The 61016-nt window shown below is 37.9% G+C and overlaps 2 protein-coding genes across 2 annotated transcripts; one reads left to right on the forward strand and one right to left on the reverse strand.

Annotated features, from left to right (window-relative positions):
* Positions 1-6967: 6967 nt before the first annotated feature.
* On the forward strand, positions 6968-50044 carry uvssa (UV-stimulated scaffold protein A). The gene is made up of 14 exons (XM_088932672.1): positions 6968-7212; positions 8939-9063; positions 9769-10102; positions 10654-10774; positions 11433-11834; positions 13713-13822; positions 14746-14874; positions 28629-28731; positions 37185-37359; positions 38329-38484; positions 39902-40085; positions 40647-40758; positions 46175-46367; positions 49350-50044. The coding sequence occupies exons 2-14, from the start codon at positions 8954-8956 to the stop codon at positions 49441-49443; spliced, it is 2223 nt and encodes a 740-aa protein (XP_088788798.1). The 5' UTR covers positions 6968-7212; positions 8939-8953; the 3' UTR covers positions 49444-50044.
* A 4733-nt stretch (positions 50045-54777) lies between these two features.
* On the reverse strand, positions 54778-58419 carry nkx1-2b (NK1 homeobox 2b). Its single transcript, XM_088922482.1, has 2 exons — positions 57945-58419; positions 54778-55511 (listed from the first exon to the last, which is right to left on the reverse strand). The coding sequence occupies exons 1-2, from the start codon at positions 58417-58419 to the stop codon at positions 54778-54780; spliced, it is 1209 nt and encodes a 402-aa protein (XP_088778608.1).
* Between the last annotated feature and the right edge of the window lie 2597 nt (positions 58420-61016).

Below are 61016 nucleotides of genomic sequence, written 5' to 3' on the forward strand. Positions count from 1 at the left end.
TGACATGCGAGGCCAATACAAAAAACTGTTCAGCCCCGTCTAGCGTTTTAGAAACTGCATAGTGACCAAAACTAGAATGGCCATGGACGTAATGTAGTAGTACCTGTGGAATCAGTGCAGTGGGAACTACGACTTGGAAGATTTTTCTCTTTGACGGAGTGTGGTAGATCTGGCGACATAAAAACCAATTGTGTAACTTCAGTTTGTGAAACTGAGTACACATTTTCCGTAGACTGTTTAAGTCTCCACAGTGGTGGCCTCCTAACAGCTTCAAGCCAATTAAGTTAAGAGGCCAGGTCAACGTCTTGGTGCTGTTTTCCAACTGTGTCCCAATCAGATTACACCTGCACAAGATTGATGGTACCACGGTGCAGATCAAAGTGTGCTGAATGGTGATGTGGATTACATGACGTAGTTTGTGAAGCTACCGACACAAATGTGACCTGTGATGGGGAGGCCTGAGATGGACTGGCATCGAATAGACGACAGGACATGGCATCAGCATTAAGGTGTTTAGACCCATCCCGATGAACAATATGCCATCATAGCCATCTAATTCAACTGCCCATTGGGCCTGTCTGCCTGTAGGGTCGTGATCCAAAGGCATTTTCTTCAGGCCAACCAGTGGTTTATGGTTAGTAATGATCGTGAATGGGTGGTGTGCCAAATAGTGTCGGAAATGATGAACTGACCACATAATGGCAAAAAGTTTGTGATCAAATGTAGACCATTTCCTTTCTGCTGCAAAGAGTGTATGGCTCGCATACAAGATCACATGTTCTCTGCCATGCAGGCATTGTGCCAGCACTGCAGGGATGCATTGGTGTACAATAAGGGGATGACCAATCAGGAAAGGCCATAGTCGGTGGAGCTGTGAGGGTGTGCTTTAGCACCTGAAAAGCACCATTAGCTTCTGTAGACCACTGGAAGGGTACGTCTTTGTGAGTGAGGCGATGTTAAGGCTCAGCTATGTAGGAGAACTGCTTGATAAACCACCGGTAATATGAGCAGAGGCCTAAAAATGCTCAAACCTGAGTAGGAGACTAGGGTAATGGCCAATCAGCAATGTTGTCGATTGTAGAAGGGTCAGGCTGCGGATGCGAGTCTTTAATTGTGACAGCATTGCAACGTTGATAGTTTACACAAAAGCGATATGTGCCATCTTTCTTATGTACTAACACAACCGGGACCGACCAGGGACTGTGGGACTCTTCAATGATGTTGTTTTCCAGGAGTTTTGTTATCTCCTGTTGTAGTAAAGCTAGTGTTGCAGGTGATGCACGATAAGGTCGCAGTTTGATTGGCACAGCATTGCCTGTTCTGATGCGATGTGTGACAAAGTCAGTTTTGCCACAATCATATGGGTGAGAACTGAAAATGTCATGAAATTCATGTAATAGACATTCAAGTTGGGTTTTCTCTAACGTCTAATTGCACATCAGGGAGTGTTGCATCTGCAGCAGATGGGGTGATGACAGCTGACACAAGGGCATATTCCTCATGAGGGCGGCTCGTGATAGAAAACAAAAGGCCCAAATAGCAGCCTACCTCAAGAGACACAAGCTGCTCTGAGGGGTTAATGATACGAGCCACCGCTCTGCTGTTGGAGACGCAAGTCAGTGTTCTAGCTACTGCGAGTCCCTTAGAAGAGGCCAGACGTGGTTCTAGAAGACCGAGGTATGGGCTGTAATGGTAGGCACTCACTCCATTACCTTAGAGGGCAACAGCAATTGTCATTTCAGACATTGGTGGGACCGTTACAGCGGAGGCTACCACTGCCGCACACTGCACCGGAGTGAACTCATGTGCTGGTAGTAGGGGTAGGATGTTGTCATAAAACACTATATGACAGTCAGATAAATCAATCGTCACATGGTGCTTAGTGAGGTAGTCCCATCCTAAAATAACAGGGTGGCTTGCAGTGCGTGTGATGTGGAAGACTTGAGACAGGGAGTAATGTGCAATGTGTAAGGGAGCCGTGACCGTGCCTAACATATATAGAAAATGCCCAATCACAGATGAAGCAAGAGTAAAAGATTTAACAAGCGGCTGAGACTTTAATAAAGGAACTGACCTACGACATTCATCTGCAATTATAGAAACACTAGACCCAGTATCAACAAGAACCTTCATTTCCATTCCCCACAAAACAATTTGAATAAAGGGTGTGGGAATTACTGATGGACCCATAATGCTGTCAGTTTGGACCAAGTTGTTGGTACACGCTGGTATCTGGTCCTCAATACCAGCAGCTAGTAGTTTCCCTGAAGGTCTCTGGGAGACGAGGTGTTGTCGCCAGCTGCCGAAGCAAAGTGTACACGTCGTGCTGGCGAGGACTGGCGATTGCGTGGGTGCTGTTCACTGGACCGTGATGGAGAAGGGCTAGGAGAGCGTCCAGTACGTTGACGGTGGTGGAGAGCGGGACAAGTAGCGTACCTCATAATCAGGGTGGTGATGACGGACGCTCTCGGGTGCAGGAGGATTGCAGTGGTGATGGTCTAGGCGTGGCTGGCGGTCCTGGGATGAAGAGCGATGAGCAGAATGAAAGAGATAGTGTGGAGGTGGAGAGTAGTCTCTCTCATGGTGAAAAGCAGGAGAACTGGAGCAGTAATGTGGTGAAGAGTGTACCTCATAGGGCAGGCACTGTTTGGGGTAGTGGTCGGGTGGTTCAGGTGTAGGGTTAGGGCGGCAGGGCCAACGAGAGTAGTCATCCCGAGCAGTCAGCCTCTCATCAAGATAGTGGTGACAGGTAGGTGGAAGATGGTCCATGAGATGAGATCCCTCAATCACAGCACATGCATGGTGTGGCTGGTATGCAAGTCCTGAGACAGTGCTCAGGAGGTGTGCCACCTGTTCCGTGAGCCGGTCCAGCCTGTGCTAATGAAGTTGGCGTATTTCACTCAGGTCTGAGCTTAGTTCTGAAATGGCAGCAGTTAATTCACGAATACCAAAGGAAGAGTTTGGCTTAGGCTATGGTGGTGAAGCAATTGAAACTGGCATAACAGAATCTGGAGCAGAAATATGAACAGCTAACTGGGCTCGTTCGCACTGTGTGGCTATTTGCAGTGCATTCTGCAGATTTACTGCCCCGTTTTCATGTATTGTGAGTTGCAATGAGGAGTCAAGTCCAGCCACAAATCTGTAAAAAATTTCACATTGTTTTGCTTCGGAACCATATGTTGTAAAAGCTTCATTCACCAAGTTGGTTAAAGTTGCTACATATACTTGTAGTCGTTCATAAGCTTGATGTGGACAGACATTCAAATAAGTTTGAAAAGTGGCTAAATATTGAAATTGTCCAAAAACTGCACTCAAACTCTTTTTAACTAAGGCACAGTCAGCTATCAAATCTGGCACCAAACTCTGCCAGTATGAAAAAGCAGGACCGCTTAATCGGCCCGTAAAACCTTCGCCTTGTCCATTCCTTCTGCTGAAACGTCCATGGGCACTTCAAATCGCGATATGCAGGTGTGAAACATCTCCGTACCGTCACCAGAGAAGGGGGGAGGCAGATCCAAATGAAAGCGTAAATGGGGTCGTTCCGAATCATCCCCTACTGCGCGCTGTGCTTCGTCATCCGCCATTCTCCACCGCCGTGTAGCTTAACTTGCTGTGAAAGGACTGAAACGTTTATCGTGCTCAGCAAGAAGAAAAATAAAAAAATGTGCTGCAACAAAGCTTAAGCTACTGTCCTGTATATATATTTAAAAATACCTTCAACCACGCTGCCACCAGTGTAAGCGGCTAATTTTCTAGGTATATATATTGTATAGCCGTGTGGACGTTGTTTTTTCTTCCGGGTAGGCAGGTGCGTTATAGCCACTCACCAGGACGTTTCGGTAACTGTCCACCGCCGGTTCCTCCTCATGATCAGGTGATCAGGTGTTACAATGAAGAAACATAAAAGATGGAGGCAGTATACTCTTTTCCCTCGGCGAGTTGTTCATTGTCGGCTTTGTCGTTACACAGCACAATACCAGCTATCCACAAATCGATGATCTTAACTCTTCTCCTTGCTTAACACACTTCCGCCCGCCTAACTCTTCCCCTTCCTGTGTCGTCACCACGACCTTTCACCCTCTCACATCTGAAACTTACAATTATTTTTAAAACTCAAAATTCTGTACATTTACCAATTTGAGTCTTCATGCTTATAAAATGCAAATAACCAGGTAACAAATCCCTGTGACAAAGCAGTTACAGTAGGTTTTAGTAACCGATTAATGGTGGAAGATATGTATCTGTGGCTTTTAATATTAATAATAATAAACTTTATTTTATATAGCGCCTTTAAAGGTGGCTTCTCAAAGCGCTTTACAGGATGACAATAACAATAAATAAGAAGAATACACAAGATAAGACAGAATTACAATATATAGAGGAGACCATGGATGGTGGTACTAAGAAGAGCAGAGGGGTGAAGAATGGAACCAGTTAAGTAAAGGCTTTTCTGAAGAAGATGGTTTTGAGCCTGGATTTGAAGGAGTTTAGAGAAGGTGACTCTCTGATATCCTTGGGCAAAGAGTTCCAGAGCTTGGGGGCATAACAGGAGAAGGCCCTGTCACCCATACAATGCAGACGGGCTTGGGGGACAGTAAGGAGGCAGAATTTGAAGAGCGGAGGTTGTGAGGTGGGGAGTAGGGTGATAATAGTTCAGACAGGTATTGAGGTGCCAAGCCATGCAGAGCCTTATAGGTGAGCATGAGGATTTTAAAGTCTACACTGAATTTGACCGGAAGCCAGTGCAAGGACTCCAGGACAGGAGTAATGTGAACACTTGCACTAGACCTGGTCAGGATTCTGGCTGCTGAATTTTGGACATACTGCAGCTTGTTCAGAGTAGATTTAGATACCCCAGCGAGTAGAGTAGTCAATTCGAGAGAATACAAATGTGTTGATCAGCTTTTCAGCCACAGTTAATGATAGCATAGGGCGTAGTCTTGCGATATTTTTAAGGTGAAAAAAAGATGTTTTGACAGTATGCTGCACATGTGGGTCGAATGTTAAGCCAGAATCGAATATAACCCCAAGGTTTTTCAATTTTGATTGAAGCTCAAGTACAGAGCCAACTACAGATAGGGTTACAGGACTGGCTTTACGAAGTTGATGGGGGGTACCAATAAGCATGATTTCAGTCTTGTCGCAGTTAAGATGAAGGAAGTTTTGAGTCATCCAAATTTTTATGTCAGAGATGTAATTAGAATAGAGACAGCCACATCAGTGTCAGGTTTGGTATGGATATATATTTGAGTATCGTCAGCGTAAAAATGAAAGCTGAGGCCATGTGATCTTAAAAGCTGACCAAGAGGGAACATGTAAATGCTGAAGAGCAAGGGGCCCAGTATTGAGCCCTGAGGGACACCAGACTTAACAAGACCAATTTCAGACCTGTACCCATTAAGAGAGACAAAGTGACAGTGATCAGTGAGGTAAGATTTGAACCATTTGAGGGCAGTGTCAGAAATTCCAAACACAGTCTCAAGACGAGAAAGTAAGATGTTATGGTCAACAGCGTCAAAAGCAGCACTGAGATCAAGAAGGATGAGTATAGAAAGAGAACCAGAATCAGAAGCCATTAGAAGATCGTTGGTGACTTTGACCAGGGCAGTTTCTGTGCTGTGAAGTTGACGGAAGCCAGATTGGAGGGGTTCAAAAAGGTTGTTTGTCATGAGGTGGTTATGTAACTGAAGTGTGACAGCACATTCTAGAATTTTAGAAAGAATGGGTAAGTTGGAGATGGGGCGAAAATTGTTAAGATTGTCAAGAGCCATGTTAGGCTTTTTTGGCATGGGGTAATGGCAGCAGTTTTGAGGACCGTTGGTACAACGCCAGTGCTCATGGATTCATTTATAATATTGAGGACAATGGGACAGAGAGAAGAGAAACAGGACTGGAATAAAGTGGTGGGAATGGGATCTAAAATAGATGTGGTGGGTTTCATGCGCGTAACTAGTTTGTTTAGGGATGCTGAGTCAAGAAGAGAGAAGCTGGAGAGAAGGGAACCAGAGAAGTTGGATGAGGAGGGAGGAGGTATGGAAATGATATGCGTAGTGGAGAGAATGTGATGTCGGATGTTGTCAATCTTAGAACTAAAGAAATCTAAGAATGTGTTGCAAAGTTGTGATGAGGCAGGTAATGTGGTAGGGCGGTTTGGCTTGAGCAGTCTGTTGATGGTGGAGAAAAGATGTCTGGGGTTGTTTTGGTGATTTTCAGTGATGTGAGAGAAGTAGGTGGATCTAGCAGACTCTATAGTAACCTTATAATCAGATAAGTAATCTCTCCAAGCCTGATAATGTACATTTAGGCCAGAAAGACGCCACCTATGCTAAAGTTTGCGAGAGGCTGCCTTCATGGATCGCAGATGGTCATTGTACCAGGGGGCAGGGCGAGAGAAAGAGATGGTTCAAGTTTTTAAAGGTGCAAAGGTGTCAAGGGTAGATAAAAGAGCACTGTCAAGTAACTGTATTTTGTCCTCTAGAGGGTCAGAGGAAGAGAAACAGGATAAGGAGGACAGAACAGAATTTGCAAACCTTGGGTGATCAATTGATCGCCAGTTGCGGAAATTTACAGAGTGTGGTGGGGAGGTGTTAGAAACAGGTAATTCCAGATTGAAGAGAATGGCTAAGTGGTCAGAGAGGCCTAGATCAAGGGGAGAGCAGTGGGAGACAAAGGAGTCATTTGCAATAATAAGATCTTAGGTGTGTCCTTTGTTATGTGTAGGGGTACAAACAAACTGAGTAAGGTCAAAGCATCCCAAAAGAGAAAGGAAGTCTTTAGCCTCTATTTAAAAATATTATTTTAAATAATTAGATAATAAAGTTATTGGCATTAGGGGTTTCTCCATTACTAAAATAAATTATTTTAGTGTTAAATAGATTATTCTCTTTACTTATACGATAGTAAGGTTTCCCGTTTGTTGTTGTGAATACTATACATATACCCACTATGGTCTATAGAGGGCGACCTACGGTACAGTCTGGTAGTTAAGCTACCGTAAGGCTCAGGTTTTCAAAGTCTCCGCTTCTGGCGTCAAAATAGTTGTTTTTTTCATACTGGTGCTGAAAAGGAAAATGTAATTTATTTCCCTGATTAGAAATACCAGGCAATAAAGGCTGCCACGTCACCACAATTCAATGAAACGGACATTAAACTCGTTTTTTTTAATTGTGAGCTGCAACAAAGAACACTCATTGGACCCACTGACTGTGCTGGGTAATTTTACTCTTTTCTTATTTTGCTCTGCATTAACTTTTGGGGTTTAGAAAAAGTAGTCGACAAACGGATTAAAGTAAAAATTATTTCCATAACAGTATATCTTTAAATTAATTAATTTATATGATAAAATGTCATAGCTTCCTGATACCACTTCTGTATTGTCTTATACAACGCTGTGAACTTGATCTGCACGGAAGTCCTCTTTCTAGTTTCTGATTGGCTGTCAGCATTCTTTGGCTTTTGTGATTGGTTCCTTAGGCCTTCAATCAAACCGATCACTTTCGGTTGCAGAGACGCAGCTGGATAAGTTGGAGCATGTTTGTAATACGCGTTACCTGACGGTTCGAGGTTCAGGAGTGCTCTGTGTATATTATTGCAATGTTGCTTTCAGCAATGATTCGGGCATTTAGATATTTATTTTGTAAATAAAATTTTTGTGTATGTATTCTGGTCTTGTATAATGTCGCGGATGTCATATTTGGGTACAGTAGGCAGGGACAAGTACAAATTTAGAAACACCTAAAGGATGCTCGATTAATTCACCAAATAACTAAAACTAATACAAATCGCTCTAAGTTTTTAATTAGATACAAATTATTCCTTACAGAGAATGTAAGGCATTTTGCGGTGCGCTTTAGAGTATCAAGGAGCTTTCAACTCTTAACACAGGGCAGGAGTACTACACAGTTAACGACTGTTGGTCGTAACAAGATACAGCATTAAGGTATGCTAAAAAGCCTCCTGAGAGCAAGTATAAGAACGAACATTACTGATGAAATGTGTGCTTTTGATTTACAAAATAGTATCTTAAAACTATATGGCAGAAAGTACTTAGTGTCATAAGCCTTATATGACTTAAAGATCTAAAAAGTAAGGCCTGATCAACCCAGGCTGTTTGTTTTTTTGCAGTTAATTGAAGTTGTACAATTACAGTAAAACAATAAGGGTTCTAATTTTACTTTGGTTGTCTAAAATGCAGTAAAACACTACAGTAACTTACAACTATTAAAAACTTACAATCATATTACAACAACACTTTCTTTATACAATAGGCATAAATTTGGCATAACTGACACGTTTTCATCATCTTCTGTAGTCTCACTCTGTCTCAGTAAGTTTGTACATATCAGCTGTATGCATTGTGCTGGATTTTACTTAAGGTATCTTTCTAACAGCAGTCCAAAAGCCTGCTTTGGGGAATAAGTTGATTTAACTGACAGATATGGTGTTACCAGAGGTTGTTCAAGGAAAGGTATGAAAAAGTAACTTGATCTACCCTGTCAAGGCTTTTCTAGAATGGGGGAAAATGTAGTTTAAAGGGTGACCATTACTGGTCCTACAGAGCCCCTAAAGAGCCACAGTCCAGCAGGTGTAATGGAATATCTTTAAGTTAACAATTTCTAAACACGTGGAACAAGTTTACATTTATGTGTTTTGATCACTAAAACAGGCCAATTTTTTTAATATGCTGTATAGCAATCACATGAAATTAAAAGCCCCCCACTCTGTAGCTCTCTAGAATCACAGATGTCCATTCTTCACTTAATGTAACCCATTAACTTAGTAAACTGATGAAATTCCACGTGTTTACAAATTGATTTAAGGGTGATAATGAGATTTGTATTGTGGCTCTCCAGGACCAGGGATAGCCGCCCCTGGTCTATGCCCTCTCTTCGAGGCTCCAAGATTGTCAGACAAGTTGTGTTTTCTCTCTCCCTGGAAGCTGCAGTCTGCAGAGATGGATCGTGAGCAGCGTGAGCAGCTCTCTGACCTGGTGGAAGAGCTGACCACCTCTGGGGAGCCTCAGCTGAACCCAGCTAAGATGAAGGAGGTGAAGAAAATATGCAAGTATGAACTTTTTTCCTTTTTTGTGTTGTGGGTATTATTGACCTGTTTTTGTGGCTCAGACGGGGTTCTAATTATTGGCTTAAAAAGGGGAAAAAGCTCAAGGAACAGGAGATCTCTGAAAAAACTTGTGTAAGGAAGAGCACCATCAATGAAAAATGCTTGTTTTCATCTATTTTTTTTCCATTGGATTGGTTGAGAGTTTTCAGCAGAATTTGTGGTTTGTTAATCTAAGTGCCTTTCTTTTGAAGATGTATTGGACTTGCTCCAGTATTGAGCTTCTTTATACTGTGTGTAGCACAGGGACAGATGCTGTAATGTACTTTAGTAAGTGGGGCATTGTGATTGTGAAAGGTAGCACACCTCAATGCAAGTTTGAGATGAAAGCAAGAATTAGACGGCAAAAAAGAAGCAACATTAAGTGGAAGTCATGTAAATTAAAGTGGTAACATTTGTAAAAGAAATAGAATATATAAGGAAACTTAATACAGTGGTATATATAAAAACATAATTATGTTCAAGGCCTTTGAGTAAAAGCTGGGGAAGTATCAGGAGAGCACATATACAATAAATAAGAAGGAATGACTCGTCTAACTGCTGAGATAATCAAGGGTGTCTTTAAAACACTTTCAAAAACTTTGGATTGTAACTGGAAACAAAGTGAGAGGCCATTCAGGAAAATTGTTACCTTTTTGTTTTTATTTGTAGGTCTTCCGATGAATACATCGATCATGTTTACCACCTGATCATGACACAGCTCAGCCAGCAACACGCGGAGATCCGTCTCTCGGCTTTCCAGATTGCCAGTGAGCTCTTCACCCGTTCACACCACTTCAGGACACTACTGGTTAACAACTTCCAGCAGTTTCTGGAGCTGACTGTAGAAACAGACCCCTCAGACCAGCCCCTGCCTCCTCCTAAGGAAGTAGCCCAGAAGCTCAAGACTATGGCCATCAAGTCAGTGCAGGAATGGCAGAGCAGTTATGGAGAAGCCTACAAAAAACTTGCTCTGGGATACCACTTCCTTAAGCAGGTCAAAAAGGTAAGAATTTGCACCTTAATAAATGATAGCTCATTTTCGAATCTCATCTGTGCAGTGGAAATACATACCTCTATCAGCTGTTCCTTAGTTTCCTATCAATTTAGAAAGTTGTAATGCTGTTACCATTTTTACCAGTAGAGAGAGAAATACCACAAAGATGGTAATAAGAACATTAGAGATTCCCTAAGCTTCAAATGTATTAAAATGTGATTATTGTCATTAGGTAAAGTTTTACTGTATATAATTTGGTCTAAAATATTTAGTGAATTTTGTATGGGGAATTTTATCTTCTGGAACTGTCCAAACTACACTTTCCTCAACAAATATGTTTATTAATAATTTGAAACTGTCCACAACAACATTCTCCGTCATGAAAATAATTATATTTTGTCTTTCTTTTTCCGGGGAGGGATTTTTTCTGTATTTAATGACTATAGAACCTAACTCCAAAGTACTACTAAAAATATTAAAAGTTTCAGCCAAGGTAGCAGTGCAAGCATGTGAAACTCCACTTTCTGTGAAGAATTGTGAAACTTCGTTTTTTCTCCAAGGTGGATTTTCAGGATGTGCAAGCCAGAACACTTGCAGAGAGGAAAAGGGAAGAAGAAAGACAGAGGAGACTAGAACGGATTTATAATGAAAAAGTCAAAAGGGCTGAAAAGGAAATGCAAGGCAAGACATTTTAAGTTGTTTTAGTCCTTTATCCTGACTTCTCTGAAGCATTGCAAGTACTTCTTGACTTTGTTGTTACTCTAGTGTATTTGTCTGTGGTTACTGGCAGCAATTCATAACAGCTGTTTTTTTCCTGTTTTTTTAAAGACTAATACTTTTCCTAGCTGTCATCGGTGTTTTCTAAATGAGGAGCACAATTGTCAGCCTGTTACTGATGTACATTAGGTATTAGTGTCCTCAGTATTTGGCAAAACATTGACTTCGATGACTCACTGGGCACCTGCATGATGCCACTGAAGTCAGCAGGTGATGCGCGACTCCTGTAGTCAGTGCTATCTCTCCTGTAAGGCATTTAGGAGCTTGCAATGCATCTATAGACAAATGACTGAACACAGGTGGGTGTGTAAGTAAAGCGTGCCAGCAGGTTCTTTTGTGTCTCCATGCAGGAGGAGCTGTAGCTGTGAGCCACATCCTAATTATCATTTCTATGGTAAAACTCACTTGTAATTTCATTATTAAGAAAAATCCATAAACAGATGGATTTGGGCAATAAGCATTTTTCACGGCGAAGGCTCAGTAGCCCTGTAGGTAGATGTCCAAAAATTTCTTTCTACTATAAAAGGTTCTTGTGTTGACACTAGGTTTATTTTTTAAACAGAGGCCTTCTCAGAAATCCAGGACTGTTTGACCGAGATGGAGAATTGTCTTAAGCTCCTGATACCAGAGCCTTTTGACTTCAGCATTGGTGACCCACAAGGTCCCAACCCAGAACCAGGAGCCAGTGACACAGCAGGACCGTCTTTGGTCTTTTGTCAAGCAGTGCACTCTGGGAAGGAATCCCCTACCATTGATGACGAGCAGCCATGCTGCAGCAAAGGCCTGCAGTCTTTGTCTGAAGGGAGTGTGGGCCAGGAGAATGGGACAAGAGCAAGTATGCAGGAGAAGGAAGATGACAGCGAAGAAGACTCAGATATGGAGTCTGTCTCAGACCAAGAAATGTTCATTCGAAACACGGGCATCATTTCACATAAGTACAGCTTATCCCTTGATATTTCCACAGGTGTGTTGGGTCTGCTTCTTTTTTAACTTTTTCAATACGTTTTTTTAGTTGTCTGGACATAATTGCATCTTTCTCATCTTATTTATAATAATACTTCTCCTTTGTCAGTGCTGTTTTTTACCGCTTTTGGTACAGCATAATAAAGCATAAATAAATTCTATCCATAATAAATGGAAATACTTTTGTTAGAAGAAACTTACTATCCATGCATGTTTTTAAAACAATGAAGTATAAAGATTTTGAATATTGATTAATTATTTTCAGTGTCATTTTGATTGCCTCATTAGTGAGAGAGATGATTGGGCACAGGTGATGAGCCGATTTAACCTGATTTAATCGGGAAAGACGGATACAGAAAAGAACCCTTTTAGTCCCCTTTAGTGTTCAAAGTTTTGTGAAGAACACCTTAATGGACATTACTGAGTACAGGGCAGACATGCAAAACAGTTTTGTACGGCAGGCTAATTGATGACGAGGTTTAATGGTAACAATCTGGTGGAAGTCACTAGTCACAACAGAAGTCCACTTGTAGTGATTACTGGCAGCCTGGCATCAGTATGGCATCTTCTAGTAAGACCTGGTTCCTCAATTGTTACCAAACCACAGGCTGTGTCATGTGTCATGCTTCATTCCAGCAAGACCACACTCCTACTGTTGCTGTTAGTGTAACAACAGCCTTTTCGGGGACATGACAGTTATAAAGTGGAGGCATTATTTATCAGGTTGAGCATTTGTGTGGTAAGTAGAGAGGAAGTGTGGCTCAGAGACCAGGGATTAGGCGCATGGTTGTTCTCTACAAGAATAGGAGAGCATCCCACAAGACCAGAACTGCAACACTGCCACACACACACACACGATGCATACATTTACAAATGTATATTAATATGACTAATTTATCTGCATCATAGCTGTTCACCAACCCATAAGTCCACCTGCTACAAAACGTTTGTTTTATCATTTTCATAACTGCTTTGTTAATTTCTTCTGTTACAAGTTTCTTTTGACGTTCAGTGTACATTACAGGAAATAAGGTGAATGAAGAGGCAAATCTCTGAAATTGGTCTCTAAGCCATTTTAGTTTCTAAATTGCAGAATACACGATATGAAATGTATAAATATCATTGTACACATTGGTCTATATATTGTGATAAAATTCTTTTGAGCCTAGTTCTGGAGAGTCATAATACATTATGTTTAATGGGTCACCCTTAAATCAGAGGTTTCTTAACAATTGGAACAATTGTACAATTAAGCTTAGATGTGCTCATGTGAAATTAAGATCCACTGCCTTATAGTTCTCAAGAATTACGTATGCTCATTGCTGGAAAAAGGAAACTAATTTCCAAGTCTTTACAATTAGTGAATTAAGGCTGAGCTGTAAATCCTTCTGGACTGTGACTACAGATTTGGTTTTCCCTTCTCTAAAATGTCAGCCTCGACGTGGTTATTTAGAAATTGAACACCAGGGGGCATCAGATTACAGTATCCTGAAACTTGGTGGCAGTAAGCCATTAAACTTTTCTATTACTGTGGCATCTCAGAAATTCTGGAATTACAGGATAAGTATTTCATTGAAGAGATTTTAGGTCTTTCATGTTTTCAGAGATTACGGTTTTTACATGACATTGTCCATCTTAAATCTCTAAGATTCTTATAAGCTTGTTTAAAACTTGAATGTACTGTAACTGTATAAAGCTCTATTATTAGACCAGTGTTGTTTTGAGCACAACATCATTTTATTAGTATAGGCCTAATCCTAATAAATGATCTTTATTGAGAAAATACTAACTTCGTTGAGAATATTCTGCTGACTGGGGAAGCTTGTGTGCAGAGTGGTGTTTTTTTTATAGTTTTGTCATTTTCATTAAACATTTCCAGATCTGAAAGTGCGGGAGACTGAGGACAATGACGCTGTAATCAACACCATAAGGGATTTACACCGACTCATCACTACAAAACACCTGCCTGCAGTCTTGTCCTGGGTCCAGGTACTGTTAAAACTGTCTATTGAACCCTGCGTCACTACACAGTGCTGTGTGTAGCATAAACAGAAAATCCATACAATTTAAGAAAAGAAAAACATGGGTTTGCTAGAAAGCTTTCTTTCTAATTATTTATTTTCTCTTATACTGGATTCATTTAACTTGTTCATGCCCCCCTTCCTAACTACCAGAGTAGATGATTCTTAGAACATAATAGGAATAAGAAGAATGAATATCACATTAGAATGAATATGGATGATTCCTGGAGTACCCCTACTTTATATAGTTAAAGAGTTTTCATAAAGTATACTTATACTTCTGTAAGACCAGGGATGTGCAATCCTGGTCCTGAGAAGGAGGTGTTTTAGTTGTTTTTCTTCTGCTCTGAACAACGTAAATCAACTCATTACTGATTCAACTAGGACATGTATAACAGTTTCTCCCAGTTTTTTTTTTGTGCTGGTGCTTTGAAGAGACTGAATAAACCTACAGATACACTGGCCCTCCTGGCCCAACTCTGTTAGATGCCCTTTGGAAATGCCAACTGAAACAAAGTTGAAGTAGTTTAAGTAGGGAGCTGCGTCAGCATGCTGAGGCTGAAAGGGAACCTAAGAAAACCTAAGAAAGTAAAGAAAGGAAACGATGTTTCGGCTGTGGAGCCACCTGAAAAAGGCTCCACAGCCGAAACATCGCATTGCCTTTCTTCTCTTTTCAGCATGGAATAAACATATTACCTGTTCTAACTGAAATAGTTTCTGTATATGATAGTTACCTTCTGTACGTGAGAGATGAGGCCTTATATTAATGAGGATTGTGATGACTTTTCATCAGTAGAAATTCTTAAGGTCCTCTGGCCCTATGATTACTCCTTATCTTGTTGAAGTGCCTTATTTCTAAAATTGCCTCAAGTATAACACTTTCCACTTTAGGTCTTTACTAAAGCGGGGGTGAATGATGACCGACTCAAACAAGCGATAGATTGGAAGAAAGCCTTGGAGGTGACTCTGAAGAAACACCAAGACATGCACATAGACTATAAGAGGAGAGATAGGAAAGTAGTAAGTATCCTACTCATTTACCTGTTGAGTAACAGGAAAACCAGCTACTGACATGTTCTGCAAGGCATTTGATCCTTATATGCCTTGTCAGTTAATTAAATCTGAAATATTAAAAAAAGTATTCTATCTTAAAGCCCTATTTCCCTGGCTCTGCAGTCAAAATAACAAAAAAAATAGTGAATGGACAGAGAGGAATTATTTTATCGGGTATGTCAATGGCAATAACAGACCAGCAGGGGGAGACATTTTCAGTTTTTTGGTGGGATGTAAGCGTTGGCCAGAAATTTCTATGTTGAACATCCATCTTATTTTCTTGCAGGCTGACTTTTTCAGTCTATGCCTTGATAATTTGTACTATTTATATACCAGTAAGAAATTTCAGTAATTACAAATGTTTACTGCTGTTTAGGAATACGCATAATTTATATATAATCTTTGTTTATAGTTTTTCGATTCAAGCGAAATGAGGTTAAAATAAAAAAACAGGATTCTTCTGTAGCATTTGTAACCATCATCATTCCAAATGTACCATGCCATAAAAAAAATGTTGAATAATTATCTCTAATTAAAATAAACAGATCCAATATGTTACAGGCTTGAAAGATTATCTGGAAATAATTTCATGTTTCTAGTCCGGAGTGGTCAAAAGAGTGCATTAACTGATTTAAGCCTTGAAAATGTTTTTTTTCCCTTTTCTTTCGAATGGGTTTTTTTGGCCTGTCAGTCCTCATATCAATTAGTTATCTGCATGATCAACTAAGAAAGGATTATACAAGAATACATCAATAAATCTTTTAATCAGAGAGCATAATATAGAATGTTTCACTCCCCTTTTGATGTGCACAATTCCTACATAACATTTCTTGACATTCTGTCACACAGTCTTCATTGTGAATTACCACCTGTTGACAGCTCTTTCTTAATAATCCTCCAGAGTGTATTTGTGCTGGTTGGACTTTTCTGTTCAAATCTCCTGTCAAACTCATTCCATAGTGTTAAGGGGTTAGAGGTGAAGATTCTGAATATCAGCTTCAGAAATTGTTGCTTTCCTAATTTAATTTGGGTTTGATCTGGCTGAGTGTTTAGTCGACTTCCTAGGAACGTTATGTGACTGACATATTGTTGTAAGGAAGATTGCAACTTCTTACTGATTGTTTCCCATCATTTAACTCCTCTGTACATGCTCTGTATTAGTGTATTATGCTCTGCTCTGTACTCTGTATTAGTACATATGTGTGTGCATGCCTAAGAAACTTAAATGTTCAATAACTGGCTCCAGTACAGTGTAACTTTATTATCTGGATGTCTAAACATTAAAACGTCTTAGAAAATGTGTACTTATCTTCAATCACAAAGATAATCCAATTTTCCGAACTATGCCCCAAAATCAAAAGGCATCAGTACAAACTGTAATATTAGTACTTCTGCTTTAACTAGTAATAATAAAAATAACCGATCAGTAAAGAAACATGAGTGTTAAAATACACTGAGTAAGACAATAAAGACAGATTTCAGTCCTGGACGCCACGGTACCGTAGCTTTTAATTGTCAGTGATTAAAGACCTGTAGGCATGTTCACTTGTACTAATTAAGATAGTAATTGGCTCAGAGAAGTCTTTGATATCTCAGCTGGAATGAAACCCAGACAATGCTGTGGGCACCGGGACTGTTGGTCCCTGGGGTACAGGAAGTTGTCTTAGTTTCACTGTGCAGGCACTTGTATGGACTTTTATTGACTAATTCACTGCTCTGCTTTGTGACCTAGCTACTGTTACTTTTTGGTTTGTGGATTATATTTCTTTAATTATGATGATGGTAGTGATTATTATTATATTATTAATGCAGACAATGTATTATTACAAATGAAGGTTTTCCACTTTTGAACATGGCTTCAGACGTCATATAGTGGGATTCTGACTTTCACAGAAAAATAATGTATAAGGCAGTTATGAAACACATTAATATGACACCTAAAATCATTTTTTAACTGTGCAAAAGAGACTATTCAGTTAAGGAAATGGAGCTCCTTGACAGTGATAAAGCACTGTACTGTTAACCATATGGGTTTATCAATGTCAGGCTGAATTTCAAATGCAAAAAGGCTTTGCTTTGTGATAAAGAAACAACTGGAAGCCCTTTATCATAATTACAGTTTTTTCTTATAAAAAGAAATTCCATTACTTTATTCACTTTATCACTGGTATGACACAAGGAATGGAATTGCTTTTTGATACAGTAAACCTGTGATGATTAAAGAGATCAAAACAAATAAAATAATTTTTAGTCTATCCTCCTGTACCAAGGCTTCAAATATAAGTGGTAGGTTTCTGTGGTTTGTTAGGAGTAGATTCCTGTAAGTTAAGTGGTAGGAGTCTCTTAGCTGCAGCATTGGACAGTAAAGTTGCAGTAACAAAATAAAAAGATTTTGAAGAAGTATGGTGTTGTCATCTCACATAGCTTCGCAAGAACTAACAAATAAATAACCCAGTCAATCATATATTGTAATCTAATATATAGTAGCCCATGTATGGTATGTGGTACTGAAGTTTAATTTCAACACAGCCATGAACTAAATATTTACATTATGACTTTATCATTGAATTTAAAGAATGGCTCATTGTCATTAAGTTTCAAGGGCTTTTTTGAATGGCTTGTTCACTGTGAAAGTGCCCTTCTAGGGTTTATTGAGACAAACCGAATCCGCCAGGGGAACAATCTATCAAAACACACACCAAGCATTAGCAATATATACACTGGATAGTCATTGCCAACCAAAGACTATCCGGTATATTTTAGAAGCCAGCATTCTAATACAGCAACAGCATTTCTTGGTTTCTCATCTTTTTGGCATTAGTCCTGCTACTAATCTGTTACAAAAACGGGTAGCTGAGTTGTCAATAGTTACCATAGTTATTTTGACATATGGGTGTACTTTACTGTTTGAAAAAATTCTCAAATTGTTTGTTTGCCCTTGGAAGTGTTTTAGCATCTGTAAAATGTTTATTGTGCATAGCATGTTGGGCATTCATTGCTTTAAACATATCGACCAATTAAGGATATGTAATTACAGCTCAAATAATAGGGTGTTAGTACAATCATTTATAATGTGAAAAGAAATTTTCATGAAAGTTTCAGGATACCTATTCTGACATTTTACGTCAGAATTCAGCTGAAAATATGGTACATTCCCCAGTTTTTAAATGTTTATTGCTCTACCTTATGCCCCTAAACAACCTTTGCAAGTTATCGTGAAACAACATGTAGATTGTTTTTAGTTTTATCTCTAGACCCTCAGTAATTGGTTATGGGAGGCAGTCGTAAATGTATACAATTTCTGCAAAGCTTGGATCTTAAATTTAAAAACATTAACTCACACCAACAAGAAATATTGTATAGATTAGCATGAAATATTGTATAGGATAAGGGATCTCACCACCACTGTAAAAGAGCAATAACTCGTGTGTGCTTTTGCGTTTTTCTTCAGAACAAAACATTTCTATTGCACAGTTGACGGTATTTAGGTTTTCTAAGATATTACCACAGTGAAAATACATCCTTACAATCAGGTGGAAAACAGTTGTTTATGCTGCAACTCTGTTCTTTTTCTTCCTTCTTATGATCACGTAAGATACTGTAGGTTGACAAAAGACTTTTGTGTATTCTGAGCTCAGGGTCTAGCTCTTGGGAAGAAACTTAGGAGGGTTTGGGATTTTATTCATAACCTGTCTAATTGAAGAGTACTGTGATCACGTTAAAGAAATGTGCTTCGTTTTTTTACTTGAGCAATTTTGGGACTCAAGTTAAGGAAAGCATTATTGTAGGAACTAATGCAAGCAAGAGTTCAGTTGAAAAAGTGGAACTGAAACAGTGATCCTTTCTAATCTGTCACGCGGACAGATGTTCATTGTGAGTCTTGTGTCTTAGAGTTCTCCAGGGAAATTCATGAACTGATGAAGTCAGATGTTCTCGCATATCAGAAGCACCACTGACTTGTGGGGGAAGGACAATGTGAAAGGACAAATTCTAGCTAGTAGATGTCCGTTGAGGTCAAGAAGAGGTTGACAGTGGAAAACTATTTTTTTGTTCATCTGGTGAATGTAGGCCCAGCTAAATCTGTGATTTTGTTATCTTGATTACAACATATTACTAACTAATTAGGAAAATGGTGCATATAAATAATGACAAAAATGTCAAGAAATTAATATCTTTTTTTAATGTTTGGGGCATTGTTTTTAAAAAAGGTCTATCTACACAACTAGTTACGTTTAGTGTATGACATGGCTTCCTAGTCCCAGAGGACTACATACAGTATACCCTGCTGGTTGTTCCAGCAGAACTCTACTTTTTGAACCCCTGCAATATGGTATCTAGGCCTAATGCAAGCATGTAATAGTCAAAATAAAAGCAGTTCAATAAGATTGGAGATTAAACCTCAGACACATGTTAACACTACTGAGATTTTAGTTATCTTCGGGTTGTATGATTTATGGTAGTAGTTATGAATGACCTCGACGTTATTAATACCATTTTACCATTTGAAGTTGTATTGATTCTTTTTCTGGGTGTTTCGGACAAATTGGGTGTGAACGTCCAGTGGAATATTGATGAAGAATGGGATATGTTTGTTTTAAACTTGAAGAGCTCCCCAACATTGATTATGTTAAGGTATTGTATGTCATTAAAAAATGCCATCCATTGTTGACTACCTCAACATTGTGTACTGCATTACAGAAGATACTGAGCTCCTTTTTAAATGGCATGCTCGATAAAGAAAAAACAGGTAATGTTTTATGTCACACTAATCAGTTTGGCACCACACAAACTGCTTTTTACCAAACTGGTTTTACCAAACAGCTTTGCAGTCATGTTTGGGCATGTTTCACAATAAGAAAAACTGAGAAAAATTGAAATTTGTGTAAAAGTATTCTCAAATTAGAATTTGGAAGCCAAGGCTGCTGTACCGTTTTGACATACCAGATGTTTTCCTGGACCGTGTTTTGAACTGTTTAAGCTGTATCTAATAAAGCTCTCTATTTGCACATCCTTCCTGATCACTGTTAGTTGTTATAAAAAAAGCTGTTGTTAAGTAATGTGACAGAATCTGTCCATAGGGAAGCATATTCAATCATACATCAGGAAAATTGTGAATAGCTTTAAAGTGTGATACTGTTTAACCCCCCCCCTCCTTCCTTGCCCCATGTACAACCTCTCCAGCCCCCTGTTTCTGCTTTCCTTTCGATGGAAAATGTTTAATTCTATTATCCCATGTGCCTGGCTGTGAGTAGAAGCACCTGAGTTATTGGTTTGCTGTAATAATTTGCAAGACCTTCCAGTAAGAGAGGGTATTAGCATATAAATAGCAGATGCACTGAAGACCATCACAGCTGAGTACATTTAATTTTTAGTTTATAAGATAGAATGGGTTTTTAAATGCATAGCCATCAAACTTGCCAAAAGACAAATGAAGTTTAGAGTTCAGTTGTCCGAGGATGTCTCAGAAGATCATTTTTTAAAAGGATAACAGACTTATTTAAGGAGTGAGCCAGGGGAATGGTTTCCTGGGCAGAAAGTAATTGAGATTGCTTACTGAGTTAATTAGACCATACAAAATATATTGGATGGCAGAGAGAACAGTTTAGGCTGGTGGAGTGTGTTTTTCCTTTTAAGTGGCAGATATTTAGCCTGCACCTCATTATCTTTTTGAGCACCTTTCAAGAGAAAAGGTATGACAGCAGCGCTAAGATACATTCCATTAAAAAAGAGCAAAGTTTATAACGGACACAGGACTTTGGTTGCTTTAAATATCATTAATATGCTGTGTGATTCTGCTGTGGTCTTTGGCAAATTTGTCTGATAATCTGTAATAGTTTAATTTTTCTCCATATTTCTATGCTGTCTTTTCTCTGCAATACCAAGTTCCCAAAAAGCTGATGAAAAGGGCTTGTTTCTCACTGATACAATGGTGTTGGGAGCTTAACTGGACCTCAGCTGTGGTGCATTCATTTTTGGTGGTAAATGTTGGAACTTGCCAACACTAATTTAATCAGTGTCCTGTTAATGTGAAAGGGAATTTATGAATAACAAAAAAATGGTCAGCATAATGTAGTGCGAATGGAAAGGACAGAAACTAATGCAAGCAAGAGTTCAGTTGAAAAAGTGGACTCTTGCTTGCATTAGTTTTATTGTTAGTTTTAGTTTGGTTCATGATCCCCACCCAAGGCTAGGGGTCCAAGGCGACGCACTAGAAATTTTTTTACAGAAAAAAATCTTAAGGGATTACAATTTTATTTGTCCTGTCTTTGCAAATGTGTGTATTTTTTGTCCGTTGTTACTGGTCATGCGCGATATGACATTGAAATATGTTTGCATCCCATCTTTTGTTTTTTGTTTGTTTGGTGAACTGTTTTTAAAATCTATTGGAGGTTTCATAAGGGGTCTTGCAAAAGTATTTTTACATCATTTTACAGTGCTTTAAGTAGGGTTGAAAAAACATAGGAAACTACAAGGAGTTCTGGTTGTAGAAAAAAAATCAGCTATTAACAAAAGAGAATTAAATTGTAGCACGGTTACAGTCGTGATCTTTTATTAATTACAAGGCCCAGTCTTTCTTTCAGTTCACTGAAAAGGTAATCTGAATACATTTTTTTGGCTGCTTTAACTTTCCTTTGTGTGTTGAACAAAAAAGTCGTTTTAGAAGGAATGCAAATTGCCTAATTTTTAAAACTCAAGCTTCACGGTTTAAATGTAAATTGATTTCAAAAGGATCCCAAGTAGAAGGGCCTCTGTTAGGCGTGCCTGTGTCAGCAGAAAGCTGCCTTATATAAGGTAATTCTCCTTTATGTACACTGCTATACGAGAGTTATGACACTGCCTTTTAAAGTTGGCAGCCATGATATTATCACAACAGAATTAAAGTGCATTAAAAATAAAATACCATTTATTGGCCAGGACTTTCTAGTGCAATAGTTATTTTTCCCTTCTTTTTTCATCTATCAGCCGAGGAATAACTGCTTTGGATTAAAAATGGCAACCTAAATAAACAAAGGAGTAGCTTTAATCTTCTGTGGCAAAATTGTAAGCGGGAGGGGAAAATAACGTCTTATGGAAATAATACGATATGCTCAATGAGATACTCGTAGTGCTGCTGCTTTCCTTTCACTTTCTCTCAGAAGCACTTTGAAATGGATTAGATTACTATACAAAAAATGCCTTTCTAATACACTTTGCCGAAAAGTGATTTCTTCTTCGTATTAATTTGTGAATACAGAAAGAGAATCCTGAAATACTGGGACCTTTAAATGGCATTATAGAAAATGACTGCCAGTCTATTGCTTGTTGCTCACATGTTTAAAGAACAGACAACAGACGAATTATATAGATTAAATATGTTCATTTTCCCTTTGTTTATCTTCATTCCTTTTTCAGTTTTTTCCAAATGTGTTCCTGTCATATGGTGTTCGTCCACAGAATGTCTCTTGCATTTCACTCCAGGGATAGCTGTACCATTTCGTCTTTGGTTGGCAAAGAGCAGTGATTTTATATATATTGACAGATGCAGTACAAGTGCAAGATTATTTTTTCTTGCTGCTCTGGAATCTTCTAGAAATAAAGCGAATGTGGCCTTTAAGCAAAGTACTGTGGCAGCAGTCAAGTCAATTACGTGGAAATATCTTTATTATAAAAATGCAAAAAAATGTGTGAGAATTAAAGAGCTACAGACTTTGTTTTTGCTTAAAATTCCTTTCATTTGCAGTAAACCGGCATAGAGATAGCTGGGTTTGTGATACTGAGAACAAAAAAGCTCTCGAAAGTTTCCCCTGTAGGAAAATCTGTAGCTATTATCTCTGTGGTGAGAAAGGATTATATCCGAATGAGGCATCAGTTTATGCAGGATGAATAGTTATCTTTCATTAGTGTAGGTGTTTTTTATAGATCCTCCTGTCGTTGACACTTTAGAACCTTTATTATGTAATACAAATAATAATGAATGATATGGAAAATCAGGAAAACGGGAATTTCAGTTGGATAGCTTAAAGGAGCTTTTGTGACATCACATTACATTTCGGATGTAATGATGTGATGATATTTTTTCTGCAGGACATTATGCATCACAATAAATAAGACGGTAATATCTGTAGATAAAGATAAAAAATCATAAAGGTATAGAAATCAGTAATGAACTTGGAAATGCATCACAGTGACTTCTGTATGCTCTTGGGTATGAATTACCTTCTGGTAGAAAAAAAATCCTTGACAGAAAATAGTTTCTGTCATAACGTTATTGTACTTTTGCGACTATGAAATGCAAAATTTGAAGCCGTTGCATATGTTGAGCACATGAAGCAAAGTTCTTTTAAAATACCCATTCTGCGAAGAGCACTTAATTGCAGTTTAATTAAGACAGGATTGGATTTGTATGAGTCCTCTGTTCTGGCATTCATTAAAGAGAATGATAGTTCAATCAGAAAAGGGTTAAAACAGATAGAATGAGAAAAAGATAAAAATTCAAACAGATACTGAAATTCTTTTTTTGTTCATTAGTCCTAAGTTTAAAATTGATCTGGTGAGTAATTAAGCATTATAGAAGGCGAATTGCATTGGAATAATAATAACACAGACAATGCCCTCCATAAAAGAAGGGCACTAACAGTAAGCATAATGTTTTATGAAAATGACCCCTATATTTAAAAAATGGCATTATATGTTATGCATTGTAGCACCAGGATGGTTCACAGCTACCTTTTGAGGAAATTAAAACACATAAATTCTGTTTAGCGTTTGATGCACACGGTTCCTGAGCCGAGAACCATAATGCCCTGCAAAACCTTGGGTTGCTTTTCACCTTTCATAAATTCCTGGGTAAGATTCTATACCAAAAAATAATTTTCAGCTCCGTGGCTCATTGTTATTCAAACTTGATTGATTGTCGTCATTTACTCAGTGGGGAAGTTAAGTGCCCCTGTCATTTCTGAAGAGTATAATTGGGACGTTTCACAGGTCAGCGCTGGTGACAGTTTTCTCTTTTGATTAGTGTTAGAGTGATAACAAAAATTACGGGCCCCAGTGATAGATTATCTTTGAGAGACTACCTGCAGCCTGTGCCTTTAGTGGGAGGTAGAAATAAAACGGAGATCCCGCGACCTGCAGGATAAAAGGAAGAGCATTGAATTCCCTTTTTCAACACAAGACATTCCATTTACTCTGCGATAGTCCTAATCAGGGGTTGCCTCTGTGCTGCCTAGTGGCTTCAACGGGCTCTCACTTGCCTCTTATTCTGTGAAGCCTCAACTCATATGGTTATAGCAGTTTGTGAAGTTGAGTTCTCAGCGATGATATTTCAGTGCCAGTCTCCCAGATAAGTGCATTAAAGCTGAGACAAACAAGTAACTACTTCCTGTAGTAACTAACCAGGCACCTATCTGTCTGAGTTGCAGCTTCCAGGATATCTTGAATCTACTAACTGCACAGTGTCTGTTTAACCTTTAACCCACAGAATGATTTCTGTGTCTTTCCATGCTGTTTTCTGCCATACTTTTGCATTTAAGACATATTGATTTAAGGATGATTTAAAAATAATTGGGAAGATATAAACATACACTTGTAGTTGCATCATGCACTTTTAGTTTACTGCCCTGTTGGGGTGGTTAGTATTTTAGCTCAGGGTTTATGTTGTATTCAGACCCATATACATCTTGTTTTCAGTTTCAAAATATCATACTGTATGTTCAGTTACCAGATATCATAAAACTAAAAATAATGATAGTGCAAAGTCAGTTTCAGCTAGTTTTATGTGCTCCGTATTGTGTGAGATTCTCCATCATGGACTTTTTTGAGTCATTAAAAAAATTATTTTTCATAGAAAACGAATAAAAAGAACATGGGGGTTGTGACCGTAGGTTTTTAAAGAGCTCTTCTGCATTTTTAAAATGTGGAAACTGAAGACTTCTTTCATCTTCACAGTGTTTTGCATAGCACTGGTCAGGCTGGCGTTCGGAGACAAGTCATTACTTCCTGTAGTTTCCAACCAGGGCCTGCTGTGTGAACTGCAGCTTCCATGTTTACAAGTCAACTTACTGCGCAGTGTGTGTTCTCTGTGTCTGTTCGTGCTGTTTTCATACTACCCTATGAAAACATATTCAATGTTAGAACACCTTCATTCTGAAATATGGAAGGAGAGTTGATTTTATTAGGGCCGCACACACTGGATCCTTTGAAGACTTGGATTTTACTGGAATATCACAAGCTACCTCAGAGGTGAGGGGCTTAATATCCCATTGTCACCAGTCAGGCCTGCTACACAGCCACCCTCTCTTTGTTCACTGGATTTCTAAATGGTTATCAGTAACCTACGCACTGAAAGCTGAAGCTCTCGTCTGAACTTAAAAATAAATGGCTCATGGTGTTGCTGAACCGTATTCTCTGGTTATCCTTAAATCTGTAAGCTGTGTTTCATGCTTTGCAAGTCTTTTTAGTCACCTCAGGAATAAATGGAAGGGATTAACATGTCCGGGGCTGGGTGTCTGAGTGGATTGGCAGGGGGGAGACAAAGCCTTTCACCTCTGGGTCACTGGTTGCTTTATAGCCCCGATGTTATGGGGGGAAAAAGCAGCGGAAAACTGCATTTCACATGGGAAGAACACTTTGCTATCTTGTAACATTGCCATTTCCTAGAGAGAACAAGTCTATAATGCTAAGCATTAGGTAATTGTATCCATAATCTATTTATTGACTGGATTATTTTGTTCAAATGTTGCTACTTATCACAAAGTAGCTGGAGCTAAATAATTATAAAGCCTTGTGTGCAGACCCCAGAACAAAAGCCAGCAATGTGTTTCATGAAGACTATAACCCCTCTGTTGTGTTTGGCTGCCCCACTGATAGCAATGTTATTGCACTCCGTTAAAGTAGTGAGGTATCGGATTGACATTTTCTATTGTACACCTTGACTTGAACACTGTTCCCTCCTAAAAGTTTTGGGACAGCATTGTCTGAACTATTATTTTATCTTTACTGTCAGGGAATTTGTATGAATTGTAACTATAATATACATTTTGTTTTGGGTCATTCCATGAATAAATTTGAACTTTAGAACCAAAACATACTTTTCTGTTCAATACCGTGATTTCAAGTATCTATAGGTATTTGAACATTTTAAGTAAATGTCAAAGAGTAAAGGTCAGTACTTGTTTTGATGTCTTTTTGAATGTTTGGATACCTTTATAAAGTCTTATCCATTTTGCTCAACATATTCATCATTTGAGGTTCTTTGCCAAGACCTTCTGACCTACTTCGAGTTCTTGCCTGCTATTTTGAAATTCTTTACTGTTTCTTAAATGTTTTTTTAAATTGACTTGGTCAGTCTATGATTTTCCTGATGAAGTACTTCCTTTGCTGGGCTGTGTAATTTGCTTCATTATAAGGCTGTAGCACCGCCCAATACGTATGGAACCATTTTCTTCTGTGAACAGACAGAATGTTAAAAACAAATTTCAGAATTCCTGGCTGTTCACGGATCTTCCATGAGCCAAATCAAATAACAACAACCTTTTGACCAACCAAACATACCTGTCAGTTAGTTGTCCCAAAACTTTTGCTTCTTTGAAATGCGCTAGCAATTTGTTTAATTGATTCAGGAATGTACAACTGAATTGACTTGAATTTAAAAAAAATAATAATGTTTTTTTTATCTGAAAATATTTTATGAACTCTATGAATTAGAGTTCATTGTGAATATTTTTTACTTCGGTGTTCCTTCCGCTGTGCTTTCGAAGGGCACCGTAAATGAAACAATGAAGTCTTCAGCCCTTTGAATAACAAATCATTCGAGATTGACACCCTTCGGACAAAGCTACAGTCTTTTACGCACCTTTATTTACTGTTTGGTATTAATGCCCACAGTGTTAGCCTTATACAAGGCCTCTCGCTCTTATGTCACAACAGTCTTTCACTAGCAATAGATTGTATCACAGACGGAGAAAAAAGTGTTCTTATATCCAGTTGCAATTAATAGGCCACTAGTCAAAAAACAATTGGATGTGGTCAACTGGAAATTCCATTAAGGATCAGAATTAAATATTCAGACTTCCCTGTTATTGCATAGTTGGGTATTCTATCTGCAGTAAATCTTACGAATCACAAATAGTTGAGGTAGGTCCCATCTGAGTGCTAATCAGCTCAAAGAGAACTGCGGATGAGCTTCTAATCATTTCATAATCTCCAGGCAAATAAACATGTGAAAAGAATTAAATGAATGGCTCTATTTTAAGTGACCATAAAATAAAGAAAAAAGCTAAAGACAACACTGTTTTGTTTGGAGTCTGTTGGGACTGGTGTCAAAGACAAGCAATAAAAATTTAACTTTGTTTAATAAATAGTGTATGGATTTAATTAGTATAGCAGCACAGAAGCCATTCCTTTTTGTTCTTAATAAATCGCAGTGTTTTACTCACTGTAGTTTTTTTTCTGGAAAAAGGACCTACAGTATATTTCATCTTAGTTTTTAAAAACTTGGCATGTTTTAACATAAAGAACAATAAGCTGGATTTATTGGAACACATGGTTTTATTGCTCCTACATGCAGAAAGTATTTAGTCACATTTAATTCTGTGGTTATCCCTAGTTTTGCCACCGCATAATGTTTCAGTATTATCACAGCAGTTGTGTGTGCACTTCTCTTAATCTTTCCAAATCTCTTTCAAGTTTGTTTTTTGCTGGGTGCCATCGTTTGCTTCAGAAGGAAATTGGCTGCCCTCCCAAGTACCGGAGGTATCAGTTGTGCAATAACTCGAGCTGACAAGGTTCATAGGAATAAAAGGTTTGAAGTGACAGAGGAGACTTTTTCCTAACATGCTGTATGGATTGCAGTGCTGTGATGAATTTAGAATGTAGAATGCTGAACTGAGCGGAGAAGTGATGAAAATGACTTCTAGTTCTAGACTTCTCATTTTAACTACGGACAATAACAATGTGAAGAAGAAACAGTTTGCCTGATAAATAATATCAGTTTATACACACAGCACACCGGATTCACTCGACCCAACTGTCTTTTGGGAAAAAAATACAAAATAGGAGCTCTTCTATGAGTTTTCCTTTGTCTCACAAAATTCTACAGGAGAATATCAGGCCATCTGTCCAGCAGCTGAAGCGCATTTGGATCTTGCAGTAAGATAATGATCCCAAACAGACAAGCAAGTCTACAAGAAAATTGTTTTAGAATGGCCAAGTCAAGGTCCAGACCTAAAACCCCATAGAAGTGTTGTAGCAGGACCTGAAATGAATAGTTCTTGCTAGAAAACCCTTAAATGTTTCTGAGTCGAAGCAATACTGTATGTAATGAAGGAATGGGCCAGAATTCCTACACAATGATGGTGAGAGTCTGGTTACCGGTTACAGGAAGCGTTTGGTTGCATTTATCAAGGTGGTGCCACCAGTTACTGAATCCAAGGAGGTGTTGACTTTTTAACATGGGGACGCTGGATGTTGTACAACTTTGATTATGAAATAAATTAAACCACTGTCACACTTTGGTGTTATTTGTTCACTCAGGTTCCCTTTATATATCCCTAGGTCGCACACGAAGCTCTGATTACATTCACCGGCGAAATTATGAAAAGGTTCGGAAAATCCTGGAGGGGAGAAAGACTTTTTCACCAAACCGGATTTTTAAAAATGATTGACTAAATCATTGTTTTAAAAAAAATATTTAGGAGCATTTGAAGTTGTGTATTGATTTGACGTCTTTCCCCCTCCTTTAGCCGAAAGCAGCTGCAGACAGCGAGGAAGAGGATGATTTTGAGGACGTCCCGGAGAAGGAGGGCTACGAGCCACACATTCCAGACCACCTTCGTGAAGAGTATGGTGAGTTTTCTCAGCTGCGGGGGACCTGAGCCATGGACAGCAACAAGCCAAATAAACAGAGTCATTATGAAGCAATAAAGGGAGAGACCACCTGAATAATCTTTTGTCTTGCACCTTTCTAAGATGTAGAAGCACAGACATCCAGATGCTCATTTACCAGTATATACAGTACAGGCTGCTCCCTTTTCCTTATACAGGGAAAAAAGGCAAGTGCTAAAAGATAGGTTTCTTTTGGGCTAAAAGTTGTTTGGCCCAAATTCACCATTGTTTTGACCCACAGGTCAGGCAAAAATGCACAAAAATCAAATGTTTGAGGAAAAAAAACAACACTTTCAGCATTCTAACCTGTTTTATTTTTTGCATTTAAAACAGTCACAGTAATACGTTTGACCAAACGTTAGTGGTAATTGTTATTCTACACAGCACAAAAACATTTATTTTGTACACCATTTCAGCTGCATGTTACATGTTACATGCATGTAAAGACAAATTGGGAAGATTCAAACCAATTAACATCATATACATTGATAATATTTCATAGCTTGTTTTTTAAATGATTCTAACTAATTTGGAGTCCTTAAAACACATCTTCAAGTCAGTTTAAGACAAAGGTTAAGAAAGATGTTCTAGAAATGCCCCATCTAGGGTTAGAGTTTAGTTTTCCCAAACTACACACAGGAATATTTTTGATGCCTTTGCTGTGCTGTGGGATGTATTTGCAATACAGGGAAGGTGGTTTTTTTTTTGCTGTTTCCCAGAAAAAAAAAGTAAGACCCAAACTCTCAATTTGTTTGTCTCGCGGGTCGCTGCAAAAATGGACAAAAATCAAATGTTTGAAAAAAGACTTGCTACATGTTAACTTATCTTATGTTCTGTATTTAAAAGCAAACGTAATTACATGTTTGCTGAATTTTAGTCATAATTGTAATCCTAACCTTTACACAGCACAAACGTGCCTGTTTTTTAACTTGTCCTTGTGGTGCGCAGTTACGTGTCTTTAGTGGTGACCAGCTGTGAATTTGATTTGCCACTGGGTTGGAGGTTCTGATGAAACTCATTGAAATCAAAGAACTGAAACTATATAGTAGATCTAAAGAGACAGAAAAACATTAAATTATTATATTTTCATTCGTACATATCCAAAGATGAACTTTCTGTGCCAGGTAATAAAATGCCATTGCTAATTCAGAATTGGTAGCAGCATCTATAAAATGCTTTCACATCCTTAAAGTTCAGTTTAATGCAACACATTTGAATTGAATGTTGTTTTTAATGGTTTGGAAATTCCCTGCCATACGTTTAAAGCCTTTCTTTATCATCTGCTCTTTAAATAAATTTAAGCCAAAGACTGGGACTCATTTGGTTAGTGAAGTATGTAATGATCTATGGATGCCAAATTAACAAAACAAGACCAATAATGACCTCTCATTAGCAAGAGCCATCATTTACACCTCCCATCTGGTCTCCTGAAAATGTGAAACAAATGCAGTGAAACGCTTTCTGCAAATTCACATGTTTGTGAAGCATTATAGTAAATAGGAAAAGTAGTAATAACAGTTAAAAGCTTACAGATCACACATTTTTGTTATGCAAAATTAAGGCACTTTAAGGTGATGTGTCTGTACCAAAGTCTTGGTGTGTTTCTATGAGCATATTCACATTAAATAACAATTTGCACAAGACATCTATTTTACGTGTATGACTCTGGAATATTAAAATATACTTTAAGAATGATTTAATTAGTGTTATTGTTTTATTACCAGGAAGCTTTTGATGAGCTAGCGTTTAGACTGAAGTCACGTGTGTTTTGGAAAGTGTAAGATCCACATGATTTCTGCCTCTTATCTCCTGTCAGCACCTAGTCATTGTGTGGCAAGAAGGGCTTGGCCATTTCACCTCCTTGAGTCCAGTGTCAAGCTGCCGTGTAATTGAATAGAACAATTACAGAACTGCTGGAAATGTCTCTGCTGGAGATGTCTCTTGTCTGGCATTGCTGCTGGAATGTATGTATAGACCAAGGGGTGTTATTAATAATCAACAGGAATTTCAGAGCCTATGTACATAAAGTATCAAGGTGTGCTGTTGAGGTTTTTATGAAGTGAATATGCTGTGATGCGTTTCCAATTTCTTTTTATTTCCCTTATTGTGAAGAAATAAGTAATGATCTTACAGTATTATAAAATGGGTAAATCAACTGAATGTGGAATTTGTCATGAATGCATGTTTATTGTCAGTATCAACTTTTAACTTCTCTGTTGAAACATGCTTTTCACAGAAGAATCAATTACTGTGCAGCATATTCACAACGAAGATGTACAGTACACACATGTTAATTTACTGTTTTTAGAAAAAAGGAATAGATTTTACAAAAGTTTTCTTCAGTATAGTAATCAGTATATATTTCAGTATAGGTTAGTAAAGTAATTGTAAAATTGATTTATATACTAAATCTTAATCTTGATTTGCTGTAATCTCTTAAAAATGTAAATTCCATTTCCCATGTAAGCGGATGTTATGTGTTAAAACCCGTAAAAGGAATACAATATAATGTGGCTGCAGATTTCAAATTCAAATTTAAGTATCTTGTAGTATCCTTCTTACTCTCTTGTTGAAACGAGACGTTATCTTCCAGAGAAAAACCGCAAAGCCCAGCGCTAAGGAAAACAAGCTTTCTCTTAACACTCTTTTTTTTCTTTCATTCCTTCACTGCACTTTTCACTGAGGAGCTTTTATCTCCCCCTTAATCCCACCATTTCTGTCAGGACATAATCTCTTTCTCAAATTTACATTTTAATTACAAGGCCTGCTGAACTCAGTAAAATCAATAATGCCAGCATTGGGCGGCCTAACTTTCAGCCAGCAGCTAGGCCTCTCTATTTCCTGCTATTGATTTATCTCTTTAACACCCTCAACTTTATTGCTTCAGACAAATAGCTACCATTTTGGTCAATTTGAACAAAAAAAGAAAGGATTTGGGGGTATTTTATGATGCCTTTCAGAAGAACTCTGCTATGACACAATGAATCAGCGTGATATAGTGGACTAAGGTTTACAGAACAGGAACAAGATTGGAATACTGTTGTGAAAAAATATGTATTTTATACATGCGATGTTATTTTTTATTTCACAAACCAGCTTATTATTATTGCTTACCTACTCATATATGTTACAAAGTATGTTATGTATCAGGTATGTTTTAAGTATTTCAGGTGGGTCTGCAGCCCGAATAAGTTTTTTTCTTCTCTTTTCAGCATGGAATAAACCTATTACATGTTTTAAGTATGTTTAAGGTTTTAACCATTATGTAGTATCCTGACAAAATGAAAGACATGAAAGAAAATTCAGTAACATTATTATATAATGTTATGAAATAAACAGTGATGTTTTGCCCTCACTATTAGTACATGAAAAAGTTAAATATGTTCTGTGAGGTGTGTTGTTCAAAACAAACACATGAAACACAACAGCAGGAAATTGAAATGGAGTAGTTGCCATGACGGCAGAGCTGTCAAATCAAGTCCAGGACCCATGGCCTGAGATACACACAACACGTATGCTACTATCTGAGTGAAGAGTCCGAGCTATTATTTTATCTTTATCATATTGAAGTTTTTTGTCTTGTTTATATTGCAAACATTTTAGGTTCAAAGATTTTTCTTCACTTCATTTCACTGGATCGAAGGACTAGATTTGCCAACGTTTTTTTCCACTGAAGGAAATGTTGCTGTTTTAATAAAACAATGACCGCAATAAAAATATAATATTGGCGTTAGATTAGTATTGCACAAATCTGAGTCTAATGCGCACAAGCACTTGACACAAGTGGAGTAGTTTGCGACCATCAATGACAAGGGAGAAGTCGAAAAAGTGACTTTTTATGCAGGTGATTTAAGTTAAGACTACACTGTGACATGTTTTTGGACATCTTCCAAGACAAAAATAGTAAAGGTTTCAGTGTGGATGGCATCATGTGCCCTCACACTTGTTAGCACCTATGGACAAAAAAGGAAAATCTGTGCCTATGAGTTGCCACATTTTGGTTAACCTGACTGCTGCATTTTTCTGCATTTTTTTTTTCAATAAAACAGCATTACTACTTGAATTAAATAAGCATTTATTGTCATCTTCCCTGACATCTTCTTCCTATGACAACTGCAGTTGCCAATACGTTTGTCTGATTCATTTCTCACTCTGTGGGTGAAATGAGAAAAGTTGCTGCACTGCTTTGGCTGGTTTTATGTACAAAGACCCAGCATATTAAAAGATGTAAGAGGAGAACATTTTTGTCTAAAATTAGACGTGAAGTGAATATTTAAGTGGTTGTTTTTAGACCAGCTTCCAGAGCCAAGATCATCTAGCTAAATTAGTCTAGATAGGCAGCATTTTTAAGTTTCATTCCTTCAGAACCACTTCCAAAATTCCTGTTTCAATCCCTTTAGTATTTGCCCTATGGTATTCTAAAACATTACAAATAATGATTACATTGACATATGAAATGGTGACAGCCTTGATCCTTTTGAAAACAATAACCTTGGCAAAATACTTTTCACAGCATTATATACCACAAACATCATACACATATCAGAATTTCAGAGCACATATTGTCCATTTTATTTTAAGTATGTGATTGCCAGGACAGGCCATTTTAACTCTTTCTCCCTAACATACTTGTTTGTGGAAAATCTTTTGAACTTGCAGCATTATTTGCAATATTGTAACTGGTATCTTGCATGTTGGTACAGAGAACATGGGAGTAGGCTGAGAGTAGAGGGAGACTGTTTCTTTCTCAATTTATCTCTGACTATCTGGTTGAGGGAGGGGTGGAGGAGTGGGGAGGTGGCCGTAGCTCAGAAAGGTCAAGTGCCTTGCCCCAGAATCACTGTGAGCTGATGGCTGCATCAAGAATTTGTCACTTATAATTTTGTGCCTGAACTGCACTATATGAACCAGGCAGCATGGCCTAATGCCTTCCTTGGATCTGTTTCAAAACACAGCTTAGCTGGGGTCTTTCTTCTGACCTGGGGGTCAATTCATTTTAGCTCTTCCAGCCCACCCAGGTGAAAGGAAAATACACAAGACTTGACTTGAGTGTGAAATGTGTCTCAGCAATGATACGCAAATGATGACATAACCCTTTGGTATAGTTTTGCACACCAGTGGACATTCAGACTCTGAAATATTCCTATGTTACTGAAATGCTTCATACATATAGTCAATATAGTAGAAAACAATTTAGATATTTTCCACTGGGGTGCCTAATTTAAAAATGATATCTCCCAAATCTAAAATCTAAAAAGCAGTACACAACAGATTAATAAGATATGCAAGGGTATGATTCCTTAAATGGGTAAATTGGAAGGATTATATTTTTCTAATAATTTACAAGAAGGCAAAAGAATTGTAGATCTATAGACAACCATTTTATATTTCACATTTAACTGTGAAGGTTTTTGCCACAGCTAAAACAAATCACTCAAAATCCAAAATTCACTTTAAATGCATAGTTCTGCATTTTTTTAAGTCAAATGTGAAAGAAAATTTTGCTGTACAGTAAGAGAGGCAGTGCAGGTTTTAGTTTTGCTGCATCACAGCGCTGGGCCCCTGGGGTTCAATTCTGGAACTGAGGTGCTATCTGCGTGGAGTTTGCATGTTCTCCCTGTGGTTGCATGGGTTTTCTCCAGGTGCTCTGGTTTTCTCCCATAAAAGGTCTAAAAACGTATTGGATAGCACTTTTTCTTTGCCAGGATAGGCTCTGGCCCCTGAATTAGAAGTGCTTATAAAATGGATGGATGGATGTCAACAAGAAAGATTATGCGGTTTATCATTCATACATGTTTTATCAGAGTGTGTTTTAAAAGACACCTGCAAAAAAATGCTTATGTTCTATCGTCCAAGCCTAGGGCTATGCACACATTCAGCCCCTGTGACTTGTTCCTACCAGATCAGTTGAAAGACGGCTGGCTTTTTCAGATGTTTATTAAATCATTATCTCAGATGTTATTAGAATCATCTTTACTAACTTGAACTTCCTAGCACATCTTTTCTCGGCACTATAGGAGGAGGGAGTATTGAGATGTGGGGAAACATCTCAATAACACAGTTCCGCTGCACCCATATTCACTATTTATTACGTATGCAACCCAAGTTTATCGTTTTTTTTTGTCAGAAAGTGACTGTTAATAAGTGGTGCAAAACAAACTCATTGTATTTTGCCCACAAAAGAATCATGAGCATCATTACTACAATTAAACCTTTTTATTTTGAAGTTCAATTATACTTATTTTTAATTTTGTTTCATTAACAGCAGTTCCATATTGTTAATAAAGTTTCTTGTATTCATAGGAGTATTGTCCTGTTATAAGATTACAGTATGTATTTATTGAATGTGTACCAGAAATGATTAAAAATAGCTTAAGACACTTGTTTTAAAACTTGAAGTAAAAGTTTTCAGCGTAGCAGAAATTCCATCTAAAAGGAGAAAATTGTTCAGATACTACATTTTTTACTATTTTTAGCACAAAAGTGGAATATTTTACAAAAAATATGATTAAGATGTCTTTAGTCATGTTTGACACTCAAACACCTACCACCAACTATAAGAAAGGTGTAGAGTTAGAAAGGTGCAGATTTATAAGAAACACTTTTAACCTTTCTGTACATGACCATCCCCTGAGATCAGGAATCACTTTCGTTGTTCTTCTTTGAACTCTTTCTAAGAATTTTTAATATTCCTTTTCGTGGAATGGTTGTCAAAACTGATGAGATAAACTTGGCTCACAAGCAGCTATGTGCCGTTTTAAAGCAAAGTGATTCATGTGGCATCTTTTTCTGAAATCTTTTTGTGATTTGGATGTAGTTATATGAGATGAAAAATTGTAGTAGAGTAAGAAAAATCCGACAGACAGTAAGATACTTGTAAAACATAAAATAGTGCTTGTTTTTTTAGAGACTGCAATTTTAGTATGGGGGGGGGGGGAACTAGTTCTTTTCAACAAGAAGGAGTTATTTAATCAGTTGAACCTGCATCAAACACTAAATCACTGTGTGTAAAGTTAAGTTCGTTAAGTACAAAAAAAGGGCATTGTGCTTCACTTCATGCAAGGTATTTAGTAACAGTACTTAGTCCCCTAACACTTTCCTTCAGTGAGTGGATTGGCAAAGTAATGCAGTCTGATGGCAGGTCTCTTTGAATTACCGGTCACCAGTAAGGCAATGCTGGTAGTTCAAAGCAGGCAGACTGAGGCTGTGTCACAGTCTGGCCAACAGACCAGGTGCTCAACCCTCTATAAACAAAACAAAAGGAAAGTGTAGGGTCCATCTATTTTCTTACCTCTTTATCCAATACAGGCTCATGGGGGAGCTGGAGCCTATCCAGGCAAGCATTGAGCGGATCCCCAGTCCATTGCAGGACACAAACAAACACACACTCAATCACAATAGATCCAGTTTTTACAGAAACAACTAATCTACCTGTAAAATTACTGTGTTGTTTTGCGACTGTAGTTTAAATAATAAAAATGACTTAAAAATATTTACTAACACATGAAGCTGGAGAAAGAAATAAGAAAAAATCTGAATAGTTCCTTAATATACACTGGTCTGCAAAATGATTGGGTCTAAGGTCACCTTGCCTTGACGTTCCTCAAGTTCAAGAGTGTGGGAATTGGATTAAGATGGGATGATTGGTCAGGTCACGGGGTTTCTGTTAACTCCTCAGTCTGTTATTTAGTTCAGAATCACTGTCTGAAGTCACAAATTGTGATCCTGAAAATTCTAAAAGTACCCAAGTGACATTCAATTCAAATCCGTGGCATTCACTGCTCTTTAAAATCTCATGCTGCAGGATTGCAGATTACCTCTAGGAACATTTCTGTTTACTATCTTATTCTGTCTGCATTCTGTTGCAGACATCAATTTTTTTTTCTATGATGTTACCAGTTCTTATTAAAATTGGCTTCTATACAGGTAACTAATATACAACGTACACACTTACCTTATGTTTCTGTTGTATTACAGAGTTCCATTATAGCGAAGAAGCTGTTACACTATCATTTGAAGATGATATTTTTGGGTTCTTTCTCTTTTTCAAACATTCATCTGTTTGATGATCAGTCTCAGCTGATCAGTGCAATTACAGATCTGCAATATTGTAATGGTCTTCATAAGAGAAAGCGGTCATAATGTCGGTGTGATTGTGCTTCCTTAAAATTCATACAACAAAACAGTATCTAAAATGAGAGATGAATGCTTAGTATTTGATCACATTTGATATGTTGTCGCTCACTAGCAAAGCATTGTGGAGTAGCTCCGCCTTCCTCTAAATTCTGAAAGGAATTTGAAAGTTTTTGTTTTATTTGCTGGAGTCATTGCTTATCATTGCTTTGATAAAAAAATAACGGAAGGGGATAAAAGTGCTCTGCTAAGCCTAGCATTCGGTCTTTGTTGAACCACAGGTCTGGGGCCTGTCTCCTCCTCTGAGCTGACTGCAGGGAAGCCAGCACCACCGGCCACTGTTTGCCCCCAACCACGAGCGAAGAGAAGAGAGAATGAAGAAGAGCAGGACCCCACCTGTGCTGCCGCTACTCTCCGAGTCCTAAAGCAACGACTGCCACCCGCTAAAGCCAGCAGGTACTCTCCTGGGCTCAGCCTGGCCCCTCCTCTGCCTCACACCAGCACAAACCCAGGCTTTTTTAATGAGGCCTTTCTGCAGCCTTTGAAGGAGCTGGCCTTTTTCAAACTGGCAGGCTAGTGATTTGGTCCTCTGTCAGATGGGAAAACAAAATCAGACAGTAGTTTGCTTATAGAGCCCACTGAAATTAGTAGGACATGAGAGTACTTGAGATTTAACTTTCTGCTTCATTTGTGAGTCGCATATCTTTGTAATTGGTGCTTGTGCACTGCTCAACATTTGCAAGGATTTTCACAACCTTTCCAGTTCTCTTTATTGTATGAAAAAGCAAAATAGAGAGAGAAAATATGTACATTGAGCAAATCATAAACTATTGAACTGGAAAACATTTGCTTCATGTGCAGTCATAGTATTGTTAACAGTAATAATAAACAAATAATAATCGTTACTACTATTCTAGTCATACTACTATGGCTAATGCTATCACTGTTATTTCTGCTATTACTAAAACATTTTATTTAATATATTATTATATCTATTCTAATCACTATAATTGGACGTACAAAGAATAAATCCAAAAGTATTTTAATTACTTATAAATTAGTGACCGTTTAAAGATTATTTGGTTAAGTGTGCTTCTGAAATGTCTTTTCACAGTTACTTCACAAGTGTCACCTCTTATTGAAAACTGTAGCTTATAACGTTTAAAAAAAAAGCCTGATCCCTTCGTTTAATATTTGCTTACTACTCAGCGCTGACCTCTTGTAGCATTGTGCAATTACGGAGCAATCTCCCGAACGAGGTACTTCATTTCATTTTACTCAGCGGTGGATTCTAATTTCTAATAGCAGTGTAAGTCACAGAGGATCCAAGCCAATGTGAGTGTTCGTGTGCAAGAGGTTAATGAAACTAGAACAGCAATTGTGCTCCATGTTATCCTCTATTGATTTTTTATAATCTCTCTGCAGCATGCCTGAAAGCTCGGAGTCAGCAGCGAGCACACTGGAGCCCCGAGGCGAGACAGGGACAGAGCAGGAGGAGAAGGCAAGAGCCCCTGTAATGCCATTCGGCTTGGACCTATACTACTGGGGCCAGGACCAGCCCACTGCTGGAAAAATACTCAAGTACTGTACCGTTGCTGCTTCCTGTAGATTTGAGCATTATATCATTTCATACTGAATGTTCTTGATAGTACTTTTTGTAAGTTCATTTTCCTCAAGGAAATTCTTCTTTGCTTTGGTTGCCTGGGTTGTTCTGCTGTCATTTCTGTCATTTGTTAGTGGATTTAGCTGCCTTGAACCTCACAAGAGGTTTTTCCTTTTATTCAAGGGAGGATCAGCGCAACTCTTGATCTGAATTAAACCCGGTCGCCACAATTGAGCAAAATGGTGAAAAAAAAAGACTACAGACATCCGCCATAAAAATACATTAAAAGCTCTTTAAAAAGGAAGGTTTTTCATTTAGATGTAAGAATTGTAAGAGAAGGAGCTAATGTTGTGAGAGAGAGTTCTAAGGCTTTAGAGCGCAGACAGTAAAAGCTCGATTACCAAGCAATTTGCGTTTGGTCGATGGGATGACTAATAAGCCCTGCCCAGAAAACCTAAGAGAGTAAAAGAAAGCATGAAGGACCAGCAGCTCTTGACAAAGACGATGGGGCTACACCGTGAAGATGTTTTCAGACTGGCGTTAGAATTGTAGAATCTGCCTGGGAGTGGGTAGAGAGCTTAGGTAGAGGGAAAAAAAGGAGATTCCTGCAGAAACAATTAATGTTAACTTCCAGAACGAAGCTGGGATTCTGATAAGTAGATTTTAGCAGCAGGAGTGTGTGAACATGAAACCTGGCTTTCTCAAGTCTACACAGTGCTGCTAACCACAAGAGGGTGTCATTTACTGTGTAAAAACACATTCAGAGCTGCCCTGCTGCTTCGTCAAAGGCTTTGGTGTTGAACCGAATGCACCCCACTTACAATGAAACTAACATTACGAATAAATGTCATCTAGATTTGTATGTTTATGCTTGTACATATGGCTGCATGATATACAATGCCAATAGAAAAAAGCAGTTACAATTTACCATTATTGTTTGTGAGTATATATGCAAATTTATATTTTTATGCATGTTTGTCTTACATAAAGCATATAATATTTAGATATTTATTTGAATGTTTTTACATATGCAAGTGAGCATAATGTTTTTGATTTTATGTAATACAATATTAAAAGAAAGCAATTGGAGCTTAAAGCATTTTTTTATTTTCTATACAAATACCAGTTAGAAAATGTATGGATAGTGTACTGTATATGACAGGCAGTGGCTAAAGAACATTCACTTTTATTCTGAGAAGAATCTTCAGTTCATCAGAAGCCACAACAACATACTGTGAGTTACTGTGGCCCAAGATGCCTTGGAAAGCAGTGAGTTGTATCCAGAACCAGAACCAGGAAAACAAGTGGAAATATAAAGTTTTCTCTACTGTACATAACTGAATTAATTAAAAAATGGCAGAACTCCATGCATCCATGAATATCCGTGTCCTCCAGGTTCAGCTCCCAGCATCAATTCTGGGTGCCCCATGAGGTGGAAGAAGAAGTGGAGAATGAGGAGTTGTCGGCCTTGATGAAGTCCAGATACATCACCTTTCCTGGGAAGTATGTGCCAGTCGAGCACAAATGCCGAGCGCCAATGCCCAATGGCACACTTTGTGAACGCCAGGACAGAGTCAAGGTTGGTGTTACTGTTGAAATTGCTTTCTGGATTATAGTTATTTCTGTTACCAGCTGGACATATCATTCTGTATTATGTTGGGGAGTAAAAGACATTTGTAATAACGCTGTTTTGGAGTTGGAAAATACAGATATTTCTGTTTGGATTAACAGATACAGACTTAGTTTGGACATATTTACAGATATTTTGATCTAATATTATTATTTGTTGTTGTTATTGTTAAAATGATGGGAACACAGTGCCTTACACAAATCTTCATGCTCTTCCAATGTTCTCCCATTTTGTTGAATCACAAAAGGTGTATACACACTTTTTAAAGTCAATACCAACATTTTGTTTTCTTTTGCTGTTTTTGCTAACATGTAGCTCCTTTCACTTGTACAAGGTTTCAGTCTGAACATTCTAGTTCCAAAAAATATAACCTTTTTAAATATAAATCATTTGTAATTAAACAAAACAAGGACATCATTGGAATGTAGTGGAAATGTTTGCAAGGCACTGTAAACTGAGATTTAAAAGTTGTGTTATTTTCTTTACACATAAAATAAACAATTTGGACAGTGTCCGTTCCATGGGGTGATTATCCCAAGAGACGAGCTGGGTAATCCCATCAACCCAGAGGATGTGGCCCGTCTGGAGAGAGAGAAGAGAAAACAACAAGAAGAGCAGCCAGGTGAGGCTCAGACCGTCCTCAGCCTGAAAGAACTGACTCGGGAGCAGTGAGCTGACACTCTAAAGACAGTGCTGGGCTCAGAGGTCTCTTCAGGCCATGCCTTTACAGCAGTGGTTCCCAATCCGGGTCCTGGTGACCGAGACACCTGCTGGTTTTCATTCCATCCCGAGTTCATTAGACAATGGAAGCCTTATTGATCTAAGAAGTTGCATCAATTTAATATTTGCATTTTCTTTGTGTGGTCACAAGTTTGAAATTTTATGCCAAACATGTTTAAGAGCTGGGAACAAATAGTTCCCAAATTATTTTTTTTATTATTATTATTATGTCAATGAAGAATTTCAATGTGTAATTTAGGGTTCAGCTGGAACACAAAACCAACAGGTATGTCACCAGGATCACCAGGACCAGGATGTTGGCTCAGCTCATTTGTTTAATTTTGAATGGGTGGTAAGATCAACTGTGTAATTAAGCTTAAGCAGTTGATTGCACCTCCACTGCAGGTTGGATAGGTTGTTATGAACTAGCTGCTCCTTTTCCTTTTCCTCCATTCTATCACTACTGTGCTTTAAAAAGATTAATGTTGTTCTACAGCGTCTCTAATGAGCATGTCAGCATATGTGGAAACATGAGTGTCACTATTACAACAGCTAAACTATCTGCGATGCCATTGCTGAATGGATGGAGGATTTTCACGAGAGATTCTGGATATGCCTTTGCATTTTCCTTCCATCAGAGTTACAGCACATAGTCAATGGAGATGCTCACCCAGCAGATGGCAGTAGAGCAGTGTCACCAGGTCTGTGATCATTCAGACACTAGTAAAGGGATGGTCTACCCCCCTGCCATGTGGGGATGGGCACAAGAAACTACAGCAGATGTCACATGAGCCAGTCAGCGTATGAGCTGGACAATTTTAGAAATTGTATCCCTTAATTTTGCAAAGAAAAAGACCTATAAACTAAATCTCCTTTGGTGCTTACAGAGCATGGCCATTAGCCTGCTAGTTTGGGAAGAAATGCGTGGCTCGTTTGGAGTCTGTCCCACTATGTGTGTGGTACGAGTGTCTCCCTCCTCATTGGTTTACTTACTCAAAGTCCTATATAAAGAATAGCAAAAACCTAAGACCCATGTCTTATCCAGAAGAGACAACCTACTGGAGAGAGAGTGCTGTTTTCATTCTGTGCAGTAGAAGCCATTCTCCCTAAGAGATCAATTAAAACCTTTTAATTTGTTTCATTCTATTAATTTGTTCCTAACTCTAAAATCAGTAAATAACTTCTGCTTACACTAAATCTAGTCACTGAGACTTTCAGTGTCTGGTTTCTGTAACGCATGTTTGTTTTCTTTTTAATCCCTGGAAGAAGTTAGGTAGATTCTGTAGTCAGACTGGAAAGTCTGGGGTTTATAATGTCTGATAGAATGTTTTTCCAAGACATCATCATCCTTGCTGCATGCAACAACTCTTCAGCAAGCCCACATGAGGGCATTTGCTAAGCTTGCAGTCTTTAGAAATGAATGAACAATTATGCAAATGTAAAGAGGGTAGGCACGGGATGCAGGTGTTGAAATTGTTTCTCTTTGAGTTTTCACCAAATCTATTGTTTTACCAGAAATATTGTAACGATTACAGTTCGTGATGCAATTATGATGAATAACCATTACCATTTCTCTTAGTGATCTTTGGTCTTTTGGGGGCAGCCTGGAAGCTGACATTTGAAGAGCTCCTCACTTGTTTGTGAACTGATTTACAGTTAAAAATATGACACAGTAGAAAATAATTCTAACTAAAAAAGCTTACATTTTAATTTGTGTTCCATTGCCTGGTGATTTATACAAAAAGATCAACTAAGACAGGACAAAATATCATCCAAAGTATTCATGATTAATATGTTTCATCCAAATTTATCATTATAGTAGAGTTAACAAGAAAAATTAAAAACAAACTGTTTGGTGATACTTGTAAAGTGAAATAGTTTGATAGAAACACCATGTGTTTAAACTTGGAAACACAGGCATCAATTCGATGGTCATCTTCAGAAGTGTCTTATAAAACATACCACAACTGTGTTTTCACATTATTACTTATGGTCAGTGCATCTAATTTCTGTTTGCAATGATAATTGAAACTCAGTAAAATAATAAATAGCTTTGTTATGCATGTTAAAAACGTTAAGATTAAACTAATCTGTTTAAAATTTTCTTTTCTTAATTGAGAAATTCTGAAAAACAGAGATACCTATTAATAGTCCAAGTAGGTAGCTGCGTCAGCATGTGTAGGCTGTAAAGGAACAGGTAACAGGTTTATTCGGCTCCAACGCCAAAACATTGTGTTTCCTTTCTTTTTCAGTATGGAAGAAACCCGCCTGTTCCTTTGATACCTATTAATGTCTACTGGTGAAAGTGCCATTCAAAGTAAAAAAGTTTTACTATGTTGGCTGTTATTATAGGAAAACTGTAATACTGCTGCTTTTCTCTGATGGATACTCTTATGTGTCCCTTGGCTGTGCTGCTTGGTCCTTCAGCACAGCAGAACTACACCAGTCCTCAGAGTGAAAATAGTGAAAAGCCAATGAAAGATGAATCTATATTACTGAAATCTAACACACTGTAGTGGAAATGCTTTCAGCTTTCTGATCCTTCTCTAACCCAATGACATATTTACCTCCTATTACCAGGGAAAAAAGAAAAAAGTGTATTCTTGAAATGATGAACTGATGAAATAACATAATACCCTGATAATCTGAGGTCTGCGTCTCCTTTCCAATAGTTCACACAAAGAGCAAATTAAGTGGCTATTTTTTGGTGTCATTCGTGCGGTGGATGTGGTCTTTCTGCCTTCAGTGACTTGTTAACAAACAGGTATCGGAGCAAGTGAGCGCAGGGAGGCTGATGGCCAGTCAGATGTGAAATAGCATCTTTTTACTAACTAAAGTATTGATCCCTACCCCCCTCCTTCCCATCCAAACTGTGCAATTTTCTCTCCACTGCTGCTAAAGTCAGTGACAATGTATGAAGAGCTTTAAAGGCCCATCAACACTCAAAAAGGCCGCTCTTTCTTAGCAGTCTATTGATTTTTCTCAAAGGCTTTTAAATTGCCTCTTCATTTTGTTCAAATGCTCATTTCATCTCTACCGGTCACTGATATATATTTTATATATATATATATTTTTCCCCATGCTGTTCAAACAATCGCCCCATTCACTAGAGTCTGTAAAGTGTAACGCCTTCTTATTACCAGAAAGTAAACTGTTTAAACACCTTTTCCCGTAATCTGGGATTACTGGTTCCACTTTCTGAGCCATGCCTCTTTGGTATTTTATCCCTGCAATAAATCAACTCCGAAACAACTTCTTGAATAGATACAGTGTTGAAGACAGCTGGAGGGATTAACTTCATACTTTGCAAAGTTTTCTACAGAAGGCTGGACTGATGGCGGCCAAACTTTTATCTGAAGGTTCTATGTCCCTAATCCAAGACCTAGCATTAAAGGGACCTAGGTTAAAAATCTCTCTACATTAACTGACCACAATGAAAACTAAAGACCCAGATGACACCCACTCCACATTATTGAACCTGTCTCACAGAATATGTACATTTGTTAGAAATTCTAACCCTAAACCCAATTTAGGCATAAATCTTGCTCTGTACATCATTGTTAACACCCAAACCATAGTCTACATTGAAACACTGAGGTTAAATAAGAACAAACTGTACAAATTTTCGTCATGCAGCATTGGACATTGGTAGTTTGACTGTACATTGATATATTTCATGTCCTAGATTAAAAGGGATAGTTAGACAAGGAGTCTGATTTTTTCGGTGTGCCCCTGACACAAATGTGTCCACTTTCCAATTATCCTAAACTGAGAACTGAGATTTTAACCAGTTGAACACTTGAATATGTTTTAGAAGTTGTTTTTATGTTTTTAAGTCCAGCATTTGTTTTTTGATTGATGTTGTTGAAAATGGGAAGAATTTGACTTAGTGTAAAAAAAGAAGAGAATGAAAAGAAAACAATTTATTGAGTTTCACATGTCCAGTAAATTCCAGTCATGATGAACAGAGGTGCTGATGTTGAACAGTGCTGCCCACACTTAATACAAGTTTAAAAAATTAAACAGTCCAGGAAAGAAAGGACAGTGTGCAATAATTAGATGGCTTGGGTTAAGGATAGCGGTGGTCCCTTGGACGTTTTAACAACAACAAACCAAATTTTCTTCTACGTGCGGTTGATCAAAACTAACACAGCAGTTTTCTTTTTAAATGTTATTTAGTATATTATTATTTATATGTTATTTTTGCAAGCTTTCTGAAACTAAACTATAGTATGTTGTAGTGGTGCACTTGTTACACTTATGTGATTAACTATTTTATCATGACCCAAAGAACAAAGTACAGAACAGAGCCCAGATTTAACTTTATAGTTGATGTAGTTTAATCTATTCTATACACTTGTGCTTAATGAGTAATTCTTCTGATCATGTATAAAAATGGTAAGAGACAGTGGTGTAGCAGTAATTTTGTTTTGTGATTATGTTACAAACACTCGGACTTAACAAAAGGTGAATATCGAGCAGCATTTTTGGACTCCTTAACGCTGTACACAGCCTTTAAATAGACTGGATTTTAAAGGCTGAAAAGCAAAAACTTTTTACATTCTCTTCAGGCACATTTCAAAGGTTATTTAAGCTCTCTGATAGGAGCAGTTGACTGTGTTCTGTAATTTTTTTCTGAGTGATTTTAAACGACCACTTCTGTTTTGCCCACTATAGGTTACGCTAAACGAGTGCCATTCATTGGAAAGCCTCAAACCTTGAGTCTTTAAGACAGAGTTCTGTCACAGATGAGCAGATTTTGCACACGAGTTTCCCACCTTTACAATCATTCCAAGGGTACATGCCAGACAACAATGTATTTTCATCACACTTTTGAAGTTTGAAGGAAATGTTTTGAAAAATGATATATTTCTCTGTTTTTATGTAGCCATTGTTAACCTGAATGTTGTTACTTCAGCATTACAGCATAAATGGCGTGCCAAACTATTTTTTAACATACATCTATCTTTTACAAAAGGGTTTGATCATGTATGGCGCTCTTATCTCCTTCTGACCAGTAATGGAATTCGGTATTTGGCTTAATTTACTTAGGTACTTATGTATACTTTTAAGTGTTTTAGGAAAATGGTGATGAGCCACTTTAGTTAGCTTGCGCTGGAATGAGATGTCTCCAAAGGTTAAAATATATTTTTTTAAATTATCACTGCCCTGACACGCTCTATTACCGCTATACCACTGGTAAGAGAAAATTTTTATAATTGCCTTTTTACTTACACTGACAGCTATGCTTCGAAAAAGGCTCTTAAATAGTTTAGTAGTGCTGGGAGTTACATCTTACTGTTGTGTCTTTTGGACAGACTGGCGAGACCCGGAACTGATGAGAGAGATTGAAGCAGCCACTGGTGTGGACCTGGGCTCCTCAAAGAGCTTTGGGAAGGGCAAGAAAGGGTCCAAGGGCAAAGGCAAGAAGAAGAAGTATCCCAATCTGACCGACCTGAAGCAGAAATCCAACACAGCTCGCTCTAGGCTACAGAAAAAAGTGTTCAACAAGTAAGAGCTGTTAATACTACCTTGTCATACAGTATCAATTCTCACCAGGTGTGAAGTGTCACGAAAACCGTGGAGCAGTAACAAGTTCACACTAAGCTTCAGTGAAATTATAGATGAAACTGAAATTTTCGTCTCATTATAGTTTTGAAGAAGGGATTTCAGGGTCTTTTCCTGCCACTTTTATTCTCTTTCACTTTTAAGCATTAGTGATCATCTTTAAGTCATGAATAGGTGCATTTCTTGAAGAGTGTGAGTTGGATACAATACAAGATTACTGAATTCAACAAGACTGGCTACAAATGAGATCCTGCTATATATTAATTAAATAACATTAACCCACAATGTGCAAGCACCATTTCATCACAATAACAGCTTATGAAAATTGTTTGATTTAACCTGTTGAAAATTAAGATGGGAGAACACAGAAAGAAACCAATCTGATCCGCTTGTTAAGAGAACATTTACTTTGTACCATCAGGATGTTGGGGCCTGTGGTGAGTCAGTGCACCGTCACTCACTGTCTGGGGCGTTAACACCAAAACATTTCTAACCTGGCAAGACATTGCAGTCAAACACAGTCTGTCAGTGATACAACTTGATCTGGTAGCTCAGGAGTCACAATAGCTTACCAAGATCAACTTTGAGAACCGAGTGGGGTGTTCTGTCCCGGTGTGTCTAGTTAGCAGAGAATTGCACTTACAGTATAGTGGTTAATGACAACCTTAATAACAACATTCCAATAGGACATTGCTCTTCCTCCTGTTGCTTTTGTAACACTGGCTTTCCTGCGAGATGACAATGTGACAGTTCTGCCGTGGATACCCTGCTCAGCAGACGTGAGTCACACTGACCTCTGTGGGATGAGCTGGAGTGATGTGGCACCTATGGCTCAGACACCAGAGGACAGACACATGCTTGTTCAGGTTCTACAAGAGATATGAGACAGAATCCTACAAAACTGCTTGTGCAAACTGCTGCAAACCATGGATCACAGATATACAGCTTGACGTTCACATTGATCTGCCCTGATGTGTTCAACTTGAATGTTGTAGTGCACCTGCTACTAATTTTGTTTATTTTCCTCATAATAACTTTATGTATTTTTTTAGTTAGAAGTGAAAGGTTTCTTTTGGTACTGTGTATATATCATGTCAAATAATTTATGCTAGCATGAGTTGAATCTGCTTTCTTTCAAATCTTTCGTTTAAAAAAAATCTAATATCCTTAGTAAAGAAATTCTTATTTCGTGAAATACAGGATGTGTGAAAGTTACTTAATTTATTAGTGCGTTCTCTTTTCTGAAGAGGTTCCAGTAGGCGTACAAATCATTGTAACCCCAATGAAAAGAACCAAAAAGCAGGATAACTAATTGAAAATGCAAATCATGAAGACGTGTGTGTTCATAAGGAGAAGAATAGAGCACACATGTCATGGCTCCAGCAGGTGTTTGTAAATGTCAGCATGCACATACATTTTGAATGTCTTTGCACTTTGCAAAATTGAACAACACTCACATTCCAAGATAGCCGTGTCCCTTCAATGCACACAGAGATGCGTTGTCAAAAACCGATGTAACAAGTTGTCTGTGGAGGGGAGGGGGGAGGGAATGACAGTATATTAAAGATGGCAAAAACCTTCTTCCCTTCAAACCACAGAAATTAACTTTATATTTACAAGTAATAAAGCAGTGCTATTTCAGGCGCTAAAGCATCGGTGAAGGCCAGAAAAAAAGTCCCAAGTGTGACCACAGTTTATTCACAGCAAGAGGTGGCTTGGTAGTACTGGAGCTCGGGCAGTATACTAGGACACAGGGGCAGGACAGAAGCCTGGCCTTGTTCTTCACAATTTACACTGTACTTGAACTGCAGTGGCACCTGTGCTTTTCTTAATTTAACAGCCCTGCAGCTCGGGGGATTCCGCTAACTGCTCCTCTGTGCTAGCAAGGATTTCATCAACTCCTGGTCCTTTTCGAGCTGCTATGTATCTTACAGTATTGATTTTTTTTTTTACTCTTCTGTGTAGTTGCTGCAGGGAAAATCCATGTTCAAGCACTTGTACTTAAAACTGTGCAATTTTTATTTAATTCAGGAATTTTCCTGGCAGGCATTTTTTCAGCTCCTTGCTTGTCTAGAATCAGTGCAGCGAGGCTAACCATGGAACCTAGCAGCAATTTTTAAGAACCCCACACCCTCAGGTGACTTATCGTTATTGGCACATTTTAGCGGAAGATAAAAAAAAGATTAATACAGTACTAGACTGCTGGAAATCGCTAACATGTACCACTGTCATCACAGTTTGCAAGAAGAAAAAACTGCCCTAGTATTACCAGTACATAGAAATTACCCTGTTTTGTAAACGACATAGAATGTAGTGCATTACTGCTTTTTTAGGTGAAATATGATGATTTCTAGCACATTAGTAATCACATATTGGGTATTTTCTCTTAAAGTGAACAGAAGGGTATGTTTTCAGATTCTGAAGTAAATACATGTATAAACTATTAACAAACACATGGAACCCATTACATGAATATAAAGTGCCTGATATTGTTGCTTCCTGGCTTTCAGAAAGCAGCCTTTTTTAAGATCTGATTTGTTTTAAAAACTTGTTTTATTTTGGAATCGTAATGTTATATGAAACCAATAATACAGTATACGACAGAAACATTCATTTAACCAAGCCAGCCACACACACACAAAAAATGCATTTGTTTTAGCTGGAGTTTTCAAACTGCAGGGTCAGAAGTCAGAACTGAAGCAAGGTTCATAGCCAGCAAGTGTTAGTGAGGATCAGGAGGTGCTGAAAAGGTGGTAAAATGTTCTGTTATACTGCAGCAATAAAAAAGCTGGAGCAAGGCTGGTCACCCTGGGTTATTTATTGCTTTACACTAGGCTCTCCACACTGAATTCCATTTATTTTTGTTAAGATGAAAAGAATTTCCCTGTAATATGTTGGACTTCACTGTCTGAATTTCTTTTGCAGACGCTCAGTGAAACGTGTGACAGAAGCAATGAATCGAATCGACAAAAGGAAGCATGAAAAGTTTTCAAACCAATTTAACTACGCCTTGAATTAACATGCAGCGACAGAAAGAAGAACCTTATCCACAATGTTATGAAGTGGTTGTAGCAGCATGGGTGGAACTAACAATGAATAATACCGACTCAGGCAGACCTTTTTCACTGTGTGTACTCATATTTATACTGTGATAATTAAAGTGATGAACAATGAATTGAATTATCATGAAAAAAACAATTTAAAATTACAAAGTTCATTTTTGTTGTATTTAATAGAAAACGTGCATTATTGATTCATTTTTAATGTGGATATTGTTAATATTTTTGTAACAGTTTGTCTTAGGTGCAAATGTAAGTAGACTGTTGTGTTCTTTGGGTTGCTTTTGCTTTATATATAACTTATAAATCAATACATGTTTTATAAAGTGCATTTTTAAGGTACCAATGAAATTATTTTTTAGAAGGCATGTTTATATTGTTGTAATACCTTTATTGTGGTAGATAGTAAATGCCTCCCCTTTGACTGTTCTGTGTTGAACTACACATTATCCATAATGTTCTGGCACAACGCTGTTTGAACCTGCGAGGACATTGGATGGCAGCCCTTTTGTACGATGCCCATGCTATGGGTTTAGAATGATACAATAAATGTTTTTTTTTAATCTTGTCATGTTGAATGGTAATTGTACATGTAAGCAGGACTGAGAGTAGCAGCTACTGTACATCTCGCATCTCCAGTCGGTCACATTACTCTGAAGGAGTTGGTATGATATCATGGCACTTAACCCTGCAGCCTCATAGCTGAAGGGCCCAGGGTGTATACTGTGTGTTTTTGAAGTGGGATTACACTGGGTTTCTCCATTGTTCGGGTTAACTTGGCCCTAAATTGGCTCGTTCTCCTTGGCCCTGTGGTGGACCATGCAGGAGGAGAGCAGCATCGTGTTCTCCTTCCCATCTTATATGCTGTACTTCCAGGATAGGATCCGGGCTGCTGTGACCTACAACTTCCTTTTGATAACAGGAAGGACGACTGTTACACTTAAGACTGAGCCACTAACTGCTGCTCCTGATAGTCCTCTGGCTCTCATTCCACTTCTTAATTACCTAATTGAATCAGGCATTAAAATATTATGTCCAAAAGTAACAGTTTGCAAGTCATAGGCTGGGGAGGGTGAGTATTATGAAACCCAAAAGGAGACGAGTCTCTTTGAGCAGGTCTGACCTCTTGGTACTTCTTCCTGTGCTAGGTTGGCACAGCGCATCTCTGATGTACAAAGTGAGAAAACCAAGCTTGCCACCAATCAGACTTACAAAGCGGTAACTTGATTTGAACGCGAGTAAAATAACTGACGCTGTGATCCCAGAGTGTGCCCATTCAAATCTTGACATTCAGCCTCTGTGTTGGTATGATCTTGCCAATAGTACTACAATTTCTGGCTGGACAGGTCAGCTTGCATTATTTTAATTATAGTATGGTTTCAATATAAAATTATAAACAGTAAAAGTAATGTAAGGCTGTGCAATTCTTGTTATGGGTATTTTTAATTACCATTTCCAGCTAGTCACACTCATACCTGGTTGTGTGGGTACTAAACTGGACAGTAATTGTTTTCATTCAGCTATTTTGATAGAAAAAACATTGATTTCTAGCTATTCCCTAAAAGGGTTTGTGCAAGGCCTTGGGCTCCAGTGTCAATTGTTTATTGTCCTGTATATGCCCTATTTCTAGAGATTTCCTTCAACATGAAGCAGGTCTGCTGTTCTGAAAGCCTGAGTGAATGCAAGAACATGAACAAGAATTGGTGTAAATGATGGGAAGTCTTTCCTCTCAGTCCAGTTCCTTGTTTAAATCATCTTGTCAGGCGAGGAGTTTTTCTATATTCCTATATTCAGTTATTGTAAAATGCTACCACCTGCTTTCATTCTTTAATCACTACCAACATAATTTCAAGGTCTGTCATAAAGCGATAGTTTATATAAAATGTTTACGTTTCTCCTTGTTACATGAATGCTGCTTTTGCTTTAAATGGAAGACTTCACTATGATTAAGTGAAATTGTCTTTTAAAGTATGCAATTTGTTGCCTTAGCAGCAATTATTATCATGTCTATTTAACAGTTTCCGAGCGACTGTAAAAAACGTTTGACTTTACCACGTCTTTGAAGCTTCGATGTTTTTTTTTTCAAATGAGTTGCTTACTTTATATACATATACTCTAGAATTTGGTTTATATATTCACTCATTTCACAATACAAACCTTTGACGAATACCTTAAAATTAGGCTTTAGGTTCTTGATGGCTTGTTTTCCACACGGCTCAAAATCCCATTCTAAGTAAAACGTAAACTTGGATCAAAGAGTCAAACTCATATAATTACATAACTAAAACTGTTTATTATAGCCAGCAAAATATTACCCTGTAATCGAGGCATTACCTACTACCCACTACCCGCAATTTATATTCCGTAATATGCAACGTGTAGCTACTTTTATTAATAAGTCTGCTGCCTAAAGAGGACCAGCTAAAGAGAAAAACAGAATATAGACAACAAAAATAAACAGTAAAATTATTTTTAACACAAACTATTTTAAAAAACTAAGTGCTTATACAATATTGTAAATTTTGAGATAATCAAAATAGCAGCAGGTTCCTTATTAAGTCCAGTGTTTGTATATATAAAAACTTTTGGTCTGTGAAAATAAAAATACCCCGATTTTTTACAGAATTTCTAGCTGATGTGAAGACAAAGACGAGATGTGAATTCAATAATAAAACGGTAATCAAGATCTACTATCTATTTTTAATGATAAGACGTCACGGTGAAATTAATTACGCTAAGTATTCTGATTATTAGTTCGAAAATGAAGTAATGTGTCTGGCTGTACTACATTTGAATACTAGATTTGTTTACGGGTTAAAGGCTTTGTGTTTTCTCATTTGTAATATATACATTGTGAATGATTTCAATTGACAACACTGTTTGCCCTGATAGCTCTACTAGCAGGTTTTGGGTTCGCCACATAAATCTTCATTTAAGAGCAGAATGCATGACAGTTTTTCTACTGACAAATAGGACTGACATTGTTTATATAGCGAATATTATTCAATAAATAAAAGAAAAGAGACTTAAGATGTAATTTAATCCTCTGAATATACTGTAGCCCGCTATAGTATGCATGGGTAAAAGGTGATACATGTTCCGAATACGCTGAAGAAACTGAAAGGTATTAAATTTCTACATTTACGAAAATTACTACTTTTATTTTTGAGCCAGTATTAAAACTCGAGAAATCCGTTAAGATTTGATAGTCGTTTAACAGTATATCACAAATGTTATTTTATATGATATACTGTATGTAAACAGCCAAACTGCTATGAAACGTCTTCGGCAGGTGTACATTTCTTTTAACACTTCACATGAATTAAAATATTCACAAAAAGCCTAGGACCAAAAGCATGATCACCAAAAACTTACACTGGGAAGAAACACATGGACCTGCTCCATATTTTTTATTACAGTATTTTCCCTTGACTGTTTTCAACATACTCCCCCTAGTGGTATTTCAAAACCCTCATTCTCTGTTTGCGTTTAGACGCATCTCGGAATTCACAGCGTAATAACTTCTTCGCTTGTCCCAAGTCTATTTACATTTCAGGATATCAGCGTCTGTGAAGAGATGTAATTTCCCTGTCAAAAATTATAACATCTCCACGCTTCAAGTGTCATTACTCGCTGTAAAAGGTTGTCAAAAATGCTCACTCACGGAAGCAAACAAGAGGGAGAAACTAATAGGATTAGAAAGATATCATTTAATGCTGTCACAGGGATGTTTGACTACGGCAAATTGTATTGGCAATAGTACAGGCTCCAGAATACATTCACGCAGTCAAGTCATATTAAATAAAACCCTAACTGACTTTAATACTTCTGATATTTCATTTCACATATTCCGTAACTCCGTGAAATTATTTAACCCGTTAATTACCTAAGTATACTGTCCGTTCACACCAACGTACTGTATAGGTTTTTTGTGCTCAATTGTACAGTTTATCTCTTAAATGTAGCATCAAGTCGTATCAGTTGAATTCCCCAAATGTCCAATGCTTTATATATTAACACGAATTTTGCATTCAAGCACATATCGTGTTTGTTTAGTTAAAGCATAGGTAACAGTGCGGTACAAAAATGATGAACGTTGAAAATCTCTATTCCTACTTGTCAGTAAGGGACATAACTTTTAGACACCTTTGAACCATATAACTATATTCATTTCTATAACGGCGGAATCCCCACGAATAATAAAAAATAAAGTGACATTTTTGTAAAGATGGGAATTAAAAGTAACGAAAACAAAATGTACATTGAAAAATATTGGAAACATTCAACATTTAAAACCCAAATAAATGGCAATAATAAAGCCGCCGCTTACAACATATTTAAGATGTTTATTGATTTTCTTTGTTTGGTCGCAAGTTTAAAGTTCCAATATTCATATCAATAAAGAGCATCACTTTTTGTCTACAATAAAACTAAATTTTAAGTATATAATTAGAAATATACAGTGCATTTGAAGAATGCAGAGAAACAATTTTCTACTTTCTTTTACAGACTTATCAATCACGAAAATAACTCAAAAATATTTTCGTATAACGCTTTATTCTGTTTTTAGCTTTCCTCTTTTAGTTTTTTTTAACGCAACAGAAGTATTGAACAGCCAGTTTTTAATAAAGCTACCCTGAGAATAAGTGGGTACATTAAAAACATTCTTTACAAGTGTCAGACAAACATTTTACATTTTATTTAAACAATTATTTATATCTACTTATATAAATTATTACAAGCCATTCCAGGTATGTAATGATATAAAAACACTTTTTAAATAATTTAATGACTTGATCGGTATGTTTTTATCCATTCAGTTGATCTGGTCTTTACAAAACTGCGTTTAATAGATGAGGCTAAACGTTTACATATTCGTTTACCATTTACATTTACTGTACACACGTGGCCCAGAGACATTTTAATGTTTTACATTGTAATCAAAAAGAATCCCCACTTGACGGCATAAAAGTAATTGTCCATACGGACTGCAGGACGAATTCGTCGTATAAATTTTAAATGTCCTTAAAAAAAAGATATGCTTGGAAGAAGACGACACAAAATTAGTCATGTCCTTCCTTGTAGCATTTGATGCATTCAGCAGTCTTTAAAGTTGCTATTGCTCAACTTTTTTAAGATCCAGAATCTCTTTATCACAGCTTGTCTTGTCCTTCTCCTTTAAGTCATAGGATGCATTGTATTAAACTGCATTTAACAACTTTTTTTTTTATATCACACAGGTTCGGCTTTGTATGTCATGTAAATGCATACAAGTCATTTCCTTCAGTATTTATTTACAAGTGCGGGGTATAAAACGCCGGAGCCCCGTAAGTCTGTGATCCTAAAACGAAAGGCGACAGGACTGCGTGACTCGGCAGAAAGGGCAACTGGGCGGTACAGACCAGCCCGCTTGGCGTGTGACCTGGGTAACTTGTGTGCATTGAAAGTGGGCCACCCATCGGGGGAGAAGGGCTCAATGGACTCAGACCCCCATTTAAGCCGCTGCCCGGCCCGTTTGGTCCCCCACCGTTGCCACCCGTTGGGGCGCTTGTATCTGCACCGGGATTCTGTTTCTTCCACTTCGTCCGGCGGTTCTGGAACCAGATTTTTACTTGGGTCTCTGTCAAACTGAGGGAGAGAGCTAGGTTGAGCCTCTCGCACACAGACAGGTATCGAGTGGACTTAAATTTGTTCTCCAGTGCTACTAGCTGTTCGTAGGTGAAGGCTGTCCGGGCCCGCCGGGGTTTTCCCGACTTGGAGTCCGAACCAGTGCGCTTTCTTTTGGGCTTGGACTGTTGGCTCTGGCCGTTCTGTCCTGCTTGTTGTGTTTGCTGGACACCTGGGCTCGAGCTCCGCGTAACCGAGTCCTCCTCTTCATGGTGGACAAGCTCCGAGTCCACATTACTAGGCAGAGCGCTACTACTCTCCTCGCTACACAACTCCTCGTCTTGAATTTCACTCTCTGGAGTGTGAGTGCTCCGGCTAAAATCATTTTCACCTTCATCGGACTTATACAATACCCCATCTTCTGAAAATAGAAAGGGAAACGGCATTTAACATTTACAGTGAATTTAAACGTCAAAACAAAATGTAAGCAAGTAAAACTTTACACAAACTATATTTCACGAAATACTGCACTAGTAAGCGCCACGAATAACGAAACGTACGTGTTTTCTATATTTTAGAAAAGACTAATTTAAATCGTATGTTTATTCTTACGTTTCGGGACATAATTTTCAAACCCTGTTTCTTTAGAATATTATTTTCCTGTTTGAAAAGTTCTTTTTTAAAAAGATGCACAGTGCGCAGGAACAAATTCAACACTGGAGTTGGAGAGAGACTCGCACATATTAACCGTTTCTTAGTGACGATTTTAATATCATCTAAACTTAATTCGCAATATGCTTTTGCTTCGTTTTCCCAATTTCATTTTTAATTTATAATAGTTATAAAGATGTTCTAATTAGTTTCTATTGATTGGAAGAAATGTGGCAAACCAATTAAACCCTGTTTTTCTAATACTGAAACTAATTAACGATCATTTAATTCATAATGGATCATATTATATACCGATTAACGGGAAATCCAACAAAAAAAAAATATCGTTTGAATTTAACTGGGGGACAAACCCAAAAGTTCTTGGGTAGTTTTTATCTGGAAAAGCAGTATTAACATTCGTTTATTTATTAAAAAAAGTAGCCATTAGCTTTCGTACATCATCACTACACTATTTAAATTGATTACCTGAGAATTTAGAGCAACAGTAAAAAAATAAAATTAAACTTATTTTCAAATATTATTTCAATATTTATTGAGTATTTAAATCAAAAAGTGGTGTTCACATGCTTCTTTAATCTACGCGCCTTTCAATGTATTTTAATTGTTTAAAAATGTAAAACATTTTATAATAAGTTACTTAAATTTTCCGACGGTTGTTTCTTTTCCTCTATTGCTTAGTTTTCTGAGGCAGGTTTACTCTTTAAAGAGGTTGCTCTGAAATTGCCAGTCGAGATCAATTTAGGGTTACATTTAGCCTATAGTTCTGGCGCCAAAGAGTCATGAAGTAGCTCACTTCAGTTTCGAAGTTGTTTTATGGTTTGTGATGTTGAATTCGAGTTTACATATTAAATATGAATTATGATCATGATGGATTATACATATTCGATTTTGTTGGTGTAAATATTTGTAACGATTGTACTATTTACTATTGCAGGACCCGCACCTTAGGCCTCGTCTTAAATTTTGATACGGCCAAGAGCAGGTTCTTTGGGTCGAAGGCAATCCACGATCAATAGCATCCCTTAATAAGTGTAATAGGTTTTAATCGAGTAATTATCCGAATTTTGACCCTATAATTTAGATGTTGGAGAGGAGTTTGCAAGCTGCCTGAAAGAGATATGCACAATTCGATAATAGAATATCGACCAGGCCAGTCCTACATGCCACTCTGGGGCGATTTTCCCCATTATCCAGCCTCTTTAACGCTGCTAAGCACATTTTACCTTAAATGTAATCGAAGAAATTTAATTGTTTTTCTAGAGATAACCAGCGTTTTGTCACAATTAGTCTGATTCGTCCTAAAAAAGGCCGGGGGACAGGAAGAAAATTGAATCTGTCGCCTAGAGCAATACAACAAACCAGCTGGAGAGATGTCTGTGAGATTGCGGTGTTCCAATGATAACCAAACAACTTCAAACAGGATAAATAAGTAGGCCTATTGCAAGACTATTCTAACTTTACCATTCGGCTATCCTTCACTTTTCCGACCTGAACCATAACACTACTCACAAAAAAGCTCGTTTTTTTATTTTAAATTTTCAAATTGATGAAAAAGTGCATTTGAGCATCAATTGCACACAAAACCGCAAATTAACCTTAAAACAGTTATGTACTATTTGGAAACGGTCATTAGGCCTAAAATAGACATTTGTATTATCCATGAGTCTGTTTTTGATTGTGCGACTAACGTAGTAAGTTAAGAATACGAGTTCCTCTTCTACTTACTTTTATTTTTTAGAAATGGAGTGTATCAGATTTTTCAAATCTGTTTTATTGATTCAACAAAGATTGTTTCATTTATACCTTAACTCATAAATAGGTGTAATTCTGCCGCGGCGCGATTTTGTCACAGTGTATGCCGTAAACAAAGTTTACCATTTCTTTATCCCCTTACTGTAGGTGCACCTGTGATCAGTCAGTAAGGCTTCACTTCACCAACTTTAGGTGGTTATAAAAATCTGCAGTCTATACATAAACACAGGCCATATATGTACGTGTGTTCAAGTAATTGTGAAAGACTACATTTTGAATTTTACGTATAATAATTTGAATGCCAGGCTTATTTAATATTACTTTAACTTTTAAGAGTTAAAACGCAAAGTTTAGACACTGCCGTCTGACGTCTAACTCCAAAGACACGTATTGTTATTTAACAATTAAAAAACATTTATAAGATACTCACTGATTAAATCTGTCGATTTTTTGCACTTGTCGTAATCTTCCGAGTGCGATTTGTGGTCTGCAAGTGCGGAATCTTCGCCACCTCTGTTCTCTGACCCGAGAGAGAAGTCGCTGCTGTTTCTGTAGAGGATGGCAGTAGAGTGTCGCTTTTTGCTGGTAAATTTGTTGGGATCCAAAATGTCAAGAACCGAAAAAGAGGTGGTCCTGTGAACTGTGGGGGGTGCCACCACGGCCACCTCTTGCCCGGGCGAATTGCCTTGATTGTCCGCCTGCTGCCTCTCTCTGCTGCCAGGGCAGGAGAAAACGGGCAGCTCGTTGCTGGGGAGCCTCTGATCGCCGTGACTGTCCATGCTCTCTGCGTGAATGCTGCACGGCAGCGTGTCTGAAGCGGTCACCGCCGCCGGGGCTGCCACAGCAGGCGCTGCTGGAGCGATAGAGATGTCACCCACCTGAACCTTGTCCCTACTCACATTCATGGCTCCCGGAAAGGAGCGAGCACTAGGTCCCTTTCAACTGCACGAGCACAACTTTTGAAACAAAAATAAATATGTTCAGAGGCAAAGGATCCTATTTAAAATGTAAGACCGCTATCGCTTCTGTATGTACCTTAAACCCCCTAGAAGCAGCCTACTTGTCACAGGATTCCACAATGAAGTCAGAAGGTGGTGGTCCACTATAGGATGCTGGTCTCCCCTGCTCTGTTCCTCTTTTGGTTTTTAACCGTCCCCTCAGGACCCTCCGCAGTTTATGTCGCCCCCTCCCTCTCGCAAACACACGCGCGCCGACTGCACCTTATTTACGCATTCATATTCAGCTGTGGATTGTAATTGGCTACAAATTAATCCCGTGCCTCTAATAGCCTGTAATCTCCGTCCAAGAGCTAGAGAGGGAGAGCAGAGGCGAGAGAAGAGTGAAGAATGATGTTGCTTGTGATATACTTAGCTGTCAGCTCTGTTTCAGCACACCTCCACTCAACTGGAAAGCATCTAAATAGGCTGATTTTTTTGGATGTCTCTGGGCGTGTTGGTGTGTGCGATGATAATGATAGTTTCTTTAAATAATTACAAGCACGTAATATTGCACAACACGGTCGCAGGCATACGATTGTTTTTTTTCTTCCTTTAGAGCGAAATTAAACCGCTCTATAGCTGTCTCTTTAAAGCATTTTAACAGTAATATTTAATTTGAAAGTAGATGCGTCGGTCACATTATCAGCTTTAATCAGGTTTCACACGCAACTTAATAAGTAATATGAGTCCAGCATTTGATTAGGAACAATTGCATTATATCATACTTTCTTCAACACAATTCAAACCATCCCATATATGTACAATGTATTATATATTTTATATTAAAATACAAACAGTATTCTACATTATACCCCTAAAGTTTCCTTGGCAAGAGTCACCTTAAGTCTTAACCATACAGAAAATCTCAATTATTTATTGAAATAATGATGTGATAAACACCTTAATACCCTTTCAGTGAAATATCGATTTCTTAATTAAGACAGCGTTTTTATTCTGGAGAAGCAATTACATTATGAATCTAATTGTATTCACAAAATGTATAATTCTTTTGTTTTCTTATTTTCTAAGGCTTTTCTATTATCATTTATTTTACACAGGGGGTGCCAAGCAGACTCCTTTTTGTCAGTTGACTGCCAAAAAGTGAAACTGGGAAGTAAAGTCTAGCAAAATTAGATTTTTTTTCCTGGAAGGCTGGTGACACATACAAGGACAGGTCCTTTGCAATTACCGCGGGCAATGATCCTTTGGAAAGCAGAAATTAAAAGTTGGGAAAAATAATGGGTAGAACAATCAGCTGTAATTTTGGTAGGGGAGAACATGATTAGCCCATCAGAGGGCCGAGCCCAGGGGAGTCAGTCTACAGCTTTGCATTCAGAACCTGACACCAGCAGCAGCTTACAATCTGCAATGTAATAGCTATTAGATTTTAATCAGACTCTTTCAGTGTCCTTTCTTACAATGGCTTTAATAGGCTTTCTTTTACATTTTTTAAATGTTTGTACATTGTAGATAATCAAATATAGCTATAATTGCTTATGAGGTCTGTTAAGGTTTTCCTGCTGGGAATCGGGAAAAAAGATGGTGAAATAAGACACTTTTCTGTAATTTCCAACAATGATTAATACACAATACTCCAATTAAGCAAGAAGTTATATTGAAACTGTATGAAAATTATCATTGTGTATCTACTACCTAATCAAAATTTGTTTTACGATTGAGCAAGATTGCCATATTTTCGCTTTTAATAAAAAAATATAGTTACGCAGATTAAGTTGTCGGGAGGTAGTATTATAAAAACAAAGGATTAAGTTTCTCCGACCGTAGACGATTATCAATTAAAAAAACAGACTAGGGATACTTAATTTTCTCGATAATAATCTATTCAAATCGAGTATTCTATGTTTAGGACTCAGCTTATTCCACTTATAATAGTAAAACTAACAGCAACAACAACAACAATGATAATAATAATTAATAAAAGGCATTCCTTCATAACTTGATAGAGCTGTTTCGCTAGCCCTAATCAGAGCTGATTGGTCATAATGCCTTCATCGGTTGGTTCCTCGGCTTCCCTGCCAGTTCTAGTTACCGGGGCTTTCGATGCTACACCTGATCATTCGAAGAACTAGATCAGTTCTGACATGCAATATATATTTTCAACCAGAACAGATGACCAATTTTAAAGTCAGTTCTACTTTAAAGAACATCTTAATGTTGCATCCATTAGGAAGCGATGCACGCTGTAAACCCGAAGCGTCGTTCAGTTTACACTCTTCACCTGTACCGTTACTTCAAGTATTTTGTCTACTGTAGTCTACTTCTTAAAGACCCGGAACAGACGTGCTGGATTCTTAAAACGACAACAACTTTTCTATTTTGTTTAAATTTTTTCCAGCTACAACCAATAGACTGATAATTTATTTTTTTTCTATTGGCTTTAAGTGTTCACAGAACTCCTGTCCAAAGAAGAAAATCACACAGCTCCTTGTCAGCTGCGTTGGGTAAGCGAACCATCTGCTGTTAGGGTTATAATTAGGTCCACC

The sequence above is a fragment of the Atractosteus spatula genome, chromosome 1 (genome assembly GCF_055471065.1).
Source record: "Atractosteus spatula isolate fAtrSpa1 chromosome 1, fAtrSpa1.hap1, whole genome shotgun sequence".
Classification (NCBI taxonomy): domain Eukaryota; kingdom Metazoa; phylum Chordata; class Actinopteri; order Semionotiformes; family Lepisosteidae; genus Atractosteus; species Atractosteus spatula.

Bases quoted from the DNA above. Each gene is read 5' to 3' on its own strand.
- uvssa (XM_088932672.1), top strand. From the start codon at position 8,954: ATGGATCGTGAGCAGCGTGAGCAGCTCTCTGACCTGGTGGAAGAGCTG. The intron at 28,732-37,184 runs GTGAGTTTTCTC...GTTGAACCACAG, and splicing joins CCACCTTCGTGAAGAGTATG to GTCTGGGGCCTGTCTCCTCC. The intron at 40,759-46,174 runs GTGAGGCTCAGA...TCTTTTGGACAG, and splicing joins ACAACAAGAAGAGCAGCCAG to ACTGGCGAGACCCGGAACTG.
- nkx1-2b (XM_088922482.1), bottom strand. From the start codon at position 58,419: ATGAATGTGAGTAGGGACAAGGTTCAGGTGGGTGACATCTCTATCGCT. The intron at 55,512-57,944 runs GTGAGTATCTTA...TTCTATTTTCAG, and splicing joins AAAATCGACAGATTTAATCA to AAGATGGGGTATTGTATAAG.